The sequence below is a fragment of the Panicum virgatum genome, chromosome 4N, assembly GCF_016808335.1.
Source record: "Panicum virgatum strain AP13 chromosome 4N, P.virgatum_v5, whole genome shotgun sequence".
In the NCBI taxonomy this organism is placed as follows: domain Eukaryota; kingdom Viridiplantae; phylum Streptophyta; class Magnoliopsida; order Poales; family Poaceae; genus Panicum; species Panicum virgatum.
This window is the reverse complement of record NC_053148.1, coordinates 46551133-46619198: the sequence shown is the minus strand read 5'-3', so window position 1 is coordinate 46619198 and position 68066 is coordinate 46551133. Positions and strand designations below refer to the sequence as shown.

Sequence of the window (68066 nt, the reverse complement as noted above, 5' to 3'; positions counted from 1 at the left end):
AGAGCTCGCCGCGGAACAAGTGAATCTATAGATTCCAGTGCACCTCAATCCCTAGGTAACCCTCGCAGAGGGCAACGAAGACCGCCGCCTACGAGATGGAGTTGGGGCCGAAGTTGTGCAACTCCACTCCGTAGTATTCGCATAGCGCCTGCATGAATCTGCCGACGGGGACGCCGAATCCCCGCTCGTGGAGCCGCACAAGGCTCACGACGTAGCCGTCGGGGGATTCGGCTCGGTCTCCTCCGGACACGGGGGAATCCACGTCGGCCGCTCCGAGTTGTTGTTCACCGGAAGCAGCCTCTCTGCGACTAGCTGCTCCAAAACCGCCGCGGTGGCGGTGGACTTCCCCCACAGCAACGGCTCCTGGACATCTGACATTGCTTCAAAATAATGGGGAATACGGGGAAGCAAGCTCTACGATGGTTAAGGTGCGATCTCGCTCTCTCCTTCTTCTTCCTCCTCTCACTCTCGGCTCTGGGCTCTGGATGCAGGGGAAGCGGAGAAGGTAGGGGAGACAAAGGCAAGATGGCTAGGTGAGCCCAGACGATCCCCCCTTCCCCGCTTTATCAATCAAGACGGGTGGATTCGCCGCAGCAGTCCGAATCCACCGCATTGAATGCGGTAGATTTTGCTGTCGCCGATAGCTGGGCCCCACGACCGCGGAGTCCCCCACGCGAGCACTTGGCAATAATTACGGCGCAGTAACCGATGGGCACGGTGGGACTATAGCACTGTCCCATACTCCAGCTGCCGCCCACGCCTCTCCGCCTACCCAAGGCAGCCGCCTGAAAAGGCGCGCCCGCACAACCCGCGCGTACTGGGCCACGTTGCCCACGACTACGGGAGACTCGCGCGGACAACCGGCGACTCCGCACTATTTTAGCGAACCGGCATGGAATATTCCCCCCAGGGATTCCTTATCGTCGAAGGAAACCAATTTCGAGGCCTTACTGATCAGGGGTTCGAAGCCTGACCCATCGAGGGTTCGACAGGCGCCCCAGATTGCCAGAGTCAGGGACTGCATGGATGTGCCGTACAAGCTACCCTCGAACGCGGAGTTCGAGATATCCTACGAAGTGTTCAAGGCCAGTCGAGGGTGCCAAGCAGGGGGATCCCATCGAGGGAGAGCATCGAGCCCTCGGACCCTATCGAATGGGTCCGAGCCCCGCCTAGCGAACCTTTGCGAGCGCTTTATGTGACGTGTCCATGGACCACAAGCCGACCCTTATCGAATGGGGGCACGGACGTCCACTTGAACCACCCGATAACAGCTCACTGAAGCAGCCATAGCTCGCGGCCTTGTAACACCTCTGGTGTTTAGTACTGTTTAAACATGCAATTAACATAAAATGATGTGTTAAACCCCCAAATTTGCAATTACTTAAAAGCCAGGGATCCGTTCAAATAGACCGAAAAGTCAACTCTCACACCTTCGCTCAAATGAACTTTTTCCCAAAACAAAAGTTGTAGAGTTTTGCAAGACAAGCAACTTTCGTATTCAAAGTTTTTCAAGTTACAACCTGAAATTTGGAGCAAACCCCGAAAAACAGTGGGTTTAGGGGGTTTTCATTTAAACTTGGATTCAAAATTTTAACTATCAAATCATTACTCAAACGAATTTTTGCGTGCAAGGAAAGTTGTAGGAAATTGAATTTTGAACAACTTTCGTATTCAAAAATTTTCGAGTTTCCATGGAAAATTTTGAGAAAAACACAAGTCAACATGTTGACCTCTCTCTTTCTCTCTCTCTCTCTCTCTCTCTCTCTCTCTCTCTCTCCCTCCCTCCCTCGCTCTCCCTGTCTTCCCTGAGCGCGCTGAGCACTCGAGCGTGCACGCGCGCGCTCGCTGCGCCGCTGCCGCCGTTCGCTGCGCCTGCTACCGCCGCGCTGCTGCCTTGACGCGGTTGCGCCATCAACACGCGCTCGAGTGCGCACGCCCCCGAACCGGCCTCGCTGCGCCTCTTCTCGGCTCCGCTGCCGCTCCGCGACGCCACCGTGGCGACAACCGCGCACGCCAGGGCGCACGCCGCGGCCGGCCTTCAATGCCACGCCGCCCGCTGCTGCCACCACGCTACGGCAACCGACGCCCCCGACCCTCCTCGCTGCGCCCTGACCGGCCATTAAGGCCGCTCGGCGAGCACGCCAACGCGATGCCGCGCACGCGCCGAGCTCGCTCTACTTCTGCGCCCCCCTCCTGCCGAGCTCTTCCCCTCCCCATTTGCTTCGCCCAGAGGCGTTCCACCCTCCTCTCCACTCTCCTTCCCTCACCAAGCCGAGCCGCGTTGCCCCAGTGCCAGAACGGCACCGCCGCCCCGCCATTGCCGCCCGCCGCTCAAGCTCCCCGTCGAACCCCCTGCTCCGCCCGTCTTCGACCCCAATCGACCCCCAAGAGAGGTTCCTCATGGCGCCGTGAAGCTCCCCGGCCTGCCCCCGCACCCCTCGCACGCCGGAGCGCCGCCGCCGCAGCTCGCCACCGCCGCCGGCCTTGCTGCTCCGCCGCCGACCTCTCTCCCGGCCGCCCCGACCTCAAGAAGACCACCTACGAGTAGAGCTTGCCTCCCTCTTGCCTTTCCCCCACTTCCCCTCGCCGCCGGCGAGCTCCCTCGCCGGGAAACGCCGCCGCCGCCGCCGCCTCCTCTGTTCCTGGCTCCGGCCAGGGTCTTATCTGCGAGCCCCCAATTCTTTCCAGGGGCCTAGATGCAAGATCTCGTTTCCTTTTTCTTTTGTTTGGAAAAACAGCAAACTTGTAAATTTGTTTAAAAATCGTAGAAAAATCAGAAAAATACAAAAATCAACTGTTCTAGAATATTTGCAAAGATATATACAACTTTTGTTACATGCATTTTTTCATTTGCTCAATAGTTATTGCTTTATTTAAAACACAAGAAAAATATAGCTTTTATTAGATCTCAAGTTACATGCATGATCTGTTGGCCATTTTTGGTCAATGTGTTCATTGTTAGATTAATAGCCCTGTGTAAAAGTTTCATAGTCAGTTATCATGCCTAGCTATAGGTTTACTTAGGTCTTGCTTTATGCCTAGGTTAAATAGTTTTATTTATCCAAGTTGTTCTAGTATGATTCATGAGCTGCAACTTTTAAAGTTGCTCTATGGAGGTGCATGTTTTCTTCAGAAAAAGTTTGGAAATTTTTAGTCAAGTCAAACTGGTCCAAATAATTTATGGTGAGAAGAAATATACTAAATCATGAAAAATAGTTCTTGTGCCTGGAAAAATCTAATATTTTTAATACAGTCTTTACTTAAGTTGGGAACCATTTTTATAAATTTTAAGGCTCAGAATCTTGGTATAACAGTCTGTGGAATTTATTTTTGATCCATGCAGCTATACATTGTGCTATTTTTCATGCCTTGTGTAATGCATAGTTAAATCTGAAATTTCTACAGTAGACTTACCATAAGTACTCAGTAAAAATTGTAGTATCTTTACTTGTAGGGTTTGTTCTATATAAATGAATCTTAATCTTAGCAGTAGCTGTTTAATGTATTTTTAATAATTAATATGCTCAATTAAAATAGCTGAAAATTTTAAGGCAGGTTTGTGCTTAAGTAATTGGCTCTCCATAAAAATTTCATCTTCAGAAGCTATACCCATCAGCTGTTTGGAATATTCCATGCTTGCACTTGAAAATAACATTTCTAAAAATAACAAAACCCTCACTTACTTAATAAGAAATAGTTAATCTAGATAATACTCTATAAATGATTGCCCAAGGAGATGTAAAGAAAATATTTTACAACTCTATAGTGAATTAAATTAAGTTTGTTACCATCACCACAACTCACGCATATGCATTCATGTAGATTTGACTACTCTCGCTGACGGTACGTACGAGCTGGTGCCGGAGTCCGAGAGTGAGCAGCGTGAAGCTCAAGTTAATCTAACTAAAATTACTGAAGACTTGAACCAAGGTTCAGAAGATCCCAAGGCTAGCTCCGCCCAGGAAGGCAAGCCCCGGAGCATGTCCCGTCTATTTTTAAATTTATGCAACTTATTGTTATTCCTATCTACTTGTGCATTTAAGTTTATAGGAATTACTTGGAACCCTAGTTGCATAACCTTAAGTACCTATGTTTGAATACTAGCATGTATAGGTTGCTAGTTGGCTTTGCTAATGGTTCGGTAGAAGTCGAGTGATTTCCTGTCACTCGCGAGAATTATAGGAGTTGGATGTTTACTACACACTGCAATATAAGGTTTACGGGCGGGGTTGTTGTACTTGTGATACCCCGTCTGTTTAGTGAAAATGGATAAGGCCGCGGTGTATGGTAGTGGTGGTTAAGCATTTAAACGTACTAATCACATGCCGAGAAATATGGTAATCGGTAAGCTTAAGTACCTGATCGGACCGGGGAGTGGACTTTTCCCTCACCCTCTTGGAACGTTGTTTCTCATGCGGCCACATGCGGGTGCAAGCGTGGTCACGACCCGATGTCGACCGTGGTGTGGGGCTCTTGTAGTCGAAGGGGGTGACCCTGATCCATGAGCCGAAAAGAAAGGGGAAATGTAGCGTGGGGATTCGGTTCCCATGCGTGTGCTTAGGTCTGCCTGGCCAGGTTAACAAATTCGATTTGAATCATCCGCCTCTCACGGTTATTGGGACTGCTTAACCATTTTGCCACATAGAGTAAGAAGTGGAACAATGATGATGAGGAATATGGTTGAATGATGAAAAATAATTGTTTTTCACCATGTATGCTATTGGATAGATGCTAATGTAGAATGGTTAATCGAACTGGACTTGAAAGCTAAAATCGGAAAATAAGGACTTACTCTTTATTGCTTTTCGGCAAAAACAAACCCCTCAAGCCAAAAGCCTTGCATGTCTAGTTAGAGGGCTAAGTATATCCTAGTCGGATAAGCCTTGCTGAGTATTAGCATACTCAGCCTTGCTTGTGGCTCAACTTTGTTTCAGGTGATATGTTTGAAGATCAGATAGCTAGCTTGACTTGGCCGTGTACTTTACCCCCTGGTTGGTCGGTGGAGTGGGATTCGACTCCGGCCAACGATGACAATGCCGATTGATGTCATGTACGGGCTTCATCATGACATCTTGTATCGTTGTTTAGAACTCGGTTTATTTCCGCTGCAGTTGAACTCTGAACTACTTTCAATTTGAACTTCAAGTACCTTTCTGAGATTTCGAACTTGGTTTGTAATAATTAAGTTAAGACTCTGTAATGTAATGTATTGGTGAAATGTTGTACTCTCTGGACTCACCTTTGTGTGGGTTGCATGTAAGCTTTGGGTTCGATTGACGCTCAAGTGGATTCTTCGGGACTTTACCCAACAGCCATGCCGAATTACTCCGTTTGAAGTGCGTGTTAGTCGGGATTACCTTTAGGGTAATGGTTAGCGCACTTGAGCCAGATTAATTTGGGCGGTGCTGCCACAGGCCCGGGCATGGGTAGCATGGTGCGCTTCACCCCTCCTCCCAGTGGAAGGGCGGCGAGGGTCGTAATAAAAGTCGAGGGTCCCCTGAATGCCTTCACGCAGGCCAGGGCTCGGGGGCTCTTCACACGCCACTGCTCAGGCCGCACCCCCAAATGGATCGACAACCGTCGACTGTGGAGTGCTACGTGTTTAGCCAAACCCCCCACTCTTAACGCGCGCGCCTGCCAGATGGTTCAACGGAATCACGGGTCGCTGCACCAGCACGAAAATTGCCGAGGCCGGCTAAAAGGAACGCCGAGGCCGGCTGAAAAAGACGCTGGACGGCCACCCCAGTTAAACAACCATGCAGGGCGACGTTTATAGCCCTTGGACGAGTGCAAGCACTCTTCCAAGGCCTCGGGGGCTACACCCGCGGGTGCGCTGACGCGCCCTCACAGAGAAAACTTCACACATTCGAGGACCAAAATCCTCTGCAGACCTGCTCAAATGCCCTCGGCAGCACGACGGAGACGTCCCCAGCGGCAGCGCCAAGGTGCTCGAGGCGACTATGATCTACATAGACAACTCGGAGTTGCCTCCTCATTGTTTCTCCAACAAGAAAACCCTACCTTGGATCAATCTCCTCCGACAACACTCTCCGGAGCACCGTCGCGCCCCTGCCGGTAGACTAAGATACCCACGGTCAGCGCCCGAGTCACGCCCTTGAAGGGTTAAGCCTTCGCACGGCTGATGCTCATCCCTACAAAGGCTCGGGGGCTACTGTCGGGTACCATGATTAGGGGCACCCTAACCAGGGGACTAAATCACCCCTAAAATGCAAAACACATGTTGGGCGATCGGGCCCATGAAGGCCTACAGTCTCCTTCCAATCCGGAATGAAAGGAAAGGACTCAATGAAGCCCAATCCACGGCCCAAGTACACAGTGCGGCCCATCCGCACCCTTTCGAACCCGCGGGGTAATCTCCGCCTCATTCGAGGGCCTCTCGCCGAGACCCTCGAAGACGTCCCGCATCTCCACCTCGGTCGAGGCCACCCCTCGACGGAAAGGATAAACGGCCCTTCCGCTCACCCGCCCACCGTACGGAGGCATTAAATGCCAACCACTCCTTCGCAGCGCCCGGGTCAGATGATGTCAGGCCTCCATTCCCCACAGTGGCTGAGACCAGAGTCCCGTCCGCCAACCCCGGTCACTGCTTCGCCATTCCGGACGCTGTGGCGCCACTGTGGGAACCTGCGATGCTGTGCGAGACGTGCTCGGCACTGCTCCAACCACTGTGCTGCCAACTCCCCATACTTCCCTCATGCTTTCCCCTCCGCGGAACCCTCGAACGGCATGGGCATGACCCTTGGAAGTGGCCCCGACCTTGACCAGGGCAGGACCCCCGCCTGCGGGACCCTCGGAGCGCCGCCACGTCGAACGCGGGGAATGGTACTCTCCATAGGAACCACCACGCCGCCCACTAGAGCTGTCAGGATGCCGGCGCGATCTCCGCAAGGTCAAGGACGACGCCCAGGACGACTGCCACGCCAGACGCCATACCACATAGTGTACTTCCTACAGTGCTTGACCACTGCACCCCCGCGATTCGGGGAAAAGATGACGACTTCCGCGATCTCCTCCCGTGCATGTACACCGCCCCTCCTTGTGTCTATAAAAGGGGGAGGCGGGCTATATCTTATCGATCTGGGCTGTTCTACACTACACTCAGCACCACTCACAGAGCACACGCGCTCTTGAGCCCCGATATTGGCACTCGCCTCAATCAACTCCTCTTCTAGCAGAGACTTGGGAGCTTCCCTCCCTCTCTCGCCTCGCTTGTACCCCCTACTACAGGCACCCCCGGTGCAAGATAGTACAGTGCACTCGCACACCTCTTTGCTGGTCGTACGGCCCCGCGGCCAGAACCAGGATAAAGCCGTGCGTTACAGTGTTGCCTCTTGCATCAACCATCTGGGACGAGGGACACGCAGCATCATCACTGGTGCGGACCATCGGATCAGAACACCGACACTACCCCTGTTGTCTCTGTTTTCTCCCCCTTGCTGACTTGTGGGCCCCACATCATCTTCTTCCTTCCTCCATCCCCTCTCTGCCGACGCACCCTGCTCCTCCGCGCCTCTGCCGCAGGCCGGTCGGCGGTGCCGCCGCTGCTCCTTGCGCCGCCACGCAGGCTGTGCTACCGCTCCGGCTGACGAGGACCAGGAGAAGCAGCACCTGGTACTCGCGTTATAGTGCGTGGCGTCCAGGTGCGGGCCGAGGCGGCGCAAATCAAGCAGGAGTGCCTTGGCCTCGAGCGTGCACCCCGCACGGCCTAGCACGCGGATGAGGAGCGCGTACGCCGCGATGCTGGCCGCCTGCATCTCAACGAGGAGGCCGAGGGAGCATCACAGGTTGGAGCCGGCATGGGATTGTATGTTGCGGTCGTAGGACTCCCACGGCTGCTCCTGGTGTTGGCCCGCGGCGCGGCGGATCAACAGTTTTACACAGAGTTGATCTAAAATCACAAATACCAAGCTAGAAGGCTTCAAAAATTCTCAAAATTTTACAAGAGTTTGATAACTTAGGGAACATCATTTCGTCTTACTACCCCAAGTTGGTTTGAATAAATTAACAGAGGGTTAAAATTCGTGAAAACCAATTTCCCTGAATTTGCAGACTATCTAGAAGCTCCTTAAGATAGGTTTTTAGCCGATTTGATTGGGATTTCTTCCAAAGATTTATTTGTTAACCATTTTGAGGATGAATGCAGAACATATCCGTCCTCACCAAGGAAAGGAATTGCCAAGTAAACTTGGGCTTACGCAATTGACTTTGGTGGCATACATATTACGTCTCTCACTAGGTAGCAACTCAATATAGCTAAATAGTCTAGGATTCGATTTCGAGTTAGCGTACCTGCAGAAAATTTGACAATATATAAATTGAACCTTCCGTGCCGGCACCCACGAAAGTGTTCCCATACATTACCGATCACTATAGAACCGGCATCCATACAATTACCGCCGTATGGACAACGTTAAGCATACGTCATCGAAACAACGTATTAACTGAGTACCGTCTTTGACGGGGAATTGAATTCCAGTTTCGAAACATTACTGCCCATATAATCAACCAAAGTTGGTATATGGGCAGCAGCTCAAGTAGGCCACTGCCTGAGCTCCAGCGTTCGGCTCGCATCACCGACGGGAAGGTCAGACTCCCTCAGCTGACTGAGTAAACATACCTTCGCGGTGACGATGTAGTTGCAGAATTTAAATCGTAGAATTTAAATACTGAAAAGTAAAGTGCTGGAAGTTAGCCATACAATATAAGCCACCTGATTATACCCATAAGATCCCCTAGGGCTTTACGTCCTAGACTTGTCCTTGGAGATCCTAAGCTCTTTCAAAAACTATAGTAGTTTTGAAGTCAAGTTTTAATTTGTTGTTTCAAAAACTAGACATGCAAGGCTTTTTGGTTGGTGGGTTTTGTTTTGCCAAAAAGCTACTTAGTGTTGATCCTTATTTTCAGGTTTTACTTAGCCATATTCTAGTTGTATTAACCATTCTAAATTTGCAACTAACTCTACACAAACATGGTAGAGCAATCATTTAATCAATCAACAGTATTATCAACATCATGTTCCACTTGTTACTCTGTGTGACCGAAAACATTAAGCAATCTCATGCCGTGAGAGGCGGACGATTCCGAATCGAATTTCAACCTGGCCAGGGGAACCTAGACCACACGCATGGGGATCGACTTCGCTCCCCCCCACGCTACTTTTCCCCTTTCTTTCTAGTCTGTGGATCTGGAACACCCTCCCCGACTACAGAGCCCGACGTCTCTGCACCCGTACGTCGCGACAAAAAATATAAACCCTACTTCTACCAGGAGGGTGCGAGATCGTTCCACTCGCCGGTCTAATCAGGTACTTAAGCTTACCGATTACCATATTTCTCGGTATGTGGCTAGTACTTTCAAACGCTTAATGAAATGAGCCACACACTGTGACCTTAGTCATTTTTGACTACACCAGCGGGGTATCACAACTACACAACCCCGCCTGTTGTCCTTATATTTCAGCAGGAATTAAAGTCAGTAAAACTCCTAATTGCTCGCGAGAGGCAGGAAACCCCTCGACTTCTACCATACCTAATTAGCATGGCAACTAGTCGATATAAAGATCCGGGTATCAAACATAGGTACCTAGGGATCATGCATCTAAGGTTTTCGATCAACGCCTAGAAAACTTAAATGCAGAAAGAAACTATTACAACACATGATAAATAGCTAAATGAATAATAACTCGGAAAATAAGGCATAATGCACCGGGGCTTGCCTTCTTGGGCACTGTCAGGCAGAAAAGCCTCTGGGGCTTGGCCCAGGCCTTGAGACAAGTTAGCACAGTTCAAATTGACCTCCTGATCCACACGAGAGTCTGCGGGCACCAATTCGTAGTCACCGTCCGCGAGATTAACCGTTTCTATATGCAATGCAAGATTATGAGTTATTCATGGATAACGATTTCTTTCCTTCACGATAAAGTTGTAGTTCAACAAAAGTTAATTTAGTGATAATTTCAACATTTCATTTCATGGGTAGTCATTTATAGAGTAGTAAACACAACTATTTTTCTTCATGAATGAGTGGGGGTTTTTGGTTTTCATTTTCAATATTAAAGCGTAGCATGCTTTCATCATTTCATAACATCAACTCTACTCCTGAGCTAGTGATGAAAAACTAAAGTAACACAGATCCAAACTTAAGCATTTATGGTATAAATTTCAGCATCTAACCACAAATCAATTAACCATAACTATTCATGTAAGTAGTTTATTCTAGTTGCTTCACCTTTTTGCACAGAACGTTTGACATGGGTTCTGGTGCTACAATTTTTACGGGAGCATCTACAAAGCATCTACTCAGTACTGAAATTTTCCCAGATTTTATTCACTTGTACAGAAGAGGTGACAAAAAGAACAAAACTAGCAAGCTATTAACTAAGATTAAATCTACAAAGAGTTACACTAGGGATATGGTTCTCAAATTTTTACTAGAGCTTAATCATGAGATAAACATACTCTATAAAAATTATCAAGCTTTATATCCACCAGATAAATTAGTTATGCAATTAACTTAACATGAGTTAGCATAAATTTCTCACAATGCATTTGACTAGTACTGCATGTGAACTTTTTATTACAGACAGAACGTACCCTAAACAAGAACAAGTCCAAAAATCATGATCAGATATATTGTAGTTTACTCAGAACAAAAATGATAAATCTAACCAAGAGATACTAAGCATGATTATTAACTACAGTTAAACTCAGTAACTGCAGCTCAAAATTTTAAGGCAGGACCACAGAACTAAAGTGAGACTTCAGAAATAAATATAGATTTTTCTGAGCCTAAGAAAAATATATGATGAATTAAGTTGATTAAACTAGCATAAAACATGGTATATAGCAAATGAACTATAATAAATCTAAAATTTATGAATTAATGAGGATTCAGTTACACATGCATGCAGTAAAAATTACAGAGCAAGTTCATGCATATGTTTTCCAGCATTAATTCAGGAAAGACAACAACAGATTAGAGAATCTTGATTGTTCCCACATGATAACTGTTTTGGTTGGGTGCCATATTTTTATTGTGAACTTAATATTCCATCAGTGATAACATATTCAAAAATCAATGTCATTTGTTGAGTGGAACTTCCTGAACACGCATAGGGTGATTTTCTTATTCTTTTTCCCAGATTAAATTTGGAAGAGTTTCTGCAGATGTGACTGTTACAAAACTTGTAGATCTTGTTACAAGAATTTCAGATCCGTTGAGTTTACATTTTTACGATTTTTTGTGGTTTGTTTTGCATTTTAGAAGTTCACTGTCATACACTGGAATTCTTGCAAACACACCCTTAAACGAAAAAAAATTACAACCGGGCCCTTCGCCGGCCTTCTCCGCCGTGGCATCTTGCCGGTGGTGTTCTGCTAGGCAGGGCTTACCGGGGCTACCACGGGGAGGCGTGTGGGAGAGTAGAGATCGAGGAACACCTACCCTTGTAGCCGTTCGGGTGGAAGAAGGTCGGAGGTGAGCTCGCCGGCGCTAATGGCGGAGAGGATGTTCGGGTCGCCGGCGTTGTAGGCGAAGAAGGGCTCGGGGTGGAGGAACGTGGCGCGCACGAGCACCACGAGAGCGTGAGGATGCTCCTGGGGTAGCTCTCGTGCACGCTCTCCCTCTGGGCTGGCCGGTCCGCGGTGAGCCCGAGCTCGCCGGCGGCGGCGCAGAAGGGGAATGGCGTCGGGAAAGGGTTTAGGTTCGATTCCGCGCGCATGGAGCTCAACTGGAAGGTGGAGAAGCTTCTGGGGTGGTTGGATGGAGCAATGCAGGGCTGTGGTGGCCGGTCCGCGCGAGCTAGATCTCGCCGGCCATGGCGGACGGCGAGAGGAGGAAGAAGGAGGGGAAGCCACGCAACGGCGGGGCGCTGGGGGTACTTATAGGCCCGAGAGCACCTGGGCGAGGGGAGTGGCGGTTGGGGAAGGCTGGTTTGGTCCGGGGTGGCTCGACGGCGAGCGGGCGGAGCAAGCAGGCGGCGCTGCGCATGGCGGGGCGGCGTGGCAGCTCGGGAGAGCGTCTGGGACGCGTGTGAGCGTGGGGAGGTGCCAAGGGGCGGGCCAGGTGGCGTTGGAGGGGTTCCCCGGGTCCATTTGACCGCGGACGCGCCCTGGACGAGGTCCACCGGCGGCGTACGGCGGGCGGCGGGCGAAACAGAGGAACCGGGAGGAGAGAGATGGAGGTGAGGGCATATCTGCTATTTCTGAAAATCTAGGGAGCTCTCGGTAAACTAAAAATATCTCCTACTTAGAGGGCTCAAATGAAAAAGTATTGAATACAAATTTTGCATAACTTTTCAAGATCTACAACTTTCGTGTTATGTAAATTTTCATTTGAAACTCACATTTTGAACTATTTATAAATTGTCAAACTTGCACAAAAGGACTTTGGTTTTATTCAGTTTTTGATTTGTTTTTGGCTGAAGTTCAATTGAGCACATGTCAATTGAAGTACCTCTCATGAGCCAACTAAAATTTTGTGCACATTTTTTAATAGCTTTTCACTCCTCTTTCTTTCTCCTTTAATTTTTTTTGTATACTTTGACTTTTATTTGACCTCTCCTCTTTGAATTAATTGCCCACATTTTTCTTTTAAGTTTAAATGGGTACAGTGATCTGTATTTAAGTGTATTGACACCTGAGGTGTCACACTTGCCCTGCTCCACCCGCCATTCTTTTCTCTGCTCCGCCCACCTTAATCTCCTCTTGCTCTCTGTCTTGTCCTCGGGCCCGCGGATGTAGGCGAGTAGTGCCTGCAGCATCCTCTTGCTATTTGCGCGCACCGCATCCTCAGGCGAGTAGCAACTGAGGTGAAGGCAATGGCGACCGCGGGCGGTGGGACCTCCGGCTCCGCTCCCAAGCCCCCACCTCCGCTCCTAGCCGCACGCCTGCTCGCCGCCGAGGACTAGCTGCGCGCGCGCCGCCTCAATCACGCCCGCGCCGCCCAGATCTTCGCGGGCCACCGCGTCACATGGATGGAGGACGAGCGCCGCCTCCTGACCCGCGCCGCCGCGGCCGGGGATGAAGTCGCCTCGATCCGCACGCGCCTCGCTAACGCAGAGGCCGACGCTGCCGTGCTACACGACCACGCCGAGCGCCTCAAGCCGCCGTTCGGGACGAGCTGCCGCGCCATGGATAGAGAGGGGATGAAGGGGAGAATAAAGGGAGGAAGAAGATGATGTGGGGCCCATTGGTCAGCAAGGGGAAAAACAAAGACAGCAAGGGTAGTTTGGATCATACGAAAATACGGAGACCTGCGAGTGGACTCAAAAGCAGCAAATACATAAAAAATGGCACATCTCAAGCAAAAAAACGAATTGTAATGGCGTGTCTCCAAATAGGTGAATTGTAATGGTAGATCGGTGAACTTGAGAAATTGTAATAGTATGGATCCAATTAACCCCTTATTTTTTTGGGACGGAGGGAGTAGCATTTATTGCGTACTACCTGGTTTTTCACTACATTGTGGATGCCTAAGAGCCGACAAAAAGTGATCTTAATATACCATATTTAGAGGAGTGGAACTAAAGGAATGTGTTACTGATGTTGAGCTTACAGCTAAAAAATAAAAATGGGATTTGGTACGGAAATGACAACAGGTGTTAATTTTTCAAAATATTTAAGAGAAAACCCGCTTAAAGATGGACAAAGCTTTCTATCGAATCCATTAAAAGGTGGATTTTAATGGGCTGCAATTTAGTGGAGTGAAACCTAAGGAACTGGTCACTATAACGATGAACTTTCAGCTAAAAATTGTACCCCCTGACCAAAGGAATCAAATTTACATATTTAGCATCCTAATCTACTTAAAAGTGGAAAGCTCCATTGCACTAGATGCTACTCGAAATGATTGGACCTGACCAAGTACGCAGCTTGTTGCTATCATATACTGTTCCAGGTTTATGTCCTCCATTACAGCCACCAAACATTTGCCGCTGTAATCGTGCTGGTTAAAAGTCTAGGACCATCTGACCCCATGCATTGATACATGACAGATTTGAGCCGCCATCCATCCAGTCTTTAAAGTTCATCTCTATCAAGAGATCGTGCTGGGGCAATCTACTGGAAAACCAAAAACGGTGGACAGTATCAATGCATTGCTTGGATAGTTTCCTGCATGAGATATCAGTATATCACTGGAAAGCATGAAGTAGATCCGATCCAGCGATTCTTCGTGTAAAGTTTAGATGTTTACCACATATGTAGGTTCAGGTCAACACTCCATTTCAGTGATTTGGTAGACTGTCCCTGGCTCAGAAAACTTTTTGAATAATTTGCTCTGAAAACTTTTTGAAAATTTGGCTCAGAAACCTTTTGAGAAAATTGGGCTCTCAACAGTTTCAGATGTTAGGTTAAATGTGTAAAGGAGAATGCGTACACTCGAGACTTACTTAAGTTCACTCATGTGCAGTGAGACAGTGACTGGGCAACCGGTGTTTTGCACTGGTGAACAACACCCACATCCTGATCTTGAACATACAGACACGGCTATCTCCTTTTTCAAAAAGATCATCGTGCAACTGTGCAAAGCATTAGTAGTTGCTAACAAGAAGAAATTAAGAAGGACAGCGACACAACAAGCTCGAGGTACACAGCTACAGCACGGCCTGCGACGACTAGAGACACCTATGACCTATCTCGAGAAATGCCCGGAGAGAGTGGAAGAGGAAACACCACCTACTCTGCGATCACCTTTATTTAAGGAGGCCTGTGCTGTCCATATAGAAGGTTCAGATCTCTTTCCGTCTCATTCGATCTCATCTCATCTCACATTCTCACCACCTTTCTCTTCTCTACTCGCATCATTTTGTGTAGATACCGAAAGATCCGGTTGCCCTCTCTCTGTTTGCAGTGTTTTTCGTCCAGAATTTCAGATGTAGTGGAGGTTTTGCGGTGGAACGAGGAGGATCGCCGAGTTTTGCTTGTTCGTAGCCAAGGACGCTTGCGACATAGGTACACATCGTCTTGAAGGTACAGCTACTTTTTCTCTGTTCTGAATTCTAGTCAGTGTTCATGTACAGATTCACGCGTAGTCTGATTTCGATCTCCATTGCCTGGTTCTGAAAATCACCTGGTACTTGGCCCGGCTTGATATGTGTGAGCATTGCCTTCAGCATTCTAATCTTGCTTTTATCTTGAACACAGCATTCGATCTTCTTGCAGCAATGGTGATGACGATAAAGGGCATCTTCAGAGGGTTGAAGATCATCGCTCAAATATTCAGTAAGAGCCATTTAATTTGTCCATCTTATATATCCCGCTCCCGGAAAGAAATAAAGATACTAGTCGTATGCAGTCGATGAACTGTGGATCTGCTCATCAAGGACTGATTGTAAGGTTGAATCTCTGTGGATTCCAGCAGTACAGAGGGAGCATGAGATTGAGATCGGGTACCCTACGGACGTGAGGCATGTGTCGCACATAGGGTTCGGCGCTAACGGCTCCTGTCCAAGCTGGGTAAGGGATCACCTCTTGACTCCTGTAATTCTTCAAGAGAAAGAAAACATCTTCTTGGCAATCACCAATGACCATTGGTTCTGAATTTTCTGTCGATCGTTCTATCTGAGCAGATGAGTGAATTCAGAGGAGCAGAGGACGTAATGGCGGCAGCAGCAGGAGGAGGAGCATCCATAAGCTCTGATGCGCAGTCGACGCAGACCTCCTGGGCTTCCCTAGGCAAGTATCTTTGGTTTCCAATGGAGATTCTCTGTGAATCGTATGGTTTAAAGTAGAAAAAAATTACTACCTCCGTCTCTGAATATAGTTTTAGGTATTTTCCAAATTAAATCTTTTGAACTTTAACCGTAGATAGTAAAAAAAGCTATAAAGATTTACAACCTGAAAGTAATATCAGTTTATTCATAATGAAACCAACCATCAACATTTTCTATTTAAAATTTATTATTTTTGAAAATATTATTAGTCAAAAGATGAAAATATTTGACTTTGATCAAGTCGAAAAGTTGTTATATTTTAAGATGGAGGGAGTAAGATCGAGGTAGGTGGCTAGGTGGTGCAGGACATCGCAGACTTTCGGGACTTGCTTGGTTGGAGATCAAAATATGAGCATGCCAAAATGTAGATATACCAATTTTTTTACCAAAACTTTATCTCATTTAGAATAGCATTTGGTTATAATTTCAACCTTCAACCAAACAAGCACCAAAATTTATGGATTTACCACTGACTTGGCTGGGGCCTAAGTGAAAGTGAAAAAGTAAAGGAAAAAGTCATTTTTGCCCCCCTCAACTTTGAGCCGAATTTGCTTTTCCTCTCTGGACCACAAAACTGTCTGTCCAGCCTCCTTACTCACAAAACCGTTCAAATAACCTCCCTAAGCGGTTTGAGGGTGAGGTGGCAGCGGTTTTTCTATTTTTTTTTATTTTTTATTTTGACTAAATCTTTGAAAAATCACAGTAAATCACCAAAAAATCATAAAAGGGAAAAATCCAATTTTGTTGAACTCCACGTAAGTAGATCTACGTATTGAACATATTATATGATATACTTTAGTATAATTTTTTTCTATAGTTTTAGATATATATTTTTCTGTAATTAATTTATAGTTATAGTTTCCATCATCAAATTATGATGAAAATTTTATGATGGGCTAATTATTATATGATTGAGTTATAGTAAAAATTTTATAATTATTGGATCATGTTTTACTGAGCTATAGATTTATCTATATAAACCTAAATAAATCTAGATCAATCTATAGTTAAATCTAGATAAATCAATAACTCAGTCATGATTCGATAATTATAAAATCTTTACTCCATCTCAATCATATAATAATGATTATACCACTCGCTAGCTCGCTGCGCCGTGCTGCGTTGTTGTTGTTTCGTCGCACGCGTTCTTTGGCGGCTGACTCGCATTGCAGTGTCTGCTGCAGACTTGGAGCGACCGGCAGGCGGCGTGCTGCCGCCGGCAGAGGTCTCCACCACCGACAGCTCCGCCGTGCGCGACGCCGCCATCGCCGGCACCCCAAGCGGCGCCGCGAGGAAGCCGACGACGAGGCCAAAGAAAGCCCGGACGCCGTCGCCAGCCTCGAGGTCGTCCTCATGGCGCTCCACGGGCTCGTCCGCCACCGCGTGCAGCGACTCCGGCGAGCTGCTCCCCGCCGGCCTGCGAGCCGCCTGATCGATATCGCGGCAGAGGGCGGCGCCTCCGCGGTCACCGTACTTGTACATGCTCCTGACACGGTTTGTTGCCTGTAACGTTTTCTTGGGTTTGGTCTGTTTGGTTTCCGGGCGTGGTATGAAGATGGAGCCTAGTTCAGTTTCGTCAGAAAAAGGACAGGAACCGAGTGAAAAACAAGAGAGCAAGCAAATTGGCTGTGTCCATGCGGTCCCTTCGCTTGCTGAATGGTTCTGGTTGCTGAATGATGGACTGTCGGCAGCAATAGCAAGATCACGTTGACGCCAGGGCTGGAGAATCACTAGCCTCTTCAGGAATTTTTGACATGAACAAACTCTTGGGGTTGGGGGACATTTGTGTTTGAATTCCTCTGCACTTCACTGTCCGATGCCCCAAGAAGTCTTGTTTTCCATGGTCGGTCACATGTGGCAACCGGCGAGAAAGGTCCTGAGCCACCATCAGTCCATCACCGCCACCAGCCTTCTCGGGGCTCCGCGTGCAGGCATGGCCGCAGGTCGAGCTCTCGCTTTCGTCGCAGCCAGGTCAAGTCTCGAATAAATTCGCCAGCACGGTCGCGAAAGCACCACCCTCTCTGAACACAAGAAGGAAAGTTCAGAACTGTTTCTGAAAAAAGGTTGTTAGAGGGTGTTTAGTTCATGAAATGTTTTGGGTTTGGGTACTGTAACACTTTTGTTGTTATTTAGTAATTAATATCTAATTATAGACTAATTATGCTTAAAAGATTCATCTTGTCATTTCCAATTGAACTGTGTAGTTGGTTATTTTTTTCGACTGCATTTAATGCTCCATACATGTGTTCGAAGATTCGATGTTAAATTTTTTGGAAACTAAACATGGCCTTATCGTCTCTCACTGTACGTCTGATCTGTCGACTGATGAAGCGATGAGCTCGAATTCCTTTTTTGCTCTTTCGTTTTTATCATTTCCCTGGATCGATTCGATTGGGCAGATGAATGCGAGCGTTCAGGCAGGCCTGGAACTTTCCAGCGACGCTGGCCGCTTGACCGGGGCGTCAGGCCCCCGCGGCTCGCCATGTGTGCATGGATGGCACCGGATAGGCACGGGTCGCGCACGCACGCCCCTCTGACAACGACGCCGACCGGCTAGCTACGTATCGAGACCGGGCCACGGAGGAGCCGTCGTCGTCGCCGTCGACACTCGTCACGGCACCCGCGATGCACGGGGGCGCGCGGCGAGGTGATCCTGTGAAGCGCGCACCGACAGACAGCTCGGGCGACGTGGCCGCGCGCGCACGCGTGGCTGCAGGCCGGCGCAGCGCGATGGCCGCCGGGGCGGAGCCGTCGCCGCCGTGGGTCGTGGCCGGGGACGCTCGCCGTCGCCGGGGCCAGGCACCTCCGCTGATCACGTGGAGAGCGCAGTGTGTCGCGAGGTAACTTTGCCTCCGGCCACACCAGGTGGTTAACGGGTGAAAGCAACGAACCTGACACCGTGTAAAGCCCGCGGCGTGCGACCGGGGGGTTCTTACAAATACGTGTCGTCCCCTGCGCCCCAGATGGTCAAGTCACCCTTCGACACCTCCAGCCAGAGTCCAAGTGCGCAGGCTAGCACTCGTGTCGCGTCTCTTCTCCCTGAGCTCCCGTCGATCGACGGCGCACCGCGGGGTCGCAAAGCGAGCTAGCCGAAGCGCGTTCCGGCCATGGCGAGATCGCCGGGCCTGGGGCTCGCCTGCTTCGCGCTCGTGGTCGCGGCGGCCAGCGCGACGCAGTTCCGGGTTGGCGGCCAGAAAGGCTGGAGCGTGCCGGACGCCGGCTTCGAGCCCTACAACACCTGGGCGGGGAGGCTCCGCTTCCAGATCGGCGACCAGCTCCGTAAGCTCTCCTTCTTCTTCCTCCTCCTCCGCGAGATCACATGTTGCCATGACGCGTGACCGATCGTGCATGTACGTGCAGTGTTCGTGTACCCCAAGGAGACGGACTCGGTGCTCCTGGTGGACCCGGCGGCGTACAACGCGTGCAACGTCTCCTCGTACCTCCAGAAGTTCAACGACGGCAACACGGTGTTCACGCTCGACCGCTCGGGCCCCTTCTTCTTCATCAGCGGCAACGAGGCCAGCTGCCGGGCCAACGAGAAGCTCATCGTCGTCGTCCTCGCTGATCGCACCGGCGCGCGCACCCCGCCCGGGGCCGGGGCCCCGCCCACGATGTCCCCGCCGTCCCCCGCGCCTCTGCCGAGCCCGTCCTCGCCGCCTCCTGCGGCCGCGCCTGCGCGGAGCCCCTCGTCGCCACCACCCTCAGGCGCCGCCCCTCTGCCGGCGCCCGCGGCCACCCCAGCCTCACCGCCGTCCCCGGCAGTTTCGGCTCCCGCGCCTGCTCCCACCACCTCCTCGGGCTCGCCACCGGCGCCCATGGCCCCGGCGCCGTCCACAACCCCGGGAGGTGGTGCGTCGCAGCCGCCGTCCACTTCCGCCAACGCGCCGGGCGCCGAGGGCAACGCCACGCCGCCTCCGCCTTCCGCCAGCGGCACCAACACGAACGCCGCCGCTCCGGGGGTCGCTGGCTTGGTCGGCTCGCTCGGCGCCATCATCGGCTACGCCATGCTTGCTGCCTGAAACGATCTTTCTACGAGGCGTTCTTTTGTGCAGTAGTGTAATTCGAGTGGGATAACTTGCACTGTGAAAAGGATCATGATCATTTGTATTTGAATTTGTTCTCATGTTTGTGGAATAATAAATGTACGCACGATTGCGTTTGTTTTCATATTTGTCTCGATCTTGAAATGCTCAGCAGGCAAGCATCCACGATTCCACATCTTGTGAAAATAATTCTGGAAACATTAGCACACAATCACAGCACCATCTCGAGCTGAGTCAGCACATGACCATTAAAACGTCGATGCTGAAACTCGCATTAGGAGAGTAGTTTCTGATCAGCACCAAGCAAAAACACGTGCATGCCATCCAACAGGTAGGTTCTAGAGTGAAAACACATGTTTTAGCATAAATATGACAAGTCAATTCCTCAACCAAAATATCATCCGTGCAACATCACAGGTTCAACTAACGGTAAATGATCCTCAACATAGAGCAAAATTAAAGCTCCTCTTGACAAGCATAGAAACAGCAACACTACCCAGAGAGGACTAGTTTCTTCATGGCCTGAGCCACGAGATGGCAAATTGCAACACTACCCAGAAAGGACTAGCTTCTTCATGGCCTGAGCCACGAGATGGCAAATTGCCAGGAGAAGACGCCTACAACCTCCTTCCCCTCCTACCACCCTTTCTGCGAGTGCTGTCAGTGGGAACTGGGGTAACATCCTCTGCACATGACACAAATTTTGACATCAGTGTACAGAAATAACACAGCATTCTGCAAGACAACTGACCAAACTAAGTCGAGAAAGTGTTTGCAAGATATCAAAATTCATACCAATGCGCCCAATTTTCATGCCAGAACGAGCAAGAGCCCTGAGAGCAGACTGAGCACCAGGCCCAGGAGTCTTGGTTTTGTTGCCTCCGGTTGCACGAAGCTTAATGTGCAGTGCAGTGATACCAAGCTCCTGAAGACAATACCAACTCATAAATTACATATCTGGATACAGCAACCAAATCAGCAGCCTTACATTATGCTAATAAGTGACAAGTTAATTAAGCAGGCATCATCTTTGGATACACAGCCGAATATCAATGAGATGCCGATTAATAAATCAATGAGACTGATTGTAGCAGAATTTCATAAGATATTCTTGACCTCATTACACATACCTTGCAACGAGCTGCAACATCTTGAGCTGCAAGCATAGCAGCATAAGGTGACGATTCATCACGATCAGCCTTGACCTTCATGCCACCTACATGATTGTACACCATGGTTACAACTAAATACAATTGCCATCATTGACCACCATGGACTGAAGAGAAGGGACAGTACCAGTGATCCGAACCAGAGTTTCCCTCCCAGACAAATCAGTAACATGCTGCACATAAGAACATCACACAATTAAACATGGGAAGCGAATGAAAGGTCCACGCAGTGACGCAGAGGTAAAACACACAATACTTACAATGAAGGTATCGTTGAAGGATGCAAAGATGTGAGCAACTCCAAAGACAAACTCTCCTTCGCGGACAGTGGGGCCAAGGGTGACATTCTCCTCCTTGGGCTCCCTGGTCTTCCTCCTCGACTGCAAACATATACTACTATCAGATGACATTGAACTTATCATACCTGCATTAAATAAATAATTCGGCACAAGAAAGTAGCAAGAATATACTACTCCAGAAACAATTCCACAGTACACAATGAGGTGACCTGAGCTGAGATATTACAATCATTGTTGGGGCTATAAGGTGATCAAAACACCATTCTAATTGGGCACAAGACAGTAGCATAAATAGCTTGCGTGACGGTACACAATGGATTGACATTAAGAGAAAAAACTTCATTTAGCTAAAACAGCTACAAGCTATTCAACTGTAACTTGGTCTCAGTCTAAGTCTACTAATCAAACCAACCATTTCAAGACCAAACAGGACTTGCAATACACCGTATCCAGCTGAACATACAGATTTACAAATTTAGAAAGAAATTAAACCCAAGCGAACCCTAACGCAATCAGCAGCTTGTAATTTTAGTTGCTACCAAATAGATTTTAGCCATGTCAATACTTCCACGGTTTTAATATTGCATTTACCAGCAGAACTTCTCTGAAAACACTGATACAGTATGATTAGATTCGCATAAATATTGCCCAGAACATAACGACAGTCAACTACTAATTCAGCGAAACTCCAATCTCGATTGTGATTTACCGGTCCAGCACACAAATCCAAATCTCCAACCAACAAATTTTCCAGCCAAATCTATGCGCTCAGGCACCATCTCCAAACTCCCCCCGCCACTACCAGTCTACCATGCTTGCACCTAGATCCTCTTGCGAGCCTTAACCAGACGAGACGAGACTAGCTTACCATGGTTGCTTGGAGCGACGGGTGACCGGAGCCGAGCGCCTGGTGTTGAGATCACGAGCACGCCGCCGCTGCCTACGCCGCCGCCGAAACTTCAGAGGGGCGAAGAATGAGGGGTGCCCGCTTATATACGAGACCGCGGCCCACTAGGGTTTTAGTCCCACCATTGCTCAACGCAAATTCCTCTTTTGCCCTCGCCCTTCTGCCCCTGCAGGTGGGCCCTGTTTCTTGCGCGAGACCCGGACCGGTAATTTGGTGGCTTTACCTCCTAAGGGGCCGAACTTTTAGGCTAAACGGGCTGGATAAGAATGCGGCCCATTTGGTATCGTCGCCTTCCCCATCACCCTCTGCTTGGACTTGAGCAGTGGGGAGGAATAGAAGCAGCTGTCCCGGGATCGGACGCACTCAGCGCGCAGAGGGGTAAGAGGCGAGGTCGATCGGTGAGCGCGTCTCCTCCTATCTCTCCCCTGCGTTGCCGTGATCTGAGGATTTGTGGGAGGGTGTATCTTGCTGAGTGATTTGATGAATCTGACTCATTTTTCTGTTCTCTGAAGCGAGGAGGGGAGAGGGGAGAAGAGAAGAGGGGGACGAGGGGGAAGATGAGCGAAGAGAGGCCGGTGCCGCGGAGGGAAAGCCCGTGGGGTTTGCCGGAGGGCGACACGAGGCAGCCCAAGGCGCACCGCTGCAACGACCGCGCCGAGGACGTCGTCCAGGTCCGCTTGCTCTCTAGTCATATTGTGCTGCTAGTGGTTTGCCCATTTTGCTGATGAACAAGGATTCTCACAGCTTATTAGTCATTAATATCTGAACGATCAGTAGCAGATGATAGTTTTTGGCCGGTTTAGTAATGTATCCCCAATATCTGCTTGCTGTCATCTACCAATTTTGGTTGTGCCCAGCTTAGGGTCACTCGATATTTCATCAGGCTGGCACTGCATTGTTTCAGATTTTCAGTGAATGCTTCACAGCCATCACGGCTTGAAACTCCAATTGACCCCATATCTAAGCACAATGCTGTTGGGTAATGTGGATCATGTATTCCTGGAATGTTTGTCACGTAATGTTTGCCTGCGTGGACCCCAGAAGAAACCATGATTTGACAACCGTTAATTTTTTTTTTTGAAATTAAGGGCAGGAGTGCTGCCATATCATTTAAGGAGGAGTAGAATGCGGGTTCTTACATAATTTTGTTTACATAATGAAACTAGAAAACTCAAGCTCGTACACAATGACAACACTAAGAATCTAAATAGCTCGGCTGCCTCTGAAGCGCCTGTCGACGAACCTCCATTTCATCTCTGATGAAACTCAGAACTGTTGTCGACAACCTTTAATCAGGTTCTGTTTTGCACTGCTGTTATTCTTTTGGACTACTGTTGGTAGCCCCAGCTTAAATCTGCAAAGAATCGCTAAGAATGGGCAATTAGCCAACCTGACTAATATGCCTGCTTCCATGGTGGGATTCACCCCATATCTAAGCCTAAGTGCACATTTATGAATGGTTTAGAATTAGAATTTAGGAATCATCCTGATGTTTTCCTGTTTCTGTTAAAGCCCTGAGAAAAGTAGGTATTGATAACATCATGAAACTAGTTGTTTTAGCAAAGATCAGCATAAGTACTATCACCTATCATTTGGTGTTGTCCACTGTCATTATAATGACATGGTTGCTGTGCTATCTGCTAACACTGAACTTGCCAGCATCAACAATCCTAAAACCCCATTTGGGATCGGTAGTGAGCACTTATCAATCATAGCCACTTACTGCATAGGTTCAACATAAGGCTGAAACCATTGGCTTTGTTTTTTTCATGATTTTGTCAACATTAGGTCAGAAGCTGCATTGATATGTCTGAAATTCTTCCATATACATATGCTGAATGTACACTGGCTTTGTCCATTATTTTTGCAGTCTGCCTTTGAAGGGAACCCATTCAAGACAGTTCCGGGTCCATTCAAGCTCTTCTGGCAGTGCATGCGATCAAAACCTGGGTATGTGTACCTTCTCAACATTTATGTGTTTGATGCTTTTGGCGTATCTTATCTGGTCTCAAATCTATGATACAATGGGACACACTGTTGGATAGTTCTAATGCATTGAAGCTCTAAAATGTGATAATAGAATTAGAAATAGAAAAGCTCTGATTAAGGGGAATCTAAACTAGCATGTACAGACTAAAGTGTAGTTAATCTTAAGGCAGGCCACTTTATATTGTTTATATCTTTGTTTAGGAGGATATCAACTAGTAACTGCGGAGATGGCCCATGAAGAGTTATCTCCACAGGAGTTAAGATTTTGGCAGTTTGGAACATGTTGATGTGGCAGCAATATTCAACTGCATGGCTTTGCCTCAGTTCTATCATGTAGTTACTGAATAGTATGAATTAGGTTAGGTGATTTTAACATTCTTGTAGAATTTATATAAGTCAGTTCTCTGTTGATGTGAGTCGCGAAAGTTTATGGAGAGACTCCCTGCATACTTCTCGGACTGCCTCTGCCATCAGCTTGTTTCTCTCAGAGAATGGCTTGCTTCCAAATGTGATGTTGCATCTTTTGAGAAGGTGTTTCTGTTAGTTGCTTAGGTTTCTTGGATCAGACATGTCTTTTTATGTATTGGTAGCTGTGAAACCTGGCTCAGGATTAGTCAACATATGTGTGGATATCTCATCCTGGTTAGTCATTTGGCCAAGTTGGTGACTGAGACAACCTGGCTGGGAGCAGCAGTTTTCTCGAACAAGCCAGGGCTCAGCTTAAGCGATTAACTGCCTCTAAAATGAACAATAAGTAATCAATATGCCACGACTTGAAAAGGGTGTTAAACAACCTAATATCATAACATATTTAACTAAAGTTTTTCCTAGAAAAAAGTAAGGGTTAGTACTTCAGAAAGCTGTTGTACAGAAAACACGAAGTTGCTTGAGGACTTCATTTGAAGCATGCAGCTCATGGTAATCCACCCAGGAAACTAGAAACTAACTGTTTGACTTAGTTGCGTGAACATTGGTTCACAACTTAGGCATGCCAAACCTTTTTTGAGCTAGGCTCCACGCGCCATACTCTCATGGAGTTGTGGTAAGATGCCTTAGGCATGCAGACTTTGTTACTTGAGAGGTAATCTTAGTTATGGTGCCCTTTTCTTTACAACAAGCTAGGCATGAAAGTGTGGTAACACCAGGCAATCTTGGCCGTCATAAAAAGGCCCTGGATTCTTCCACATTGAGAACTTGCAAAAAGTACTATGAGTCTATGACCCTGAAGATTGTCCCTGTAATTAGCATCATCAGTTGTTGACATATGGACCTGTGTTTTGCAGGGAGGAACCAACCGAACCCTATACTTACCTGCAGCTGGATCCTCCGAGAAGGGTGGAAGTCAATCTGGAACAAACAGCATCCGAATCTTGAGCAAGCATGCCTAGTTCATCTCATACAAATTTTCCTGCGCCTTTCAAGCAGCAGCTTTTTACCTCCTAGGGTTCATATCATGTGAGCACAAAGCTGTTTATCTTTGCATGTTTATAATCTAAATAAACCCTGACCCACAGAGCTGCCTTTCCATGTGGCCTACTCACTGGAATCGCTGTTTCTTATGTAAGACCTGTGCCGTGCCTCTTGGTACTGAAATGCGACGTGCTGGTCCAGTTCCCTTTGGGCATCCAGACCTACGTACCTTGGTCCGTTCTCGTGTTCTCTCTCGACAGAGTTGTTCGTACTTGACAGTGGTAACATGTGCACAGTTGCGTATGAATGGTGGTTGATTCCTACACTTCTCCTTGGCATTACCTCCTTGTACTGCTGGGGCCTGCCTTCTTGCTTCGCCCTCCCCTCTCTGCTCTCTGCCGGCCATTTTTGCGCGAGAATTCATTCTTGCATCTGCAGCAAGTTGTGGAGAATTCACAACGAGCTGCGGATCCGAAGCTGCCGCTGCCGGCTGCTCATAACTGTCAAGGACAGTTTTTCTGCTCGAGACATCGCTGGTGACGATCCCAAGCACGCATCGACCACGGATCCATGCCTGTGAATTCCCGTTAGCACGGTCACGGCTGCCGGGGACAGCTGCTCCATGAAGCCAGCTACACTTTCACGCTCCGTCCTGTCCTCTACTTCTGTTCACAACTTTTGGCTAACCAACTACACATGTACCATGAAGATGCTGGGTTCCTACACTGGTCAGTGCACTGTAGGATATACTAGATTCAGAAGGTGTGCAGACAGGTACACTCACGAGCTGCTACTGAACCTACTGAACCTTGTGATCATTCGTTCGCTGGTTCGATTCACTTGCTTTCTCAGCCCGCGTTGTAAAGATAAGTATTCTATTTTCTTCGTAATGCGATGCGATGATAGGTACGCGTATTCTCGGGGAAAAAAATCTTCTCGCTTGACCTCGTAGCTCCTCGTAGCTAGACTAGATCGAGGTACTCCCTCCGTCCCAAAATAAATATAATTCTAGAGTTCACAATTTGTCCCACAAAAAATGTAACTTTAACCCATCTTCCACAAAAGACAGGAGTCTCCGGAAACTTCTTATAAAAAAGACAAAACAATATCCGGACTCTTCTCACAAAAGACAAGGGGTATTTTAGTAATTTCACACATTTAATTGATTTACGTGTTTGGTCCTAAAATTAAAATTATATTTATTTTAGGACGGAAGGAATACTTGTTTCCGCAGATTCTGTTCAGGAGCCCAGGACCAGTCAGGCCATCTGGATCCTGGGATCTGGCCATGGGCCAGGCACAACTTCTCCCATGGCCCGTTTACTGCTCATCCGTTGCCGTTCCTTCGCACCTCGCGCAGTCCGAACACGTGCCGAGCCATGCACCGCGTCGCAGCACTCACGCGAGCTGCAGACCGGAGCTGAGGCGGCGGCAGGCCGGTAGCCGGGGCACGATCTTCCGCGCTCGAACCCTCGCCGCCGATCCCTTGCGGTACTGTAGCAGCCTCGCGCGCATCGAACAACCTCGGACCCGCCGCCGGCGCCCGGGCGGGGGCCCTTCATCCTGCGACGTGGACGGACGGCGAGCGAACCCGGCTTGCCCCCGCCGGCAAGGCAGCAACAGCATCCCGCGGCCGCCCGGTGCTTCTCCCGGCTCCGGCGGCATGTCCGGGCGCATGCCTTCCTGCCGCCCCTCGCCACCGTTGACCCGCCGCGAATTGACTCCGTCTCGCCGGCGTCACCGCCATCCTCCCTAGGCCGGAGACTCCGCGTGACCGCATTGATCGGGCATTAACACGCCTTCCCCGGCGACGTGAACGGCCAACGGGATACATTGATTGATCGGCGGATCGTTCACGGGCGACCCATCATCCGCCGGGCGTCCACCTGACCCGACGCCCTCTCGGTTGGTCCGCCGCCGCGCGCGCGCAGCAACCGGCCGCCTCATGGTTGGTGCGACGCGCCTGTCGCGGGCACGCCAGTCTCGGCACGACGCACGACCGCACCGGCTGCTGGCTCCGTGAACAGTGACCCGGCGATGCATCCATCCATCCATCCGGCCGGCCGGCTTCTAGATGGTCTCGGCCTCCTTCCTGAACCTCCTAGTATAGCAGTGGTGGGCACGTACGGTCCTCATTTGTCCTACCACCGTACCAAAGCGTGTCGTCCCAGGTCACGGCCGGCCGGCACACGCGCTCGCGCCCTATCTACGGTGCGTCGATTGATGCCACACACTGTACCTCGAGGACGACCGTTCGATCAGCAGGAGGAGACGCTCCACCAATCGAGGTGCGGCCGGCGGGTCTGCGGATCGGACACGAGCACGCGACCGAGCGCCGCCTGTGCTTGCCAGTTGCTGCCCGCGGCGCGGCGGTGGTTGGCCGGTGACCGAGCGCGACGGGGTACTCGCGCGCGGCGGCGGCGTTCGGCTACGACGTCCCTGTCAAGCGTCGACATTCGCGCGGACACGAGCGCCCAAGCCTGATAGATACGGCACAAGTCGCATCGACACACACCGGTGTGAGCTTCGGGCCCGGTCGGTACAAGTGTTTGACGGTTTTCGGAAGTGGCGGCGCCGGGGCCATGTGCGCGCGCAACGCCGACGGGGTCAGCACCAGCCCGGCCGCCTGCCGCCGCGCGGCCGGCCCGCCGGGGGCCGGGACGGCAGGGCCAGGAGCCAAGGACGACGGCGATGCGGTCTTGGTCGCCGTCCCGCTCGGCCAGATTCCAGCAGCCACGGGCTGACGGGCATCCTTTGCCGGCGTCCCGGCCGCGGACGGGCAGAACGCCGCGCGGCACCTACGTGTCTGTCGCCACTTCTTCCGGCGAGGCGGTGCGGCTCGACGAGGTCAACGAGACCGCCCTCGCGCTCCGCGACGCCAGGGCCGAACTCGGAGCTCGTCCGCTGCCGACACGGCGACGCTCGCACCGGCCTGCCCTGGCCTACGTGGCAACGTCAAACCGTCAATGCAAACTTTGCCGTTTTTTGTTGGGGCATGAGAAAATTATCATGAAAACTTTTCGTCTCTTTGATCACTAATTAGAGGTATTAGATGAAGTCTAATTATAAAACAATCTTCACAATTATACTAGTAGTACTGTAGCATGTGCTGTATCTAATAAGGTTTTTGACCGTATGATTAGAGAATGATTTGGGGTGGTACTGTAGCATCACTGTAGCCAATCATTGTGAAACTTGGCTCATTAGATTCGTCTCGAAAAATTACACTCATTCATAAAAAAATTTCACAAATAAATTTCATTTAGTACTCCATACGTGCTTTCGTCTTTGTACGGGAATTTTTACAAACACGGCGGAGCACGAGCAGGTCAGGCCTAGCCGTAGGCTGTAGCTCGGTCCATTGTGACAGTGAGCACGCGTGGTAATAACGACGACTGTGCACTGCTGCCGTGGTACCGCATGGCAGAGATGAATTGACAACCAACCTCGACCAGATCGATCCCGCGGCCGGCCGGCCGGCGAGCCGGTCTAGACCGTCGTGGATCGCTGGCTGTGCGGATTACCGGAGTTACTCCGGTGGCCCTGCGCACTGCGCTGCACTGCACGCCTGCCATGGCGAGGGGCCATGCGCCCATGCCGTGCGCGCTCCTTCGCTAGCTCAGGTCTTGTTGGAGCGCTGCACGCCTAGCTGGAGCGCTGGACAAAAATTCCAGCCATCCAGGCGGTATCTGTCGGATCGATCCGCACACATTCTAGAACGATGCAGCATGCATGACCACTTGGCCAACCAGTGATCAAGATCGAAGCAAGCGAGATCTGATGCGCGAGATGTGACCGTGTCTGTGAGCTGAGGTCTTGTTTAGTTCTCCTCAAAATTTCAAAACTTTATAAGATTTCACATCACATCAAATTTTTTAATGTATGCATGAAATATTAAATGTAACTAAACAAAATAACTAATTACATAATTTGTTTATATTTTACGAGACGAATCTTTTGAGCCTAGTTAACTTATGACAGGACAATAATTATCAAATACAAATAAAAATGCTATAGTAATTTATAGATTTACTTTTATGCATCTAAGTAAGGCCTGAGACCCCTCTCTCTCCCCCAGAGTGAAAAAAGGATAGAGATATCGGATGCAGGTAGAGGGAGGGGTTGGATCCATTTATTGGTTGGGGCATGGTTACTGCTGGTATCTTTGGAGGAGCTAGCTGAGCTGAGCCAGTGGATCGATCGAGAACAAGAGGCAGGTAGAGGGACGGGTTATTGAATTGAATGTGTGCATGTGAACCCGGTTCTTCTTCCTCGCTGCACTGCCGATCGCAGTAAAGAAGGTTGGTTGCCATGGCGCGCTGGCGTTGCAGCGGCAGGGAGCAGCGGCGGCCAGGTTTTCAAACCGGCCTGACACACCGGCCGGCCGCTCTATCATCGCCTGGCCTGGCGCTTACTCCCAGGTCTCGCTCACGGCGGGCCACGGGTTGAAGAAGGGTCGCCCAAAGCTACTGTTCCACTCGCCCCCCTTTGCGTTGTCTTCTCATCATAACGATCCGGCAAGGGAGTCATCTATACAGCCGGTGTCTTCTCATCATACCTTTGGCCTTTGCGTTTCAGACGGCGTGGCGGTGTCTATGCTGAATTGCTGAGACGGCATCGTTGGCATCCGTGTTCGTGCCATGGCTGTCTGTACTCGTCATATTTTAAATCCATCCTCTAAAAGAAATATTTTTATTTGGTCATCGATATTCTCTATTCTATATTCAGTTTTTCCGCACCCGTCATACTCTATATTTCATCATCTATATCACTACCAGCTGATGGACCCACATGCCAGACTTTTTTTTTTCTTTTTTACTCTCCTCCCCGCCGTCCCCGGTAACTCTCTCTCCTACCTCCCTGCTCTCTCTATCACGCTCGCCGCCCCTCCCCTGCTCTGCCCCCTCCCCTCCCTCCACCGACAAGCACCCGTGCCGCCCCATGGAGGTCGCCGCTCTCCTCTCTCCTCCCTCCTCCTCCCCCTCTTCCATGGCCGCTGAGCTCCCTGCGCGCTCCCGCCGACGAGGCGCATCCTCCCATGCGAGCTCCAGCCGGCGCACCGCGCACTCCTTGCGAGCTCCCTCCACGAACGTCAGGGCATGCGGCGACGGCAGCCCGCGGCGGCCTGCGGCAGCACGGCCCCCCAGCGCGGCGTGCAGCGCCCCCTCCCTACGCGGCGTTATGCGGCGGCCCCTTGAGCTCCACCCCCTGCTCCCATGGCGCACGGATCCAGGCACACCTCCCCCTCCCATGGCGCCACCCCTGCTCGCGTCGCGCGGGGGAGCGGCCGTAGCGCGGCGAGGCGTCGCGCGGTAGAGCGGCCATGGCGCGGGGGTGCGAGCGGCGCGGCGGTGGCGAGGGCGGGCCCTGTGCGCGGCCGGCCTCCCTCCCCCTCACCTGCGTGCGGTGGCCGCCTCCTTCCCTCTCACCGAGCTCGCCTTGGTGGCGGCCGGCGGGGAGCTCGGCCTCGAGCTCGACCGCTGCGGGCCGCCCCTGCTCTCCAGCAGGCGCGCGGTGGGAGGGTGGAAGGGGGAGCAGCGCCTGCCGCGGGCAGTGGGGGTGCGAGAAGTGGAGGGAGAGGGAGGAGGCGGCGGCGGCGGCGGCGGAGGTCGCTATGGCGCAGGGGCGGCGGGGCTTGGCGGCGTGTTGGTCCAGGCGGCGGCCACGACGAGCTACTTGTGCGCCTCCGGCCATCCCCAACCGGTCGGCCGCGACGCACGCCGGCGCCCCCCCCCCTCTCTCCCTCCGCTCGCGCTCGCCGGCGGCGCGCGCGTAGGCCAGCTCGAGCTCGACGCCGTCCCCACCTCCCTCCCTCTGGTGAGCTCGAGCTCGGTCCTCCCCAACGCGGATCTGGCACGGGCGGGGGCGCTCGCCCCCTCCCTCCCTCTTCGGCGTGGATCAGCGGAGCTGAGAACCAGCGGCGGTTGGCGACTGACACGGGAAGGACTAAGGGGCCCGCCCGCGACGCTTTACCGTGTTGGCCGTACCGTGCTGGATATCCCGTGTCGGGCGCCGTCCGGGATCGTTGCGTACCTGTTTGGAGTACCCGCTGCAGGGAAATTTACTGTATTCTCGTCCTTCCGGATGGCGTAGCGTTCGGGTTAAAGGATCCACTGCGGACAGCCTAATGGCATTGTACTATGTAACAGTGTACTGTTTGTTTCCGTATTCGCTTACATTATACATATACTTGCTCTATCCTAAAATATAAATCATTTAAAATTTATACTCAAATATAAATCTATACTAAAATAGGAGTAGTTTTGCAATAAAACAGGGGCAATCATGCAACTGGAAGACCAAAAACAGCGGCAAACATGCAAAGTTAAAAACAACAAGGGCAAACGTGTGGTTGGACTTCAAAATAAAGGCCAACCTTGCAATTGTCCCTTATTATATAAGTATAAAAGAAATTTTTTTTTTAATCTTTTAGCTGCATACTTATTTTTTCAATTTCTCCTCCCCTGCTTAATTTTAGGAACAACTAGTAAACGAAGAGCTCTCAGAGGGTATATGAGTCTTCTATTCTCTTCGATATTCTGTCTTAGAATTATTAGAATGTCTTATATTACATGACAGAGGTTGTAATTATTATAGATTCCGGTATATTTTTGTCAGATAGGGCTCCTTCCGAAGAGGAAAGACATGGACCTCACAGCCGTTTTGCAGATCGTTTCATTAAAATAAAATCAGTTTTGCAGACCAAATTTCAATTGGAAGTTGGAGCCAAACACGGTCTAGTTCTGAAACGCATGCTGGCGATCGGAGGGGCACTTTTATTTTGAAACCACGCATTTTCAGCAGCCATTGCATCCAATCAGCTGGCGCCGCCGCGGATCGGGGAGCCGAACACAATCCGCGGCGGCGCGGAGGGTTCGATGAGCGGCAAACCGGCCAGCCGAGCTAGGGCGGCGGCGGCGGCGGTCGTGGCCACATAGCTGAGCCGGTGAGAGGAAACGAACGAACGCAACGCAAGAAACATGCCGGCCCCATGCAAAGTAATGAGGTCCCGTTTGGGGCCATTGGCGTTTTTTTTTTTTTGCATCGACACACCCGTGGACGGAGGTCCCCTTGCCTCTGCCCTGAAAATTAGCACCTGTACCATCAGCAGTAACTGCTGCTATCAAATTTGCATTCATGCATCAGACAGTGACACGCCCCAATTTGCCAAAGCCATCGTAGAAAAACACCATAAGTGCTCGATGTTTCCTAGACCGGCAGATCAGAACTGCCCCAAAAAGGACACTCATTTTCTTCTGTTCCATGCGCATTGTTATAGTAACAGACTGCACAAATGAGGAGAGGAGAGATTTTTTTAGATAAAGGAAATATATTCCGGCCTCTGCGGTAACACACACAGCCTAAAGCCTTTGCGTAACCACACATAGCTAAACTTATTACAACAACTAAGAATAATAAAAACTTTAGTACATGAAGATATATGTACTAAAGATCTGCTACATCCAAAAAATGAGTTTACTTCTCAAGACAGTGCTAAAGATGTCGATGTCGCTTCATGGCGGTCTTCTAAATCAGCCACCGCGCCTTGAACAACGTGCACCAAAATAAACTTGAAAGAAACTCCTCGGCTGTAGATCATGGCGACATGCAGCAGTAGACCAAAAATAGCTGGTCAGAGTAATCGCTGCTGCATCTGGCCACTACGCCACTTAGCAACCATGGCGCCCTCATCCCCGTTGCCCCGCCACCTCGATCTGCTGTCGACTCTGTGCATTGCCGGATCGCCGAGGTGCATCGCGACGCCAAAAATGTCGCCATTGGAAAAGCACCAGCCCCCGGCGAAAGAGAAATTGTTGCCAACTGTTAGAATACATGAGGAACGGCTGCTATTTGTATGCAATACAAGAACACCTCCATAACGCCTTCAGGAAGGGCCATGACACCCATAGGCGTCATGGTTGCAAGCTTTTGCCCGATGTTCTTGCACGCTATGGCAGCACCAACTCCGGCATCCGTCCGCCGACTCTGTGCGTTGTCGGATTGCCGATGTGCATCGTGATGTAGAATATGGTCGCCAAGCATCTGCCCCCGATGAAAGAGAGATCGTTGCTCACTGTTAGAAGGCGGGAAGTCAAACTGTCTGCGACCCCCTCCTCTCCTTCTCATACACAGCTACGGCGCGGCGCCGTCGGTTCTCGTATCGCTGCCTTTGACCAGCCGCAAGGAGAGGAGAGATGGATGGACACGGTTGTTTTTGGACATCATGACACCAATATATATGAGAAGATCGAGAGCATTGGTAGTGGTAGTAGTACGTACATCTTTTCATCAAATCGAGAAAGAAAAAAAGAATTCTAAAACAATAGAAATCCATACTAGAACAGAGGCACGCTACAAGGAGAAAAAAAGAATTTATGGTAGCCTCGTGCTTGCACATCCATCCATCCGTCCGTCAACCAACCAACAGCCAGGATCGATCCGCCGACCACCGTGGAGAATTTATACCGCCGCCGCACCAAATTTAACCCCCGCCGTAATTACCGACCCGTACAGCACAAACGCACCGCGGCAGCACACGTTCACGTACGTGGCAAATTCAATGGCGCCGCCCCGGCCGGGCCGGCGTTACGCCGTCGCCGCCGCGGCCGGCGCCCGCTCGACGATGGCGGCGCGGAGCGAGTTCTTCATGACGACGGTGAAGGCGAAGGTCTCGGTGGGGTCCGGCGGGCCCTCGCCGGCGGGGGGCACCCACCGGAACTCGCGCACCATGTTGGCGAGCATGAGCTGGATGTGGAGCACGCCGAGCGTGGCGGCGGGGCAGATGCGGCGGCCGGCGCCGAAGGGCATCATGCGGAGCGCGCGGGTGCCGGTGATGTCGGTGTCGAAGCCCTCGCCGCCGTCGAGGAACCGCTCGGGGCGCCACGCCGCCGGGTCCGGCCACGTCGCCGGGTTCTCCGTCACCCACGCCGTGTAGAACTCCACGCTGGCGTCCGCCGGCACGCGGTAGCGGCCCAGCTCCGTGTCCCGCGTCGCCGCGTGGGACAGCACGAAGTGGCTCGGCGGGTGCCGCCGGAACGTCTCCTTCACCACCGCCTGCAAACACCACGCCGGCCGCCGGGGAGGCGATCGAGGAACATGGAAACCATCGCTTTCAGTTTCAGAATCTTGCTTGGCAGACCCTATCCTGATTAATACTACAGTGATAATCGACAGGCCTACAACTAGATCAAGATCAAGAACGTCACTTTCATGACAACACACTAGTGTCATCTACTCCGTATCTCTTCTAGAAGAATTTATTATTCGGACAGCGGCAAGTTATTTGTGCCACCTCATGGTCCTAACTCCAGCTTGAACTGTCCGAAATTAGTAGCCGCTCAACACATTTGTATCGTCATGGGAGGAGCCTATCATTTAAAGATCCTCCCATCACTACTTGAGTTGCTGACAGGCATCAGCTATCATTGTCCTCTGCGTGCCTGTCCTTCAGATGAAGGCAAAGTGAGTGTCCTAGTACCAATCCAGTTTGGCACCAAGGCTCGCATGTGCACGAACAGTCTAATTTCCTTTAAGGAAAAAGGTTTGGAATCATTTGGAAAGCTAGAAGAATTCCGTATTGTGGTGCGAGAATTAAACACCGCTACTGTGATAATCAATCATTCCTGCAAATTCATAGTATTGGATCAACGCATTCTATTCTAGCTAGAGAGGGGACTGGTGGTGATTACCTGCAGGTAGGGCATGGCCTCGACGTCGGCCTCGGTGATCCGGGCGGTCTTGCCGACCTTGCCGACGACCTCGTCGTAGAGTCGCTCCTGGGCGGCGGGGTCGAGGACGAGGTGCATCATGGCCCACTCGAGCGCGGTGGCACTGGTGTCGGTGCCGGCGCTCATGACCTCGGAGCAGAGCGTGACGAGCTCCTCCTCGCCGAGGCGCTTCCCGCGGCCGGGCGGCTCGAGGTCGAAGAGCGAGTCCACGTACGCCTCGCCGGGCCCGCTCATCATCTCGACGCCGGCGGCCGCCGCCTTCCTGGTGCCGCCGTCGCGGAGGAACTCCCTGCGCGCGCGCACGAGCGGCACGAGGCAGTCGAGCTGGCGGCGGCGCAGGCGGCGGGCCTCGGCGAGCTGCTTCCTGAAGAGCGGCGTGAGGAGCGGCAAGAAGTCCGGGAGCTTGGGCATGGTCATCATCATGACGTCCTTGAGCACCTCCTCGATCTCCCGGATGAGGTCGTCGGGGACCTTGGCGCCGAAGCAGATGCAGATGAGGATGCTGCAGATGGTGAGGCGGCAGCTGGCCATCACGCGCACGGCGCCGGCGGCGGCGGACTCGGCGCGGAGGCGGCGCAGGTGGGCGTTGACGGCCCACTCCCGGATCCAGGAGAAGGCCTTGACCCGGTGCGGCGACACGATCTCGGCGACGAAGTTGCGGCGGAGCGCGCGCCAGAGCGGGCCGTAGGGCGCGGAGTTGACGGTGCACTTGCCGACGCTGAAGAGGAGGCGGGTGGGGCTGTCCTCGGGGCGGCTGGCGAACATGGGGCCCTGCTTGACGAGCGCCTCGTGGATGAGGTCCGCGGAGGTGACCACGACGAGGGTGCGCTGCCCCATGCGCATGGTGAAGATGGGCCCGTACTTCTCGCGCAGGTCGCGCACCACGTACATGAAGGGCCGCCGCTGCAGGATCACCTGGAAGAGGTTGCCCACCACCGGCCACCCCGGCGGCCCCGGCGGGAGGCCGTCCGCGCCGCCGGTCTTGGAGCACCGCCGCCACCACATGGCCGCCAGCGCCGCCGCCAGCACCACCAGCAGCACGTTGTTCACGTCCATCGTCGTCTCTCGCTCGATCGATCGTCTTCCCCTCTAGCTAGCTCCAGCCACCTCTTCTTGCTGCTACCACCGCAGCAGCCAGAGACGAACCAGCTGTCAGTATGGATGTGTAGTGTACAGTGCTCTGCTGAGCTGAGCAAGTGAGCAATGGCAGTGGGGGATAGTGGGTGGCGGGGCGCTATATAGCGGAGGAGCGGGGAGGGAGGGCTCGTACTGTGGCGGCGTAAATGGGCGCCATCCACCTTCTGAAAGAGGGCCATGAATGCTCCAGCGTGTTATTGAATGCGGGCTTGTGTGAGGGCTCGGAGCCGGAGAAAAGAAAAACCCCAGCACCAGCTCGCCGCCTAGCCTGGCCACCATGGCCGCCCCTTGACATCCTCTAGAAGTAGAGCTAGGCCAGGCTCCTTAATGGCGCGCGCCAGTGCCACGAGCCCGGTGCGGTTGGGGAGACGACGACGGCGAGGACGCGGGTAGTAGTACTGGTCTACTGGCGGACCGGCCGGCGAGTGAGGCAGCTAGCGAGGACGCGGGTGAAGTGACCTCCGTGCCGGACCCGGCCGGGACGGTCGGCTGGGTCGGGTCGCGGTTGCACCGGCCGGGCGGGTCGCGCGCGCCCCGCCGTGACCGATCTTTAAGTTTGAGGGGGACGCGGGACGCCGGCCGGGACGGAACGGCCTCCCACCATTGCGGTGCGGCGTTAGAGGCGGCTGGCCGAATCGATTAGCACGTACGCGAAGAAGAAGAAGGAGCAGCAGCAGCGTGATCGCTATCGGAGGGCCCTGGCAACATTCGGTTACGATCCGATGGAGACTCAGGGGAATGATGGCGAAAGCTCCGTTTTTGGATCGGAGGTGCTTCACCTTCCTCTCTTGCAGTCTTGCTGGGTTTGGGTGTTTGCAGGTCCGCCGAAAGGTTCCTTTTGCTTGGTGTGTCGTCGTGGAGTTTCTTCTATAACAAAAACACGCGGACAGATAAGAGATGCCAGCCTTGTTCAGAGTTTCCTACATTTTGTGATGCCCAAATTCTTGGAGTTGCTGATACATCTGGCAACCGCAGGTGAGGAATGTCCTCAAGTAGGAGTTTCAGACAGTTGTAGTTTCAGATGTCCCTATATGTCCCTGAAAATATGTACATCTGAAAATGATAGGTTGAAGCCCAAATTCAGATATCCCTCTACTAAATAAATAATAACTGCATCATCTTTTCAATATTCAAGAAAATATGAGCATCATGCTAAGCTTGAGGCTTGAATTCCAATGTACATATTAAAAAAGACGAACCACCTCAGCAATTTGATTTACAATCGACACATTTTCAGAGACGGTAAAAAATCTTCAACTCGTTGGTGCTAGAAAGCCTGCCAGTGCCAAAAAAAAAATTCTAGATCAGCTAGTTGAAGCACTCCGGCGGCACACTACAAGTCTGGAGTTCAAATCCCGCATGGAGCGAATTTCCTGTGGATAAAAAAAATTCCCTCATTAGTTCGAAGAGTTTTCTCAATCGAAACCGTTATTTCCTCTTGATTAAAAAACGGTTGGGCGCATCGTACCCCCACCACCTGTCGAGTTTTAGAAAGCCTGCCAGTGTAAACTGTGCGGCTGCGGGCGGTTGAGCGCAGGGGAACCGAAATAACTTGCCTGTCCATGGGCCAAGTGTGTCCCTGGGCTAGTCGAGCTGAACAAGAACTGTGCACAGCTCCCGCCCGTCTCCCCACCCCTGCAAAGCCAAATCCCGGTGCGCGCCTCTCTGGGGGAGTGGGATTGTCTGTTAACCAACGCCGCGTTCCGGTTCGCTGCGCAGGACCAGAAAGGCGACTGGATCATTATGGTTTCCTTGTGCCCACGCGAGGCTGACCAGATCTGGGTAATAGCACAACGGCCGACCTGTTGCCACTTGAAAGCTCAGTTCAGGCTTCAGGGTTTCAGAATTCAGAGTGCCAACCCAATAGCTCATGCAATGCAACTTCGCTAATCCAGCCATTAACAGATGTGTACAGGTTAAACAACATGTTCTATAATGCTATATGGAACCAATAATCAGTCAGAGGGAAGCCAGAAATATGCTTGTTAGAAAAGCAACTGAAAGAAACTACAGTCGTGGAATACAAACAGTGTATTTCATAGACAAGACAATCCTAAAGATCCTAATGAAAAGTGGATGCTTGGATCAAGATCACCACTACTATATACATGAATCTGTTCGATATGTTGTCTTGGTAATGTACTAACGTATTTCCATGCTCGGCCATCTGAAGGACTGAAGCCTGAAAGAACGTTAGTATGCTGAAGTCACTGACAGCGCATCTGAGGAACCTGCAGCTTGGTTATCTTTGTCGCTTGATCTTCGTTTCATCTTCATCCGGATTTCTTCCTCCTTCTTGTCGACAAACTGTAACAGCTCTTTGAAGCTGCGGCCTGATGGCCTCCGCTGGATAGCATCAGCATCGGGTGCACTGGGCTCACTGGCAGCTTCAGAACTGGAGTACTGGTTGTATTGCCAGCAGATCCGTATGAAGAACACCACAAGAGCGAAGATACATGTCAGGGCACACATGAGGAAAAGGCCTGAAAAGCTTCCGACGCCAAGCCTGGTTGCTCCCACCTGGCTCTCATCATCAGAGGCGCACTCAGGCCGCGTGAACCACTCGTCATGAATTCTCTGAAGTTGGCCACTCTCTGAAAGTTGAAGTATGGCTGTCGACATGTCTGCAGCAAGAGGGGAGTCCCTCTGGAATGCCTGTAACGAAAAACAGTGGAACAGAATAAATCATTTCCTTTACAGCACTAGACATGTATTTATTTATGCTTCGTGGAGATGCAACGGGAGGAACGAATGAAGGCACAGAACAAGTTGAAGGACGGTGAACGTACAAAGCCCCATCCTTCCCTTGTGAATTGCTGTCCCACTATTCTGAAGTTGCAGTAGTATGACAGGAAGATATCAATATACGGCTTCTCATCCACAATCGCGGCAACACCGCCGTATTTTGGTCCACGGTTGAGGGCATCAGCATATTCCTGGATCGTATTTAGTGCTACCAATCGAGACACTGGAATATTGAGTTCTTGAATCAGGTACTTTTTGGTAAATTTTCCATTCTGGTATCCAATAGGTAAAGAACTGGAAATCAAACTATCAAGCCCTGTAATTCCTGTGTCGAGCTGTTGGACTGTGAGGATTGACGTCAAGCTAGCAGTATAACTTGAATTGATTATCAGCACAACAAATAACCATATTATCAACACGAACCGCCCAAGCGTGCTTAAGACGTTTTCTCCTAAAGTGAATTTCTCGTCAAGATATTTGCATCCATACAGGTAAATAATCATGGAAGAGTTAATATTATGTGACACATCTACTGGACTTACTGTGTGAGGTGAACATTGTTGAGAAGCTGAACCTGAAAGAGAAGCACACAATATCTGTCAATTCTTAAAGTTCAGCTAGCTAATCATTTAGAAAAACAACCAACAAAATAGCAGTAAATTATAAACCTAGAATGAATTAAATAAAGCTAGAAACATTTTGACCCCATAATGGTATACCCAGACTCAAGCCAGGTGTGGTAAACTAGGATAAAACACATCCTTAAAGTATCAACAGAAACGTACCAGAATATTGTTATAACTTGTTGCCGTGGAGAGCCTCGAAACTCCTCATTAATCCGATGTTCAAGAAGCCAAACTACTATCCCCACCAAGATAAAAAGAGCACCTGTGACACACCACATCTCCAATGTGAAGGGTTTAAGGAAAGCCCAGGCACTTGGATTTATTTGTTTCACCGGCGCTACTATCACGAGCCCTGCCTCAACATAAGGCTGTGTATATTCTGAAATCGCTGTTCCATTTCTCACTATAGCAAAGTCACCTACAGCTGCATCAAGGATCTAAATGAAAATGAAACAAATCAGAGGATTGACAACAAAATGGTGAAATAAACTGGAACAAAGGATGAGGGCATACATTGGCAGCAACCATTTGAACGATGCCAATATAGCTTGGGTTCTTTGTGCCATCCCCAATAGTAACAAATTGGACAGGAGTTGGGTAAGGGAGCAGTTTAATTGCCGCGTTGAATACATCAATGCAATAACCCGTCACATTACCAGGGCCTCTGCTTGACACTAAATCCTTAAAGCTTGCTTTATTAGGAACCCCAACTCTCAGAGCCTTGCCATTGTTTCGGAATACCCAACCCTTAGGCGTAGTTGTGGAGTCACCGGGCCATAGCACATTGTACAGCTGCTGGGCACTTGTATTTGGTGGCTTCTGATACAAAATTTCTGGAGCAGCAACAGAAAGGCCAGAATGGTTAGACCAATAGCCAATCAAGCGGTAGCCAGAACCACCAACATTAAGTATATCATACGCTGGGCGTACTAAATGGCCGTCTGAACCAAACTGGACTGGACCTGTCACACCTGTAAAGTTTGTGAGTAGAAGTTGCTGTAGCATCTGCTCACCACCATCAAATATCTTGAGAGTTGATAGACGCAAAGTGCTGCCATTTGAATCGTGCAACTTGGGATCTGTTGAGAAGTTGATCTGTTGCCCACTGTTGAGGAATTGATCGATTGCACGAGCAACAGTCCAAACACTGTCATAAGCATAAAAGCTGTATGAGTTCAAGCCAGAAGTAATACTTCTGTTATGAGCCACAGTATTCCATTTGGATATGAACTCATTCTTGACATCAGATTCAGGAGTGTGCTGACGAAGAACAATTAGTCCCCGAATATGACTCATATCTTTAAGATCTCTAGACGCCGAGGAATCAAGGACAGCAGCTAGCCAATCAGTTACTATCCAGACATAACCAGTGGCCATCATCCGGAGCTCGTTAGCTGCAGAAAATATTCTCATCCCGGTGTCAGGATTGACATGCACAACCATGACCCTCGATTCCATCATGTTTGCTGTAAACAGTATATCACTTATCACGTCTGAATTTGAATTTGGAGGAATAGCTGCTTTATATGAAATCATTGCCCTTTTAGATGCAAGTGCATCACCAAGGGCGGACACACCACCTCGCCCATAATCATCATCGACATATATAGCAGTCACCCTTTTCCATTGATAGTAATCAACAATGCTAGCAACAGCATTCATTTGGAAGTAGTCACTTATTGTTGTTCTTAAGAAGTAGGGATACTCTAATGCAGAAAGAGTTGGATCTGTGGCCGCAAATGACAGAAGAGGAATGTGTAGCTCATTAGCAACATGAGAGATTACATGGCCTATCCCTGAGGATTGCGGCCCAATCACCGCAACCACATTTTCCTCCATAAGCTGCAATGCTGCAACCAAGTAAGGTTTCAATGAATCAGTTCATGCACCATCAATGTGAGTAACAGTGGAAGCTGACGAACTGAAGCTAAATTCTGAAGTTTTGCAAGCCAAGAAAAGGTAACAGCTTATTCTACTCGTGGATATAAGATCCTACCAACTTTATCCCAAAACTTTATGCATGTCAAGTTAACTTTATTTTCTGATAAAAGTAGGAAAACTAGTTGTGATTCAAACAAAGCAGCAGTCTGCAATGGCCCTATTTATTTTACTTTATTACTGTGCTCAAACATGACACATACATAAAGTAATCTTGCATCAGAAGAAAGTGAAGAATTGGATTCTCCATAGCAGCTGCATGTTTCGTGCATGGTGCAACCTGCAGAATACTTTAACTAATTACATAGGTTATGCCATTTGTGGTACCACTTCACCTCCACAAGTATTCTTTTTGTCAGTGTCTCTTCTATTGGCAGGACAATCAGGTTAGCAGAACTGCATAGATTGACCAATATAGATAGTTACACTCCAGACCAGCTAAGGGAAAAATGATGGGTAGTCCTGCTGTGATATGAATGAAGCTCTTGTGTTTTGTACCCCCGCCCCACAAGAAAAAAAAAAGAAGATAGACCAATATGGATACAGATACACACATAATGAGCGGAAGGGGTGCAAGCCATCTGGAGAGTGGGATTTCATAACAAGAATCAGGGATTGGGGTTTCACACGCATTGACGACAGTTGAAACTCTCATCTATTTGAAAAATTAGAAAGTAACTGATACTGATAATAGTGTGACAGAAGAGCTTGTGCAAGTATCCGCACATCAAGAGCAATGTCATCATAAGAATTTTTTTTTACTGGAATGACAGTAAGATTAACAAAATAGTTATAAGCATTAAGTGTTAGGTTGATCTCTTTCCCAATAGGCCCAACGGCCTATTAGGCCCCTAATCCGCGCCCTGATCGGGGGCGCCCAACCCTTAATGGTTGGTGGGCCCCCGCTGCACAGCGCTAAAATAAAAGGGGCGAAGGGGCCGGGGCACGCACAACGAGGTTGGTCGCGCCGCCAGCACCCTCACCCACATCCCTAGCCGATCTAGAGGAGCGCTGGAGCAGCGGGAAGCCTCACCGCCACCGCCATCGACGCTGATTCACCGGCGTCGTTGTCATCGCCCTCGACTTCGACGCTACGTTCACGACGCCACTGCACCGCTCGTCGCTGCCCTAGAGCAGATCATCATCAGCGAACCAGAGATGGCCGCCGGATCGAGTTCAAGCACTGGTGGTGATGGTCTCTCTCTCTACTCCCTCACTGTGTTCATTCTTTTATTGTCTATGCAATAGATCTAGGGACTTTTGCACTTAATGTAAAGAAAAGAAGAGAAATCCTACTTGATTCGTGCACTGTGTGATCCTAGAGATACAACATTAAGAAATCAGCTCATGAAACACGAGCCCAACATTATACTAAAATAAAGTGACGAATAGAAAATTGGACTGATAGGGGGTACATTGACCTAGTTGACTAAGACTCTATACCAATACTAATATATTGGAACAGAATATTTAATGGTCATGTGGGAATCTCAAAACAGAAAGGCAAGGATAATAAACTACTAGTACAAAACAATACGAAAATAGAATGGCCGGGACTATCAAAACTGTTTGAGGGTGTAAAATAGTATCCCCCCCCCCCCCTCTTTTATGCTTCAGCTTCACCAAGATAAAAGCTAAGACATACAAAAAAAAAGCGATTATGACTACCTGACCAGTGAGTAGTGACCACAATATTTCTTCACAGCTGTGGAAAAGCTTTGCTTGCGTTCATAGAGGCCGCAAAGCTGCAACTTCAGCGGCAATTCTAATTCTCGACAAGGTAATTTTAATTCTTGGCACGGTAATTCTAGTTCTTGGCGCATGGACATTGAACAACTCAAGGAAAGAGAGGAAGTAAAAAAAAAAGGAGCAACCTTCGACGGTCCCAATAAAGGCGCTGCAGTTGGTGTCGCGGCTCTTCAGACTGAGTTTCGTCCCCGAGAGCACCGTGCCGTCCGCGTTGACGTCGTCGACGGCGAGCTCGATGGCGAGCCGCGCCGCGTGGCCAATAGTGGAGTCGTACGTGAAGAGGGCGCCCACGGCCACCTCGCTCGGCCGCGCCCCCGCCGCCGACACCACCCCCGCGGCGGCGGCGAACGCCAAGAACCAAGCCACCAGCTGAGCCGCGCCCATTGGCCCGAATCCAAGCGGCACTAGAACACCGGGGCCGCCGAAAGCCGAGACCTTGGAGCGGGTGGAGGCCTGGAGCTATATAATCATTTCATCGTAAAGCAAGATTCCGGTTTCGAGGTGAGCAAGGAAGGAGAATAGTGAAAAGGACAACTGGGGAGGAGCCGAGCTTTCTCTCTCTCCCCAGGAGGGGAGGCCGGGAGGATGCTTGAGGGATGAGGACAGTATCGGAGCTCAGGATCGACAGGTAGTCCAAGACTCGGAACTCTGAATGCGGCAGCAGCGGATGCGCAGGTGTGTGCGAATCACGCATGACGCAAGCACAGCGAGACAGCGAGTGAGCGAGCGAGAGGGAGAGCCGATGACAGGAAGGAGATAATTTTGTTGCCACGGACGCGTCGCGAGGCGATAAAGATATTCTCCCAGTAATTTTTGGAAACACACACTGTCTCTCTCTCAATCATAGTCCAAGGCCACAGTTCTGTTGGATCGTCGTCCACAGATATTCATTGATGAATTGATTTTGCTGTGCCCTCTTGAGATGTGAAATGTCTGCAAAGAAAGATCCCGCTGGTGTTCTCGGCTTCTGGCTGAAGACTTTGGCCCTTGTACTTTGGCCTTGAAAAAAAACCCGAAAAAATTTGGCCCTTGTTTCTACTTTCAACTGTGGAAACCGGTTTCTTTAGGTCTGTTTAGATCAGACACTGTAAACCCCGTAAACAAAAAAAGTCACATCGAATATTTAAACATATGTATGGAGTATTAAATGAATTCTATTTATAAAACTTTTTGCATGAATGAGCTGTAAATCGCGAGACGAATCTAATGAGCCTACTTAATCCATGATTTGCAACAGTGATGCTACAGTAACCATCAGCTAATTATTAATTAATTATGGATTAATTAGTATATTTGATTCGTCTCGCGATTTACAACCCATCTGTGCAAAAAATGATGTAAATAGACTTCATTTAGTACTTCAAATTAGTAAGATTCCATCGCAAAATTTTTTTGCGTTTCATCTAAACAAGGCCTTAATAAACTCAAGTGCAAATGAATATGCAGCTTTTATAGCTTTCACAATCTTCTAACCTCTAGACCGCTGCAATTCCATCATTCACTGACGACTAGTTTCCATCAGATTGTGGCGCACAACCCATCACATAATTACAAACAAAATGATTTAGTACTCGTTTTCTCTCGGCTTTACGGTTGCTTTAGTAAAATTTAAGAAAATTTCTTGAAATTGCCATCCAACACTCTTCATCTCTATTCTCTTACTATCCGACTAGGCAAAAACTCCCCACCGCTCGGCATCTTTGTCGAGCCGTCTCCGCTCGGCATCGATCTCCGCACGCTAACGCTAGTTTCCCGCGCTCGTCCTCGTCGTTGGCCTCCTCCTCGTCCAGCACCGGAGGCCCTCGGCGCGCCCCTCATCTAGCATCGGAGGCCCTCAGCCAGTGGTGGATCCAAAATAAATATTAGGATGGACTTTCTTCTATCTCTAAACAACTTTAGTCTCTCCTCCTAATGTATTCATATCAAAAAATTATAGGAAAACTTAAGATGGGCTCAATGGATCCAACGGCGGTAGGAGGGGCTGGATCCCCTCCAAACCCACCGCTGATCCGCCCCTACCCTCGGCGGCGGCGGCGCCGCAGCGCCAGTGTTGGTGGTGGAGCGCGAGGGGTCCCGTGACTTTGACTACTCTGAGCAGGTGACGGTGAAAGGCCCTTGTTTGGTTTTGGTAATTGAGCGACAACTTAGGTGGACTAATAAGTATTTATATTGAGATACACAGGTGATTAGTCCACACAAAGACACTAGTATGAGCAACATGTGCCATGGAGGAGAAATGACTAAGTGTTGATGCTATGCTCATATAGTGTGATGAAGGAACTCATTGCATATGAGACATGACATGGAGTCATGTGACCAAAGTGGAGAAGATCAAGACAAGGCTTGACTTGATGGACCGGTTGCAATGGTGAAGGGCAAGTCAAGACTTTAAAGCGATGGACCGCGAGGCGGTGAAGCTTGGGTAAGGCTTGGCACCGATGGACCGAGGCGACGGTGAAGAGCGAGCAAGATCAAGATCGATGGACCAAAGAGGTCATGTGATGATATGGAGAGGATCATATCATTCAAGGAAGATCAAGCCAAGTGTTGACTCATGATGATGATTAAAAGGCTTGATGGAGTTTGGCGCTTGTGTGGCATAAATATTTGGAAAGATGAAATAGAAAGCGAAAGGTAAAGGTATGACTTGTAGGGTATTTCATTTCACCGGTCAAAGGTTATGTAGAGAAGTGCGTGACCGGATTTGGATAGATGGCCGTACTATCAAGAAGGGCAAACTTGTTTGCATATCGGTCATCTAGTGCCACTTGAGCGATTTAACATTCGATGTTACTAGGATCGAGTGGCGTGGTGAGATCAAGTGAAAATCCTTTGAAAATAATTGTGAAAATGCTAACACATATGCCCATGGTGTTGTTCACTTGGTGTTGTTGGCACATTTGCAAAGGAGAAAGTGTTGGAGTTAATGTTGATCAATTTTGGGAAGCAAAAAAAGGTTTTTCGGTGTTCTCCGGAAATTAGGTTGTCTCTTGGGGTGGAATATTGCTTTGATCCATTGTGTTTTGGATCAAGTATCCAGTTGGGTTGTGTAGCTCTCTGAATTAGCTTTCCATAAAGTCCAAGATCACCTAATTTGGACATCGGAGCTAAGAGTTTTGGCCGTTTTACCGAGGTTCATTTCTACTGGAAATAGACCTGCGGACGGTCCTGGAGCCACTTATGGAGGGCGGACGATCCGCAGTTGTCTCGTTTGAACTCGAACAGAATTGATTTTGGCTCTGGATGGTGGTCCAAAATGAACTGCGGACCGCCCGGTCCATGGGGGCGGACGGTCCGCCCTCAAAAACTGAAACGGGTGCAGAAACTTGGTCTTTCTGTATGGGGTGTCCAAATAAACTGCGGACTATCCGCCATTTGTGAGGCGGACCGTCCACCCGGGCTGTAACGGTCGACTCCGAGAAGCATTTATTGAGAATATAGCTATTGGGTTTGAAATGGCGGACCGTCCGGGTCCTGTGGAGCGGACAGTCCGCGAAAACTCTGTTTTCACGGGATTTGAGTGTAACAGCTAGTTTGAGACTTCCCTCTATAAATACAGGTGGTGGCCGGCCATTTGAGAGGTTGAGCACCTTGGGGACTTGGTGTCTTTGTGTGAGAGTACTTGAGAGCCCTCTAACTCACTTGTGCTTGCAAAGATTGTGATCCGATTGTGAGAGGGCGATTCTAGTGCGTTGCATTGAGAGATTGCAAGAGTTTGACACTAGGTGATTGTGTTGCAAGCCATTGGTGCTTGTTACTCTTGGAGGTTGCCACCTCCTAGACGGCTTGGTGATGTGTCTCCGTCGTGAAGCCTGCAAGAAGATTGTGCGGTGCTCCGGAGAAATAATTGTGAGGGGTATTGTGCTCACCCCGCGGGAGCCGCGAAGAGCAACTCTAGTTGAGCGAGACGCGAAGAGCAACAAGTGGTCCGGCCGGATCATGTGCTAGAGCTCAGTGTGAGCACTCCACGTGGGAGAGTGTGACTTGAGAGTCACCACTAGCAAGAGGATCGGCGGCAACCTTGGAGCTTGTCTCAACGGGGACTAGCTTGGTGGCAACCAAGTGAACCTCGGGATAAAAATCACCGTGTCAATTTTGTCTACTCTTCTTGATGGTTTGCATTCTCCAAATCACAAGTCTTGCATTTACATTTGTATATATCCTGTGCTTGTGTAGTTGATCTAGTGATTAGTTAGCTTGTGTAGTTTCTAATCATCTTCTTGCTTGTGTAGCATAGAAGTAAAAATTTTAGTGTAGCTAATTATCTTGTGTAGCTTAATTAATTGTCTTGCTTAGTTTGTGTAGCTAATTAAGTTTGAGTCTTTAGATTTTGTTTGTGTAGCCTTGTTCATTGTGCATCTAGTGAGTTTAGGTTGTCTTTGTGCTTTTTCTCATTAAAATTGTGTAGGAGCTCCCTCGGTGTGTGAAGTACTAGTTGCATAGGTTTGTGTGACATTGCATTCTAGAATTGTGTAGGTGAGCTCTACCTAGCTCGGCACCTTAGTTGCTCAATTAGAATCCTTTTTGTAAGGTGCAAGTTATAAATAGAGGGGTGTAGTCTTGGCTAGATCGATTAGTTTAATTCCGCAATCATTTCGGTTAGCCGATAATATTTTAAGTTTTAGAAAAGACTATTCATCCCTCTATAGTCCGCCATCTTGACCCTAAAGACGGGCCGCGGCACAGAATTTTGTTGTCCGGTCGGTGGTGATGGGCAGCGGCGTGGATGGCGGGGAAGGGGCGGCGGACGGAGGCTGACACGGAGGGTGGGGTGGCTGCGGAGGCTAGCGCACAGAGATGGGGAGGAAGGAGATAAGTGTGATACAAACATGTGATCGGCACAATAATATATGGAAAGTCTAATTTGGAAAGTTCGTTGGTTTAACCCTCACTTTTGGAAGTTTTATATTTTCTACCTAGCCTCCAACTCTCTCTTTTTAGCTAAACTTATATCTAGCTTCTTAGATATGCTCTAAGACCGGAAAAACAAGAATGTCCTTACACATCTAGCCATACCTATCTTTTTTGCACGTAGGAGTAGAGATGAAGGCAGAAGGTGTGAGGAAGAAGATAAAAATACCCATGAGAGAGAAAAAGACCATGACTTACGGTCCATGTTTCCAAACAGCAAAAAGTTTTAGGCCTCACCTTTTATTACAACAAATAAAGCTTCTTACATTTCACAAGTTTTCTCAACAAGTACATAAAATAAGGCAAATCAGCTTGGCGTAATCAATCGTCCACGCCAGAAGAATCCAATGTGTTTAAAGAGAAATAAGGAGAGAGAGGGCCCGTTGCTCGGTTACTACTCCCTCCGTTTCAAATTATAAGTCATTCTAAGAATTTTGGAGAGTCAAACCCTCCGTTTCAAATTATAAGTCATTCTAAGAATTTTGGAGAGTCAAACCATCTTAACGTTTGATCAAAATTATAGAGAGAAATATAAAAATTTATGACATCAAATATGTGCACTATGAAAATATAGCTAACAAAAAATCTAATAATACTTAATTGATATCATAAATATTATTATGTTGTTATATAAATTTGGTCAAACTTGAAAATTTTTTACTCTCTAAGATTCTTAGAATGATGTACAATTTGGAACGGAGGGAGTACAAAGGTTACGACTTTCAGGTGCCCGAACGTGAAAAAAATATTGTTGCTGAGCAGAGGCGGATGGAAGAGGCTCCTCTGGCGTAAAGTCTGTTGTAGAAAATTAGCATAGTGTGCTTATGGTCCATCACCACCGACCGGACCGGGGCCGCGTAAAGTCTGCTGAGCAGAGGCATGAATTGTTGCTGAGCAGAGGCGGATGGAAGAGGCTCCTCTATATATAGAGAGAGATTTACAAAGTCACTAATTCTAGAAATTAGTATAGTCCATCAATTGCCTTAGTAACAGTAGCAATAAGAGCATTAATTTGATGGCTGTCACAATGGTGAGAGTAACCATGGCCTTAACTCCATGGTTGTTACAATGTTGAGGTCAAATATGTTCTGTAACACTCCCCTTTTGACCGAACCTTTTGAGATCAACATGTCCTATTAATTCCTTTGAAAAACCCTAGTGATTACTCTATCGTAAACTAAGGTTTAAAAAGCAATTCATGCCTTGGTTTTTATCTCTAGAAAAACACTGGTGGGGAAAACATGAGATAAGGCATATGCTTGCATTAAATATTATCCCAATAAAAACTTTGTATAAGAAAAATCTCATGGTAAAAACTCATAAAATAAAAGAGCGGAGTCTTGGTGTTGCTTGGTCCCGCTCCTTATTGAGGGATGGGGTCCATAGTTTCAGTCTCCGGCACTTGAGAAACGAAGTGTGCTTCATGCTTCTGGGTGTTCTGTGTACGGCCCATGTACTTTATGTATAGTTCAACAAGATGCTTATGGTCCTGCATTTCTTAGTAATATGATTGTAGCAACCACACCTGTAGCAGGCGGTTTTGTTGCTATTATTATTTTTGGACTTAGAAATGCCTTTCCCCTTTTGGACGTTTGCACGTGGCTTTCTGGCTCTCTTTTGTTTGCCCTTGCTTGAGGAATTTCCAGATTGTGTCTTTCTGTTGGAACCATTTTTCTTTGCATTTGCATGTACTTTAGGCGTGGTGCAGTGGCCAATGGGCGCTGATTTGAGTTCCACACAGTGAACTCATGGCTCTTTTAAGCCTGTTTCAATGTTTGAATGAGCAAAGAATATTAAGTGAAATTCTTCTCACTGTATTGTTTAGTAATTATCATTTCTGATGGGAGCATCATAGACAAAAGTTTTCTCAATTTTATCCGCTTCAGAAGGTTCTTTCTCACAAAACCGGAGCTTATAGCATATCTTATGAAAAGCATGGCTGAGCTCGTCTACAGTTTTGAAATCCTATAGGCGTAAGTGGTTCCACTCATGCGTAGCCTCAGGGAGGATAATAACTTTATGCTGTTCATATCGATTTTTCAGATATGTCCATAAAGCACGTGGATCCTCCTCATACATGTACTCTATTTTCAAATCCGGATGGATATGATTCCTCATTACTTTTAAGGTGGGGTAATTGGACATGCTTGAGTGGGTAACAGTCCCGGCTGTTGTTTCATCTATACATCTATATAATCCAAGTGTTAACATATTCACTTTGAGATCCATCGCCCAGGAAAGGAAATTGGGACCATCAAGAGCGAGGGTATCAAACTCTTTGGTTGACATCTCACCTACATTGTGATAGCCAAATTTTTTGAGAAATTATGGCATATTTATGCAACTTTTTGTGAAGTCAAAATGAACTCGAACAAGAAATAAAATGTCCTTCATTTTTGGTAGAGAATTCCGAGTAAGAGGGATTATCACAATGCTGAGGCATACGTAAATCCATTTGTTCTCATACTTCAAAGAATTATTCCAATTTAGAAGAAATTGTTGCATTGAATAAATAAAGTAGAGCACAAAAATTAAATTTGCGTAGTATTTGTAATATTAAAGGATATGAGAATACATAAAGTGCTGAAATAAATACATATATGAAAACTGGAGAATTACAGGGTACTGAAAGCATATATAATATCTCTAATTATTCGTGGAATATAAATTGTTCAAAGTTCATGGACTGAAATGTAAAATGCTGAGAAAATTAAGATTCTAAAAAACAAAGACTTATTGGGCGGTGGGCCGAGACAACTTCAATTTCAGCCCACCGCCGCTTTGGGTCCAGGGAGTAGGTGGGGTTTGGCGAGCGGACTGGCGCGCCTGTTGGGCCGGTGCGGCCAAAGGCTGCTAGGCCTGAAGGCCCGGCTCGGGCAGGGGTTAGGGTTAAACCCTAACCCTCACTGCTGCCGCTTGTAGCCATGGGGCTGGTGCCGCCACAGCGCCACCGTGCATCTGACGCCGCCATGCCTCGCAGATGCACCGCTGCGCCGCGCAGAGGCGCTGCTACCGCCGCGTGTGGTGATGCGCTGCCACCACGCAGAGGTGCCGCCACCGCCCGCCTTCTCCTGGACCCGTCTCCCCCGCTCTGCTCAAGCCTCCCCCTCACCTGAGGGTGGGGGGTGTTGGGCCGCGCCGCCACCGCTCGTCTCGGTCGGGACGCGAGTTGGCCGCCGCGGCTGCGGTCGGGCAACCAGCAGTCGAGGGAGCCGGTGGTGGAGGTGGAGGTGGAGGTGGAGGCGGTATTGCTGGGGCAATGTTGCTGGAGCTTCCTGCGGTCATGGAGAAGTCCGGGGCTCCATGGCGTGCGGCAATCATTCCTCTGAGGAGGAATTCCGGCGGCGTGGCTGGAGTTGGAGAGTTTGGCGACGTTGCCGGCGTGTACTCCAGTGAAGAGGAACCGTCGTCGCACGCAAGGATAGGATGACTTGCCATGGTGAGGGCAGAATGCCATCACCATGACGGATCCCTCCTGTCGGCGATGAGTCGCGTCAGTGCTGGAGTTGTGGAGTTGCTGCTGTTGGCTTGAGCAGCTCTCTGGGCAGCGGTGTTACCGTTGCAGCATCTTTCTCCACGGTTGAAGAAGACCCTACCGCGTCGAGGGCGACACACGGGAGCTTGGAGGAGTGCGTCCATTTTTGGACAAAGAAGGAGTCGTGCACGGAGGTTTCCCGACTCCTTCTTTGTCGACTCCTGGACGCACTCCTCCAAGCTCCCGTGTGTCGCCCTCGACGCGGCAGGGGCTTCTTCAACCGTGGAGGAAGACGCCACAATGGCAATGTCGCTGTCCGGAGAGCTGCTCAAGCCAACAACAGCAACTCCAGCACTGACGCGACTCATCGCAGACATGAGGGACCCGTCATGGTGACGACATTCTGCCCTCGCCATGGCAAGTCGTCCTATCCTTGCGCGCGCCGACGGTTTCTCTTCACCGGAGTACACGTCGGCAACGCCGCCGAACTCTCCAACTCCGGCCACGCTGCCGAAATTCCTCCTCAAAGGAATGATTGCCGCACGCCGTGGAGCCTCGCACTTCTCTATGACGGTGGGAAGCTCCAGCAACTTTTTCTAGTGAAAATTGGCTGAATTCTCATTGATATCAAGGTTACATATATATATAGGGAGATTTACAAAGTCAATAATTCTAGGAATTAGTATAGTCCATCAATTGCCTTTGAAACAGCAGCAATAAGAGCATTAATTTGATGACTGTTACAATGTTGAGAGTAACCATGGTCTTAACTCCATGGTTGTTACATTGTTGAGGTCAAATATGTTTTGTAACAAAGTCAAAGGCCAGTAGCTCAATCGGATGGGCGAGGGTGAGCGAGAGAGCAACCAATGTACGGCCCTAATTCCTGCCACGTTTGATCACCGCTGTCCTCTGAGTCTCTGACTATACATTGAAGGTGGTAGGCCCCGTTATCACCAAGGTGGCTTGGCTATAAGACAACGACTTGCGAGGAAGATTGGCGGAGTGAAAAATAAGAAAAAAAATGGATATGTGAGACGAAAAAACGAAAGAAAATCAGCGAAAAAAAGTGTCTTAACAAACCAAGTGAAAAAGAAATTCACTTTGCACAGCTTGAAAAAAGATCTCAATTACCAGAAGCAATTGTTTAGTACAGCTCGTGTATATGTATCTGAGACGAAATTCTAATGGCCCAGATGAAAAATGGATTCTTTGATCTCCTATATCCCAAGCAAGTTAACCTAAATCAATATGTTATTGGTATTATGCTTTCCTGCTTCGCCTTCTGAAGGACTTTAGTCGGAAAGAATCTTCTATGCTGAAATCACTGACTGAACATCTGAGGATCCTGCAGTTTGGTTATCTTTCTCGCTTGATCTTCGTTTCATCGTTCTCCTAACTTCTTCCTCCTTCTTGTCGACAAATTGTATCAGTTCTTTGAAGCTGCCAAGGCGTGATGGCCTTCGCTGTCTTTCGGCAGCATCAGCGGCAGCGGCAGCAGCATCAGCATCAGCTGCACTGGGCTCACCAGCAGCTTCAGAATTGGAGTACTTGCTATACTGCCAGCAGACTCGTATGAAGAACACCAGCAGAGCTAAGAGACATATCAGGGCACACACGAGGAAAAGGCCCCAAAAGCTTCTGAGGCCAAGCCTGGTCGCTCCCACTTCACTGTCATCAGAGGAGCAACTAGACCGCGTCAACCACTCGTCGTGAATTCTCTGAAGCTGCCCAGTCTCTGAAAGCTGAAGGATGGCTGTTGATAAGTCTGCAGCAAGGGGGGAATCTCTCTGGAATGCCTGTAAAGAAGAACAATGGAAATGAATAAATTATTTCCATCAGACATGGATTTATAACTCGCTGAGATGCAACGGGAGGAGTGGCCAAAAGAAGGTGAATGAACACAAAAATTATTAGAAAAAGGATTATGAACGTACAAAGCCCCATCCCTCCTTCGTGAACTCCTGTCCCACTACTCTGAAATTGCAGTGGTATGACAAGAAAATGTCAACATATGGCATCTCATCAACAATTGCAGCAACACCGCCATCTTTTGGTCCACGTTTAAGGGCATCAGCATATTCCTGGATTGTATTAAGTGGAACCAGTCGAGACTCAGGAATATTGAGCTCTTCGATCAGGTAATTTCTGGTAAATTTTCCGGCCTGATATCCAATAGGTAAAGCACTCGAAATCAAATCGTCAATCCCAGTGATTCCTGTCCCTAGCTGTTGGACTGTGAGGATTGACGTCAAGCTAGCAGTATAACTTGAATTGATGATCAGCACAACAAACAACCATATGATCAACACGAACCGCCCAAGTGCGCTAACAGTGTTCTGTCCTGAAGTGAGTTTCTCGTTAAGATGTTTCCATCCAGACAGGAAAGACATCATGGATGAGTTAAACATAACACCATTTTATGGATCTAGTGGACTTACTGTGTGCAAAGAACATTGTTGAGAAGCTAAACCTGAAATATAAGATAAAATGTCAGTCAATTCGTGAAATAACATTTAAAAAAATCAACAATGAAATAATATTAAATCATGACACTGGCATGAATTATATAAAGATACAAACTCTGCCTCATGAATGTCAACTCAAGCGAGACTTGGTAACCTAGGATATAATTCATCCCTAAGTAGCAACAGAAGCGTACCAAAATATTGTTATAACTTGTCGTCGTGGAGAGCCTCGAAACTCCTCATTAGTCCGATGTTCAAGAATCCAAACAACTATCCCCACGAAAAGAAAAAGAGCACCTGTCACACACCACATCTCCAATGTGAAAGGTTTAAGGAAAGCCCAGGCACTTGAAGTTGCTTGTTTCACTGGTGCTACTATCACGAGCCCTGATTCAATATAAGGCTGCGTGAATTCTGCAATCTTTGTTCTATTTCTCACAATAGCAAAGTCGCCAACAGCTGCATCAAGGGACTAAATGAAATGAAATAAATCAGAGGACTCAAAACAAAATGGCTAAAACACCGGAACAAAGAACGAGAGCATACATTGGCAGCAACCATATTAATAATATCGTCATAGTTTGGGTTCTTTGTTCCATCCCCAATTGTTACGAATTGGCAAGGAACTGGATAAGGAAGCAGATTGATTGCTGCGTTGAATATATCAATGCAGTAACCAGTCACATTATTAGGGCCCCTGCCACCTGCCACTAATTCCTTAAAGCTTGCTTTGATTGGAACACCAACTCGCAGAGGCTGGCCATTGTTTGGGAAAACCCACCCCTTTGGTGTAGTAGTGGAATCACCTGGCCAGACCACATTATGGAGCTGCTGGACAATTGAAGAAGTATTTGGTGGCTTCTGATACAAAATTTCAGGAGCAGTAACAGAGAGGCCTGAGTAATTGGACCAATAGCCGATCAACTGGGAGCCAGAACCACCAATATTAAGGATATCATATGCTGGGCGTACCAAATCGCGGTCTGAATTAAATTGGACTGGACCAGTTAGGCCTGTAAAATTTGTGAGGAGAAGTTGCTGTAGCATCTGCTCACCACCATCAAATATCTTGAGAGTTGATAGCTGCAAATTGCTTCCATTAGAATCATGCAACCTTGGATCTGTAGAGAAGTTGATCTGTTGCCCACTATTGAGAAATTGATCGATACCACGAGCAACAGCCCAAACTGAGTCATATGCATAAAAGCCGTATGAGTTCAGGCCAGAAGTAATACTTCTATTACGGGCCACATTATTCCATTTAGATATGAACTTATTCTTGGCAGCAGATTCAGGAATGTGCTGACGAAGAACAATTAGTCCCTGAATATGACTCATATATTTAAGATCTCTAGACGCTGAGGAATCCAGGACAGCAGCTAGCCAATCAGTCACTATCCAGACATAGCCGCTGGCCAGCATCTGGAGCTTGTTAGCAATAGAAAATATTCTCATCCCCGTGTCAGGATTGACATGCACAACCATGACCCTTGATTCCATCATATTTGCTCTAAACAATACATCGTTGATCATGTCTGTATTTGAATTAGGAGGAATAGCTGCCTTATACGAAATCCTTGCCCTCTTTTCTGCAAGTGCATCACCAAGGGCTGAGACACCACCTCGCCCATAATCATCATCAACGAATATAGCAGTTACCTCTTTCCACTGATAGTGTTCAACAATGCTAGCAGCGGCATTCATTTGGAAGTAGTCACTTATGGTTGTCCTTATGAAGTAAGGGTACTCTGATGCAGAAAGAGTTGGGTCTGTGGCCGCAAATGATAGAAGAGGAACATGTAGCTCATTAACAACATGGGAAATGACATGGCCTATCCCAGAGGATTGTGGGCCAATAACGGCAACGACATTGTTTTCCATTAGCTGCAATGCTGAAACCAAGTAAAATCTTTATGAATCAGTTCATGGACCATCCAAGTGAGTAACAGCTACAGCTGAAAATTGAAGCTAAGTTTTGAGATTCGTAAGTTTTCATTTCGCTCAAAAAGTTGGCTATGGCTATAGAGTCCACCTTCCTAAAACTTGGATCGTGTTAAGAAAACTTTATTGTCTGATAACAGCAGGAAACTTCTAACATATAGAGGAGCAGTCTCCAATAAATCTGCTGTTTCCTATACCCAAGCAACAACATAAAAAGGAATCTTTAGAGAAAATAAAGTTAAGAATCGGATGCTCCCTAGTAGTTGAGGCTTGTTCCTTGCACCATACGGAATACTATAATGAATTTCATAAGTTGTGCCATTTGTGGTACCATTGTACCGGTATGCTTTTTGTCTGTTGCTCCCTATTACCAAGACAGTCTGGTTGGCCAAACTCTTAAGGAAAGACAATGTCATCATCAGTTCAAGCAAATCATTGCTTTCTGGATTTCCAATTTAAAATTTACAAATCATCTCGTGAGACATGAGGCAGGCAATTATTGCATTAAACGAATAAGGGGGGGTATAAATAATGGACAAGAGGGCACCTTGACCTTTAGTTCAGTAATATAAAGACACTAAACCAATAATACATTGGAAATGAATATTTCTTGGTTGTCAACTTTTAGGTCCTATAAATTTGGGTTACCTAACCCAACAGGGGAATCTCAAATAGAGGAAACAATGTTAACTCAATGGATCTGTACAAGCAACTATCAAATGAATTTCTGGCAATGAAAAGGAGGAGAGAACATGCTTTCTTCCCATGTAGCAAAAGACATGGTCATGTAAAAAAGGATTGCAAAGTAACTAAGTAATGAACTACTATTGTAATTACTAATTACTAACGCTCAATGTGCAACCTGACATTCTAATTTCTGAATCAAGTAGTGGCACCCACTTTGGTTCTTTTAAGGGTTTGCAGTTTGAGATCAATAATTTAGCAGGCCCACCACACCAAGAAGGCAAGAACAGATGTACTACAAGTCAGATTGTGCTGGCCCCTTATAAACCACTATCATCTACCGATGAGGCTTACGCTTAAGTTGTCGTAGGGTAATGGTCTTAAACATTATAAAAGAAGTCCAGAAATGAGGCAACAACTACTTGACACGTTACTCTGTGGTCAGTTGTTCTCACTGCTAGTGCAGTAGTGCTAAAGTTGACTTTTTAAATTCCTCGTCATCACTTCGACTTTTGTGAATAGTTGGAACAAAAGGCCAGATCAATCCAATTAAAAGAACAACAATTAGGCTACTTCAGCAGTCACTGATCATTCGAATTAGCAAAGATTTAGTTCGCTAGAGCTGACCTCCAATCCAAACCATCGTTTTTTTGCCGCAACTTTTTTTTTTGAAACGAAGCTATTTTAATTTCAATCTTTCAGCTAGAAATTACTCCAATTATAGCTCTCTTTTTTTTGAAATAAAACTCCAATTATAGCTCTTGAGAGAGGAAGCAAAGAGCCAACCTTCGATGGTCCCGAGAAAGCCGCTGCAGTTGGTGTCCTGGGTGATCACCTTGAGCTGGGTCCCCGCGAGTACTGTGCGGTCAGCGTTGACGTCGTCGACGGCGAGCTCGATGGCGAGCCGCGCCGCGCGGCCAATGGTGGAGTCGAAGGTGAAGAGCGCGCCCACGGCCACCTCGCTCGGCCGAGCCCCCGCCGCGGCGGCGAGCAGCACCAACAGCGGAAGCATCAACTGAAGCGCCCCCATTGGCCTGCCTCCTCCTAACCCGCGACCTTCAGGCCTCCATCTCCTCCCCGGAATCGGCGCTAGAGCACCGGCACCGTCGCAAGCCGGAATCTTTCATCTTTGGGCGAGCTGCATCGGTTCTTGGCGCAATGGGCGGCGGAACCGGGGGCGGAATTGGGCGGCGGCAGGGAGAGGTTCCTCACACCCGGTTCTTGGACGCTGGTACGGTCGGGTGGAGCTCTAATACCACCGGAAAAGCAAGATGCTGGTTTTGAGGTGGCCCAGGTGGGCACGAAGAGGGAGAAAGAAGAGGATGGGGAGCGCCCCTCTTTCTCTCTCCTCCCTGGAAGAAAGCTTGACGGCTGCTGTAACAGGAATACAGTATTCAGAATTGACAAGAGGCGTAGTCTTGTCCCGCGACAGCAGCGCAGGTAGTTGGCGCCGAACATGTGCAGGCGTGCATCACGCGCACGCAAGCAGAGGAGCGAGAGGGGCGGCAGCCGGAGATGCGATGGTTACCGCGCGACGGGGACAGACGGGGAGCGCGCAGGAAGAAGGCGAATGCAATTTCTGCGTGGCATTCGCCGTCACGGACTCGATCGGAACCGGAGGTAGGCGAGAGGGGGAGATATTTTTTCGCTGCGCGAGTCGATTCGGTGTTGCACTTGCAGATGCAGCCATGGATGGTGGTGGGATTGGGACCGGTGATTCCGGGGGGTGGTAGTACTAGTACATGGCAAATTGGCGAGGAAAGGCGAAAGGGAGCGATGCGGCAGACTTCAATTGGGAGTGGAGTGAGCAGGGTTGTCCCGTGGGGAAATGTTTGCCCTTTATTCCGTTTCGGCGCTGTTCTAACGTTTGGCACCGATAAACGCAGCTACAGTGTGTTGTGTGGACTTTGATCTGCTGCAGATCAGCAGAGATTCATTGCTCCAACTCCAAGTGACCAGCTTTTGAAAAAAAAAGAAAAAAGAAAAAGGGAAGTAATTGCCTTTTTTACAAACAAGTGAATTTTGTCCTTTTTCTCGCCAAAAGGGCTCTACTTCGAGGTTCGAGCACCAAGTTTACTTAATTCATGTGTCTCTAAATCTAGCACATCAAATCATAAAAAATATGTCCTTTTTATAAGTATAGTAGACATGAATGGAAAATGAAGCCATTTTCATACGAGTATGTGGGGTTCTCGAAGAACAGTCTCCATCACTTTCAGAGTAGCATATATCAAGCCATCTCTGTCAAGTCTGAACCGATCCTCTCAAGTTGCAATTAATAGAAATATCAGTGTAATTATTCCCCTAGAAAATGAAAGCAATACTAGAAAAGGATTAACGAGTTGACATCTTTATTACAGATTACTGTTAAAGCAAGTATTATAGCAGTCTGAATCCTGAATCCTACGTAGAGAAGAGAAGGAAGAAGAGAGAGAAAAAGGTGGGTGCTTGGCTTGCCGCCGGATGAGGCGGACGGATCGATCTCTGCTGATGGGCCCGGGTGGAGGCAAACGCTCGCACACAGCTTGCAGCGGGTACATAAGCCGGCGCATGCGCGTGCACGCAGCCAACCGGCGGCCTGTGTTATTAAACCTGCTCTTAGCGCCTAGCGGCGCAGCCGGGGAAGCTGACAAGTGCTCGGGTCCAAATCTCCACGTATATTTGCACACGATGACGATGGTGACACGAACACCAAATTAAAAAGACCTTTCTCCATGCATGAATTGATCCTAAATCTTTCTCATAGCATTGTTTTATTGGCCACGTGAACGCCATTGATCTCCAAATCAGAACGCCATTGACCTGCTTGATTGAGATTGGTGCAGCGCTAATTGGATGGTTAAGGTTGCAAGCATATATATATATATCCGAGTCTCGATCATCCATCTACTCTAAAAATAAACTCGTGTGGCACTCGGAAGTAAGACGAACTGCATTTTTTTTGTAGCCAAAGGAAATTCTGAAGCCATGCATGGATACAGAAATAGGAACTCCAACCTGTCCAACGGAAAGGATTTGTGGTGTAATAACATTGGTGGAATGTAATCCCTAGGTAGAGCTCTTCTTTTCACTCTCAAACTGCATATAGCCCGCGCATTTGCGCGGCTAGTATTGAAAATTTAAAAATTTCGAGAAAAAGGCCCTTTTTGGGCCTGTTGCTCAGCTACAGATGGAGAAAGATTTTTTGGATGCAAAAAAGACAGGGATGTGACGCACCACAGGCACTCAAAATTTCGAACTTAAAAATAATAGGTATTAAACAAATCATTCAAATTAAATTCCAATTGCACCACTGTGTTTCTTGTGACAAGATCTTCAAAACAAAACCACAATTGTCTATATTTACACGATATTTGGCAAAAAAATTATATATTTTAATACTAAATAATTAGTTTCATTTACGGGGACAAATATTTTAACAACAAGAACAAAAAGTTATTTTTATTAATAAAAAATAAAATATAACGAAACAAATAATGATGTACAATGAACAATAATAGAAAAACATCATGAACAAATGAATCACCATCGCGAAACAATCTAGTCTACAAATAAGTTAGCATTGCGAATAAATTAGTTACACACAAGACACAACCAAAAAAATTTACATAAAGAACAATACATTCACCTAGAAAATAAGTTACTTTTATATACAAATGGAATATGAACATGAGGCAAACAAGTTAGTATATAACTAAATTATTTTATGAACCAACTAATGATTCTAATGAGTCTAGAGTGCAAACAAATTGGTATACATTAAGCATGTGATATTTTTAAATATGGACAAGTAGATAGAAATTAAAAAACTAACTGAAATAAAGATAAAAAAAATATCAGTAAAATAAACGCCAATAATTCACTCACTTAAAACATAGAAAATAATAAATACAAATTATAAAAATATAAATATACAAATACTATATATTTAAAGTAGAAAAATATGAAACTGATGAACTTGAAACCAAATGAAAAGTAGAGAAGAAATTATCATTAAAGAATTAGAATCAAGAAAGAAAAATAAAAGTAGGGACAGAAAAAAAAGGATGGGTAGAAAAAGAAAAACAGACGAGGGAGCAGCATGCACATGTACAGAGGAAAAAACACTTCAAATATCCATGCATCATGCATGCATAAAGAAAAGCGTGCTACAAACATAGGTGTTGTCAGAATATATGGAGAGGGAGAAAAAGGTGAGTTGCAAAATATGGATGTTGTCAGATTATGTGGAGAGAGAAAAAGGAGAGGAGTATATCGGCGCAACATATAGCGAGACACCTATACGGCTATACGGCCCAGCTAATAAAATTAACTAGGCTGATTTGCTTTCCTGATATATTTTATTTGTTTGAGGTGATGGAATCATCGTTTTGTAACGCAGGCGATATGTAGCCATGCCATTACTGCAATACCAGGATGGATTGTTTTTCTTGATATAAATTAGATATGAGACGCTTTTTGGTGTCTTCCAAAAAAAAGATGGATTTGTCAATCGTCTGCGTATCTTTTTGTTGTGATCTCCGAATCAGATCGCTCACCGTCCTATCTTTTTCTTATGTTTTCTCCGGAATTTCCAAATACGAGACCATGGCGGTTTCTCTCAGAACTTGAAAGGCCCAGCTCACGTTCAAGAAAAAGCCCAAAAGTATAACCAAGCGGACTGCAATAACTTCTTGCGCCAATTTGGACCAACCTAGTCGCTCAACCATCGACAAGAAAATTGGGATTCTGCCCTTATAGTGGGCTTCGCCAGAATACCATCTCGCAATTGGGCTTCGCCCGTTTGCCCTCCTACATTGTGCCAACACGCTTAGAAATTTTTCTTCCACTATTGCCCCTCCTTATCTCTTTTGATTGCAGAACGACCTAACGGAGTCCTCCGTTTTTCTTCGTTCTCCTGAACGGATCGGGATTAGGAGGGAGGGGCGCTGCACAACGCCGCCCCCCGGCGCCGCCCCTAGCCCAGCTCCACACTGCCGGCGAGCGCCCGCCCCCAGCCCAGCTCGACACTCCTGCCTGCTTGGAGCTGCTGTGACATCCCGGTCCAGGGCTTAATAGAATTGATAGAATACTCATGTCAACAAGTTGCAACTTCTTTTCCGGAAGCCGGTCTCCAAAGAACTCCGAGGTTAAGCGTGTTTGGCCCGGAGCAATTTGGGGATGGGTGACCGACCGGGAAGTGATTTCTGGGTGCGCATGAGTGAGGACAAAGTGTGCAGAAAAAAATATGTGTTGGTCTGTGAGGGCAGTCTATGTCCTAGAGAGCTGCCAGATGTAAGCGGACCCGGCCTCGGGGAGGCGGGACGTTACAGCTGCGCACCGCTGCAGGACTGCCAGATGTAAGCGGACCCGGCCTCGGGGAGGCGGGACGTTACAGCTGCGCACCGCTGCCCCAACCTGCTCGGTGCTGTTCACCGCCGGCCCAGTGCTTGGCGCTCGCCCCCCGCCCGGCTCGCCCCCATCCTGCTCCCCGCCCTCAGCCACGCGCTCCCGCGCTGCACTGCACTGTGCGCCCGCTCCGGCCGCCCGACGTGCAGGCCCAGCGAAGGCGCGGTCGAGGAGACCTCCCCCAGGGCAGATGCTCCAAAATCCCCATGGACACCTCGGCTGAACCTATTCGCAGGTATGATTTTTGCCCCAAAAGACATGTGTTTCGCTAACTTGGATTAGGAAGTAGCAAAATAGATCTTGATAGTAGGATTGTAACAATGTAAAATCTCTGCAGGCTCGATGTAGAGTGTGAAGTTAGTGTGCATGCGGTAGAACTGTGTGGAGATGTTCCCATTGATAGAGCTGTAGAACAAGTTGTAGAAGATTATGGGGGAGTTGACTGGGACCAATTGGAGATTTTAGAGACAGTTGATGAAGATGGCGAGGGAGTGCAAGATATAATTAATGAGGATCGCTTGTTCCGCCTTTTAGGATTGAGAACTGATGAGGAGCAGAATGAAAGGCGTAGGGAGGGTGAGACTAAGCCTGAGTTTGAGGGTGCTGGGGATAGGGACAGTTTGGGTAAAAATAGAAATGCTGACAATGCTATAGACACAAGTGATGCGGCAATTCCTGTTGATGATCATGTACCAAGGGAAGGACCATATGTTTATGATCCTAACAAGCCTCATATGGATATTGGGACTGTTTTTCCTAACATTAAGGAGTTTAGGCTTGCTATGAAGCAATTTGTAATAAATGAAGAGTTTGAAGTGCACATAGTGAAAACAGACAAGACGAGGTACATTGGAAAGTGCAACTGTAACAACCCAAAAAAAATTCACTAAATGAAATCACGCGCTAAAAATAATTTCCAAAACTTTTTCGTCGCTGAGCTCGAATCGAACTCCAAATTTCCCGTAAACCTTCCCGGTGATTTTTTTGCCGTCCCGACACCGAATCCTATCGCCGTCCCGTCTCCCTGTTCCGCACGTCACTGCGCGCGTGCTCGACCGGCTCGCGACCGCCGCGCCCCTCTCTCTTTTTCCTCTCTCTTTTTCTTTCCTTCTCCTTTTTCTTTTCTTTTCTTCTTTTCCTTTCTCCCTCCTTCTTCTCCCTCCTTCCTTTTCCTCTGCTCCCTGCCCACGCACGCCCGGTCCCGGCTCCCTGTCCATGCCGCGCGCGCCTCGCCCCCATGTGAACCACGCGCCGAGCCGCCCGTCGTCAAGCACCACGCCGCTCGCTGCCCGATGGGTCTCGTCACCCTATGTGCGTAGCACGCGCCCCACGCGGCCCCGGCCGTCGTCGCGCCGCTCGTCGATCCTAACAGCACCGCCGCCTGTGCCGCCTCGACGCGGGAGCGCGAGCCGAGCTCGACGTCGTCCACAGCAACCGGCCACGTGGGGCGCCCCTGGACGCCGCCCTCGACGCCCGCGCCGCTCCGCGACGCCCGCAAGCAGCCGGAGCTGCCCCCACGCCATTGAAGGCGCACTGCAGAGCTGCCCGTCGGCCACCACCGCGGCCCCCTCCTCCACTGCCTTTCCGCGCCTATAAATAGGCCCTCCACATCGCCCTCCATCCCCACAACTCACCCCCCACTGCACACCTCCCTTCCTGGCCTCCTAGCGCCGCCGCTCCGTGCTCCACCGCCGCCTCCCGCCGGCCTCCGTGGCCAGCCCTACTCGCTCCACCTCTGCCCAAGGTAGGAAGGGGAATCGGACCCCCTCGGCCTCCTCTTTGTTTTCCCCTACTCCCCGGCCGCTCCCGTGCCCCGGAGCGCCGCCGCCCAGGGGCGCCCCCCTTCCTCCCCCTCCTATGTTTCTGTCGAAGGAGGGGACGGGAGTGTAATAGAACGGGCCAGATGGGCCGGGCCGAATCCCAGGTTACTGTAGCGACGGGAGTATAGTCCCAGACTGGAAGTTGAGAGAGGGACGAGCCAGCTTAAATACCAGGCCCAAGGTAGTTGAATAACTCCGGTTGTAATCTTTTGCGCGAAGCGAGGATGAAAGCGCAACAGAGTTATTTAGCAGGTGTGATTTACTCAACATGCAGAGTAGATCTTAGCCGTTACCCTGGGTCGGGTCGTTACAGTGGTATCAGAGCCGACTCTCGCGGTTTCACGCCACATACGGGCAGAAGTGCGCGGGCATGAGCACGGACGCGTGGGGGCGCAGATGCCAAGGCATGTGGACGGGCGCGTGCGAGGCACGGACGTCGCACAGGGACCATTGGCACTGGACGCACGGATATGGCACATGGGACCGTTAGCACTAGACATATGGGACGTGGCCAAGAGAGGAGATCCTGGTGGTATTTAAGTTGGTTCGATGATTCGACGGGGGCGTCGAATCCTAAAGGGTGGGTGATTGTAACAGAACGGGCCAGATGGGCCGGGACGAATCCTGGGTTACTGTAGCGCCGAAAAAATACTGTAGCGACGGGAGTATAGTCCCAGACTGGAAGTTGAGAGAGGGACGAGCCAGCTTAAATACCAGGCCCAAGGTAGTTGAATAACTCTGGTTGTATCCTTTTGCGCGAAGCGAGGACGAAAGCGTAAGAGAGTTATTTAGCAGGTGTGATTTACTCAACATGCAGAGTAGATCTTAGCCATTACCCCGGGTCGGGTCGTTACAGGGAGGAAGAAGAAGGGGCAATTTTTCCCCTGGCCCCCTCTGTCTTCTCTTTTTCTTTAAAGAGCCCTCCCACCATTCTCTAATCCTTTTTCCAAAAGAAACCCTCCCTACATTTTATTTTCATAAAACAATCACTCCACTATGCCAAATATTTATAAACAGATCCTTGCCTATTTCCTAGAGTAACCCTAATATTTCCAGAAATACTAATCAAGCCCCTGCTATCTCGAGAATTTTTACAAATAAACCCTTGCACCCCCGTTTAGCGCCTAAACACATCCTTAACCAATCATTTCATGCACCGAAAATCCTCCAAATATTCCGAAATCGACCACGCCATTCCCAATATTATTTCGGCCGTGCCATTAGAAAACTGCCCAAAAATATTACTCCTATCTCCGTATCTTAATTGTTTCCGATTCGAGCTCAACGATAAAACTCTTATTTCTTTTTCTTAATTGTGTGCTTGTTTGTGTGCGTCGTAGATCACGGTGGGAATGAGGGAGAACCCGTCGACGAGCAGTACTGCGAGCAAGCGAACGAGTACCAGTTCCGCGACCCCGAACCCGAAGGATAGTACCTCGATCAGGACTTCCTGGAAGGTTTTGAGAATGGCAAGTTCAATCCCGCCCTTTGATGCATGTTTTGTCCTAGTTTTTATAAACACAACCTATTGCCTATTTTACAAAACTGCATATGTTTTGCCTGCTGAAAACATGGTTGGATAGCCACCCCTTGATTTGTTATAACCATTCCTTGACCACCTAGATTAATGTCTGAATGTGATGTGTTTGGACGTTAATCGCTGCTAGAACGATTAGGATCTTAAACACGATACAACTTGTTTTATAAAAAGAAAATGTGTGAGTGTGTGTGGGAAGGGAAAATGTGAAATTTTCGAAATATGAGTATAGACGGGATGGATGGCACTTCTGTGTGAATTGCCAAATGGTGTGCTCATACCCGAGTGGTAGAGCAAGGAAGGGAGATATCCATCTTGTCACAACTAAGGACCGAGTTGGTGTGTCATCTCACCTAACTCCATTATCATACAAACCACTCGACCGTTGTGTGGGCAACGGCTTAGCATAAACCCCACTAGTTAGTCTGATAGCCATCAGGAGAGCTGAGAGCAATGGGTGACCAAGGAGAAGGGATATGCTCTGTGTGACTTATGCCCTGGTTATATCTCGGTGATAGGTCGATGACCCCTTGGTGGATCCCGTGGTGGCTAGTCAGGCCTAGCTAAGGTGGGTAATGGCTTTGTTGGGATCTGCACCGACACTAAGGTGATTGTGCTGTGGTACCCCGCTTGTGGGTAAAGTTGCACACCTCTGCAGTGTTAAGAATTTATTCGAATAGCCGTGCCCACGGTATTGGGCGAGTTACGGTGTGGTCACATAACTAGTGTTTTTTCTGGGAATGGATGGGTTGGCGTGAGTTGTTTTGGAAAGGTGTCCGGTAGCAACTTAAAACTTGGATCCTGTGTGGATCAACACTACGTGTTACTTGGTACAAGAAAACTTGCTTTGAAAATTCTTTCTTTCAAATGAACCCCTGCATAAAAATTAGCTTTCCGCAGATAAAACCCTAGCCTTATCCTTGATTTACCCTATGCATTTTATTCTGTTTGTACCCCCTCCGTGGGTGTGGTTGGACTTGCTGAGTACGTTTGTTCTCACCCCATTCTTAATTTTTACAGATGAAGATCCAGACTTCGTTCCCGAAGACGTTGAGTAGAGGTTCCGTCCTGCACCCAACCTTGTCTGTGGATAGGGTCACCCGCAGGAAAGTTCCGTATGGTGCAAGACTCTGATGACCCCCTTTTCATAGTTAATATTGTTGTGTGAGTGTTAGTTGTTATCCTCGCGATAGTGGCGCTTCACTGCCCACTTCCGCGTAGAGTTGTATGGTGATGTACCATCTGATGTAATAAAAGTGTTATCAGCCTCTTGGGACTGATATTGTATCACTTTTAAGTCTTCCCTTATGATGGGACGCTTCAGCAACGTTGGTGGTTGCCCTTGGCATATTAATGGGAGGACACAACATGATGGGGCTACTGTGAAGGTGTTTAACTATTTGCTAATTGTGTATGTTTAATTTTCATTTTATTGTTGTACAAATTTAATTTAATTGTTTGTTGGTTTTTTGTATGTTACGGTTTTGACTAATCATCATACCTGTACTTCAAGTGCAAGGAGGTTGACCACCACTCCAACAAGTGCCTGGGTGGCATCAAAAGTCATTCATCTCCTCAGGAAAGAACCCACCATGCGAGTTGTTGATATGAAGAAAAAACTAGAAGATGAACACAACTGTCAGATTCACTATGACACGGTTTGGAAGGGAAGAGATTGCATTGAAGGAGATGTTTGGCTCATGGCAGGCCAGCTTTCAGATGTTGTTCAATTGGAGGGCTGAGGTACTGAAGAGATCACCTGGTAATGTCATTGAAATTGATGTGCAAGAGGTAGATGGTGAGTTCCACTTCCGAAGAATGTTTTGTGCATTAAGGCCTTGCATTGATGGATTCCTAGAGGGTTGTAGGACTTATCTTGCTATAGACTCAACAGCACTTCATGATAGATGTAATGGACATTTAGGTGCAGCTACTGCTATAGATGGTCACAATTGGATGTACCCAGTAGCTTTTGGTTTCATAGATGGTGAAACTACAGACAATTGGGCATGGTTTATGACTCACCTGCATAAGGCCATAGGAGACTTGCCAGTACTTGCCATTTCTAGTGATGCATGCAAAGGATTAGAAAAAGCTGTCAAAGATGTGTTCCCCCAAGCTGAGCAAAGAGAATGCTTTAGGCATCTAATGCAGAATTTCATTAAGAGATTTGGGGGGAGATATTTTTTCAAAAATGTATCCTACAGCAAGAACATATAGGCTTGAAGTATACACTTATTTCTTCAATCAAATTGTGGCAGCTAACAGTGAAGTATTGGAGTGGATTCAAAACCACCACAAGCTAAAATGGATGAGAAGTGCCTTCAACCCTGTGATCATGTGTGACTATATTACCAACAATCTAGCTG

The 68066-nt window shown here is 48.6% G+C and overlaps 7 protein-coding genes across 16 annotated transcripts; 3 read left to right on the top strand and 4 right to left on the bottom strand.

The window, feature by feature from the left end:
• Window positions 1-14542: 14542 nt before the first annotated feature.
• On the top strand, window positions 14543-17909 carry LOC120668473 (CRIB domain-containing protein RIC10-like). 8 transcript variants are annotated; one of them, XM_039948195.1, is made up of 6 exons: window positions 14543-14747; window positions 14872-14972; window positions 15165-15242; window positions 15379-15476; window positions 15590-15695; window positions 16906-17909. In XM_039948195.1, exons 3-6 carry the CDS (start codon window positions 15185-15187, stop codon window positions 17163-17165), a joined length of 522 nt encoding a protein of 173 aa, XP_039804129.1. In that variant the 5' UTR covers window positions 14543-14747; window positions 14872-14972; window positions 15165-15184; the 3' UTR covers window positions 17166-17909. The 8 variants fall into 8 exon arrangements, with proteins under 8 accessions (XP_039804129.1, XP_039804127.1, XP_039804126.1 ...); XM_039948193.1 differs by having other exon boundaries at window positions 14550-14747; window positions 14872-14990; XM_039948192.1 differs by having other exon boundaries at window positions 14550-14747; window positions 14835-14990.
• A 786-nt stretch (window positions 17910-18695) lies between these two features.
• LOC120668471 (early nodulin-like protein 1) lies at window positions 18696-19900 on the top strand. The gene is made up of 2 exons (XM_039948189.1): window positions 18696-19012; window positions 19094-19900. The coding sequence occupies exons 1-2, from the start codon at window positions 18841-18843 to the stop codon at window positions 19750-19752; spliced, it is 831 nt and encodes a 276-aa protein (XP_039804123.1). The 5' UTR covers window positions 18696-18840; the 3' UTR covers window positions 19753-19900.
• A 215-nt stretch (window positions 19901-20115) lies between these two features.
• On the bottom strand, window positions 20116-22253 carry LOC120668472 (40S ribosomal protein S14). The gene is made up of 6 exons (XM_039948190.1): window positions 22113-22253; window positions 21206-21325; window positions 21073-21118; window positions 20907-20992; window positions 20572-20701; window positions 20116-20461 (listed from the first exon to the last, which is right to left on the bottom strand). Exons 1-6 carry the CDS (start codon window positions 22113-22115, stop codon window positions 20394-20396), a joined length of 453 nt encoding a protein of 150 aa, XP_039804124.1. The 5' UTR covers window positions 22116-22253; the 3' UTR covers window positions 20116-20393.
• A 205-nt stretch (window positions 22254-22458) lies between these two features.
• LOC120668470 lies at window positions 22459-25778 on the top strand. 2 transcript variants are annotated; one of them, XM_039948187.1, is made up of 4 exons: window positions 22474-22549; window positions 22664-22822; window positions 24022-24101; window positions 25424-25778. In XM_039948187.1, exons 2-4 carry the CDS (start codon window positions 22709-22711, stop codon window positions 25512-25514), a joined length of 285 nt encoding a protein of 94 aa, XP_039804121.1. In that variant the 5' UTR covers window positions 22474-22549; window positions 22664-22708; the 3' UTR covers window positions 25515-25778. The 2 variants fall into 2 exon arrangements, with proteins under 2 accessions (XP_039804122.1, XP_039804121.1); XM_039948188.1 differs by lacking the exon at window positions 25424-25778 and adding an exon at window positions 24342-24786 and having other exon boundaries at window positions 22459-22822.
• Window positions 25779-33788: 8010 nt separating this feature from the next.
• Window positions 33789-36536, bottom strand: LOC120668469 (cytochrome P450 77A3-like). The gene is made up of 2 exons (XM_039948186.1): window positions 35240-36536; window positions 33789-34604 (listed from the first exon to the last, which is right to left on the bottom strand). The coding sequence occupies exons 1-2, from the start codon at window positions 36332-36334 to the stop codon at window positions 34137-34139; spliced, it is 1563 nt and encodes a 520-aa protein (XP_039804120.1). The 5' UTR covers window positions 36335-36536; the 3' UTR covers window positions 33789-34136.
• Window positions 36537-38297: 1761 nt separating this feature from the next.
• Window positions 38298-44198, bottom strand: LOC120668468 (glutamate receptor 3.5-like). Its single transcript, XM_039948185.1, has 6 exons — window positions 43599-44198; window positions 40300-41636; window positions 39946-40223; window positions 39703-39734; window positions 39205-39611; window positions 38298-39070 (listed from the first exon to the last, which is right to left on the bottom strand). The coding sequence occupies exons 1-6, from the start codon at window positions 43855-43857 to the stop codon at window positions 38609-38611; spliced, it is 2775 nt and encodes a 924-aa protein (XP_039804119.1). The 5' UTR covers window positions 43858-44198; the 3' UTR covers window positions 38298-38608.
• An 8750-nt stretch (window positions 44199-52948) lies between these two features.
• On the bottom strand, window positions 52949-58733 carry LOC120668467 (glutamate receptor 3.5-like). 2 transcript variants are annotated; one of them, XM_039948182.1, is made up of 6 exons: window positions 57739-58724; window positions 54874-56219; window positions 54522-54799; window positions 54301-54332; window positions 53797-54203; window positions 52949-53658 (listed from the first exon to the last, which is right to left on the bottom strand). In XM_039948182.1, exons 1-6 carry the CDS (start codon window positions 57980-57982, stop codon window positions 53173-53175), a joined length of 2793 nt encoding a protein of 930 aa, XP_039804116.1. In that variant the 5' UTR covers window positions 57983-58724; the 3' UTR covers window positions 52949-53172. The 2 variants fall into 2 exon arrangements, with proteins under 2 accessions (XP_039804116.1, XP_039804117.1); XM_039948183.1 differs by lacking the exon at window positions 52949-53658 and having other exon boundaries at window positions 54049-54198; window positions 57739-58733.
• Between the last annotated feature and the right edge of the window lie 9333 nt (window positions 58734-68066).

What these genes read in the sequence shown, in the direction of transcription:
- LOC120668473 (XM_039948195.1), top strand. Translation starts at nt 15,185, where the DNA reads ATGGTGATGACGATAAAGGGCATCTTCAGAGGGTTGAAGATCATCGCT. An exon ending in ACGGCTCCTGTCCAAGCTGG is followed by an intron (nt 15,477 to 15,589) that starts GTAAGGGATCAC and finishes CTATCTGAGCAG; the next exon opens with ATGAGTGAATTCAGAGGAGC. An exon ending in GACCTCCTGGGCTTCCCTAG is followed by an intron (nt 15,696 to 16,905) that starts GCAAGTATCTTT and finishes CTCGCATTGCAG; the next exon opens with TGTCTGCTGCAGACTTGGAG.
- LOC120668471 (XM_039948189.1), top strand. Translation starts at nt 18,841, where the DNA reads ATGGCGAGATCGCCGGGCCTGGGGCTCGCCTGCTTCGCGCTCGTGGTC. An exon ending in CCAGATCGGCGACCAGCTCC is followed by an intron (nt 19,013 to 19,093) that starts GTAAGCTCTCCT and finishes ATGTACGTGCAG; the next exon opens with TGTTCGTGTACCCCAAGGAG.
- LOC120668472 (XM_039948190.1), bottom strand. An exon ending in CCTTCAACGATACCTTCATT is followed by an intron (nt 21,119 to 21,205) that starts GTAAGTATTGTG and finishes TCTTATGTGCAG; the next exon opens with CATGTTACTGATTTGTCTGG. An exon ending in CATGAAAATTGGGCGCATTG is followed by an intron (nt 20,462 to 20,571) that starts GTATGAATTTTG and finishes TGTCATGTGCAG; the next exon opens with AGGATGTTACCCCAGTTCCC.
- LOC120668470 (XM_039948187.1), top strand. Translation starts at nt 22,709, where the DNA reads ATGAGCGAAGAGAGGCCGGTGCCGCGGAGGGAAAGCCCGTGGGGTTTG. An exon ending in GCGCCGAGGACGTCGTCCAG is followed by an intron (nt 22,823 to 24,021) that starts GTCCGCTTGCTC and finishes TTATTTTTGCAG; the next exon opens with TCTGCCTTTGAAGGGAACCC. An exon ending in TGCATGCGATCAAAACCTGG is followed by an intron (nt 24,102 to 25,423) that starts GTATGTGTACCT and finishes TGTGTTTTGCAG; the next exon opens with GGAGGAACCAACCGAACCCT.
- LOC120668469 (XM_039948186.1), bottom strand. Translation starts at nt 36,334, where the DNA reads ATGGACGTGAACAACGTGCTGCTGGTGGTGCTGGCGGCGGCGCTGGCG. An exon ending in AGGCCATGCCCTACCTGCAG is followed by an intron (nt 34,605 to 35,239) that starts GTAATCACCACC and finishes TGGTGTTTGCAG; the next exon opens with GCGGTGGTGAAGGAGACGTT.
- LOC120668468 (XM_039948185.1), bottom strand. Translation starts at nt 43,857, where the DNA reads ATGGGCGCGGCTCAGCTGGTGGCTTGGTTCTTGGCGTTCGCCGCCGCC. An exon ending in CTTTATTGGGACCGTCGAAG is followed by an intron (nt 41,637 to 43,598) that starts GTTGCTCCTTTT and finishes ACTTGGTTGCAG; the next exon opens with CATTGCAGCTTATGGAGGAA. An exon ending in AACAATGTTCACCTCACACA is followed by an intron (nt 39,612 to 39,702) that starts GTAAGTCCAGTA and finishes AATTCACTTTAG; the next exon opens with GAGAAAACGTCTTAAGCACG.
- LOC120668467 (XM_039948182.1), bottom strand. Translation starts at nt 57,982, where the DNA reads ATGGGGGCGCTTCAGTTGATGCTTCCGCTGTTGGTGCTGCTCGCCGCC. An exon ending in CAAGTTATAACAATATTTTG is followed by an intron (nt 54,333 to 54,521) that starts GTACGCTTCTGT and finishes CTTATATTTCAG; the next exon opens with GTTTAGCTTCTCAACAATGT. An exon ending in AACAATGTTCTTTGCACACA is followed by an intron (nt 54,204 to 54,300) that starts GTAAGTCCACTA and finishes AACTCACTTCAG; the next exon opens with GACAGAACACTGTTAGCGCA.